Source organism: Pinus tabuliformis, chromosome 9, assembly GCF_031772625.1.
Source record: "Pinus tabuliformis cultivar Carrire ecotype Pingquan chromosome 9, CPIR1, whole genome shotgun sequence".
Classification (NCBI taxonomy): Eukaryota; Viridiplantae; Streptophyta; class Pinopsida; order Pinales; family Pinaceae; genus Pinus; species Pinus tabuliformis.
The window spans coordinates 1,508,054,544-1,508,126,632 of record NC_142307.1 but is presented as its reverse complement, the minus strand read 5'-3'; positions in this window follow the sequence as shown (position 1 = coordinate 1,508,126,632).

Genomic DNA, 72,089 nt, shown 5'->3' with positions numbered 1-72,089 from the left:
TCCAAAAATCGAGAACATTCAAATTTCTCCAACAAAATCTTCTCAATACTTCTTGAGATATATTCTTGTTTTCACAACTCTCTTTTTCTAGCAATGATATTTTAATATTCACTCATGTGTGTCTCCTCTTGAAATGTTATCTTTTATATTAAAGGATATTGCATTTTAATTCATACATCTTCCCCTCCAATTATTTTTTAATTTATATCTCTGGGATACCCTTCATGAAAAATTATGTCAATTCAAAAGTACACAACAATTTTTATTAAAATAATGAATATATTTGTATTCCCCAACTTTTCGTTATGTTCTAGAATGAAGGAATGAGTTCTCTTTCTTTTATAAAATGGGAAGTTACATAAGATAAAAGTGGAATTTATCAATGATGGTTTATGAGGGTATGGTCTTGGACACCCATGGTTTCTCCAATTACATTACATAAAGGAGAGAGATTATTTTTCATGTGAGTAAATTCCTTGTTAGACTAATGGAAATCACTTCCATTATTAATCTTGTGGCTTATATCAATTAACTATTTCAGTTGCTTGTTGGCTTAGGGGGTCCTGACCTAGGTTCGGAGTTAGCTGCGCCAACCAACAAAACCCTACACTACTGGCCCTTTTGGAAACAACCTGTGTAGTGTAGGTTGAAATCTCACCCGAGGTAGTATGGGGGGATGCAAGAACCAAGTTTCTACATCTAGAGACTAGTGTGATTCCTTTCAACATCTTAGATCATTTCTTCATGCAAATCGATAACTGTTATGCAACCAGCTCACAAAAATATACAAAAGATAGATAAACGTGTTCAAAATAAGCCTCTTCGAGGGGGAAACCTCCTTTACATTACACAAATGAACAATTCTTGGATGATACAAATGACAAGACCTCCTTTCTATATATAGGAGTCTAAGGGTCATAATATAATCAGAGCTGACACAAACATAATAATGTAAGGGCACAATAATAACAATAGTGGGTTTCTATGGGGCACAATAATAACAATATGGGGACTACATGGGCACAAAAATATAATAAGGGGGTTGTACTAATAACAATAAGGGGTTACACTAGTAGTATAGGGACATAACATGCCCTCTCCTTCAAAAAGTGTTGTCCTCAATGCTTAAGTAGTTATGGATGCTTTTGTATAAAATTATCACCCTTCCATGTGGAACCTTCAGCAGGTAAGTTCTTCCACTTGATGAGATACTCTAAAATTGATCGATTTTGTAGCTATCAACTTCTCGGTTTTGTGAATGATTCAGGTTCCAATATGATTTTTCCTTCCTTGTCAAGTTTTGGCAATATTGTTGGAACTGAGATCTTTGAAAACTTTTGAATGAGTTCCCACCCGGCTTCGCCATAATTCCATTAAGCCCTTACTTTTTTTATCAAATTTGGTTGGATAATTATACCAACCTCTACCATTTCTGCAACCATATGTTCGATTTCACTCCTTTGGGCATATGGGTATCTATAAGGCCTGATGTTTAGAGGAACACTTTCTGGAATCAAATGAATAGCATGATCATGATCACGAATACATGGGAGACCTTTGGGAGTCTCAAATACCTTGAAATGATTGTCTAAGACTTTTTGGAGATCTGGAGAAATAGATGATTTCAATGTGGGAACCATTAGCGAACATAATTGTGCAATTACGCCTCGTTGTTCTTTCTTTAGAAGCTTTGTCATTTCGTTAGAGCTGATTATCTTTCCTGGTTTCCCTGTGATACCCCTTAATTCAACTTCCTTTCCTTTCGAAGAAAATTTCATGAAAAGTTCTTGAAAATTAAAAGCTATTTTACCCAAGGATTGTATCCATTGGACTCATAGTACAACATTAGCACCCCCCATTGGAATGGAAAGCATTAGGCTATTCAATACATATTCTCCCATGGATAGCTTGATATTATGGCACTTTTGAGAGCAACTTACAACCGCCACTTGACACTTTGGTCCAGGATATAGGAAGCAATTCAATTCCTTGGCTATCTTATAATGACTAAAATTATGGATACTACCTGAATCAATCAACACTATTACCTTTTTCTTCTCGGTGTGTCCTTCTATCTTTATAGTTTGAGGAGTGGTAATTTCTTCCAATGCATTACAAGATATGGTCAGATTCTTTTCTTGATGCTCGATGCGATCTTTCACTTCTTGAACATTTTTCTTCTTGATATGTCCATCTATCTTGATAGTTTGAGAAGTGGTAATTCCAGCCACTGCATTACAAGATATGGTCGGATTCATTTCTTCTTTCTCGATGTGATCTTTCACTTCTTGAACCTTTTTCTTCTTGATATGTCCTTCTACCTTGAAAGTTTGAGGAGTGGTAATTATATCCAATGCTTTACAAGATATGGTATGATTCAATTCTTCTTTCTCTGGGGTTGGTTCCTATTGTATATCCTCTTATTTTGATGTTTCTTGATCCTTTTCTTCCTCCTATTCACAATCTATGTAAAATAATTTTTTCTCAGCACACTTATGAATTTTAATGTAATTGTTATCACAATTGTAACAAAGTCCTTTTTCTCTTTTTTCTTCCAATTTTTGTGGTGTCAACCTTGTAGGTTGTGGAATGCTAGGAGAAACAACACTTCCATCTTTATAGTTGTGAGGGGTAGACTTCCTTGTTTCCATAATTTTTCTTTCCACTTTTCTTGCCAACCTGAATGCCTTCTCCAATGAATCAAGTTCCCAACAATGAACCTCATGTTGAATGTTATCCTTTAAAGTCCCTATGGAGACATCAATCCTCTGCTTCTCTGGAATATCATTTTCCCTTATATCCAATTTTTGAAAGTCCTCAATGTGCTCTACCATTAAGCACTTTTGTTTGAGATTTATCAATTGTCTAAAAAAGGTGTTTTTCTTTGTATCCCCATAATGTGCTATCATTTCCTCTGTGAACATTTACCACATAACAAGTGGTTTATGAGAAGAAAGCCCTTTATACCATAAAAATTGGTCTAGTTCTAAATATGAAGATGCAATATGTACCTTTTGTAACAATGGTACACCATGTAGATCAAAATATTTCTCCATCTGTAGTATCCAATTTACTGGATCCTTGCCATCAAAATTCCTCATCTCGTTTTTTCTTGATTTTAGGAGCTCGATTGTGAAACGACTATAAATCTGTAATTTTGGATCTTTAAGTTCTAAAATTTCGGCCTATAATAGCCCTTTGTGTCCTCTTTCTAACTCCACAAGTCTGATCGCAATTAGATTCCCAAAGAAAGATTTATTCTCAATCTCCCGCGATGACCTAATTATAGACTAGTTCAGTCCAGTGAACTTGTACGACATGCCACTTGACACTGTTTCAACCTTAGGTTCTGAAAATTATACCCAAACAAAATACAGTTCGTCCTCTTTCTATAAATTCTTAGGAAATTTCACTATGATGCTTAGAGAGACAATTACAACGATTTCCCCAAGTCACCTATTTGGGATGTAATTCGGGAGCCTGCATAAACCTTAAATGTCTTGGATTGTATCTCCGAAAATGTAGCGAAACAATATTTGTCTTGGAATGTATCTCCGAAAATGTGGCGAAACAAGGTTTGAAATTTGGGCCTGAGCTTCAAATGGGTTTTAATTTAAAAGTCTGAACCTTCACATAAAACAAATTATAGCTAAAATTCCACGATGATCTGTTTGTGATGGAATTTTGGAGCTTGTAAAAGCCCTAAATTCCTCAGATCATATGTCCGAAAATATAGCGAGACAAGATCTGAAATTCAGACATGATACTCAGACCAATTTCTTCTCAAAAGGGTTTTTGTTTTAACTTTTGAAACTTCGTAGCTAAAACGTCATAGCGAAAATGCCACAATGACCTATTGGAGAAGCAAAACCATAGAATCCAAAGCTCTGATACCAAATGTTATGGAACCAGCTCACAAAAAGATAGAAAAGATAGATAAACGCCTTCAAAATAAGCATCTTCAAGGAGGCAACCTCCTTTACATTACACAAATGAACTATTCTTGATGATACAAATGACAAGACCTCCTTTCTATATATAGGAGTCTAAGGGGTCATAATATAATCAGAGCCAACACAACAATAATAATGTAAGGGCACAATAATAACAATAGTGGGTTTCTACGGGGCACAATAATAACATTATGGGGACTACATGGGCACAACAATATAGTAAGGGGGTTGTACTACTAATAATAAGGGGTTACACTAGGAGTATAGGGACCTAACAATAACTCTTAGGGCACGTTGTTGCAACTCTGTTAAAGCACCTTCAGAACTTTGTGAAGGTCTACGACTAGTCCTTGCAAACTTTTAACCATGGAAAATTTTAGGGGCGAATTTTCGCCCTTAGGCGAAATTAAGGGGTTTTAAGTTTTTAGTGGACGAATATTTTGTATCATAGTACATTTTTACAAATCACCTCAAATTTATTTTATAAAAAAATTAGGTATGGAGGTTAGCCCACCTTATTTTAAGGTAGAGGGTAAAAAAGGTAAATTTAGCCCTTGAAATTAGGAGTTACAACATTCCATTCATCCTAATTTTCAAGAATAGGTTTTATGTAAGTGAATCCTATGGGCCAAATACCATATTTATAAAAAATGTATGGTAAATTAATAAAAATATAAATAAATGAGAGGTATGGTAAATAAATAAAACATTTTTTATACTTACTCAATAAGTCACCTTATATACATGCAAGGGTGTAGACAAATAAAAATATAAATAAAGTGGAGGTATGGTAAATAAATAAAACCTATTTTTATACTTACTCAAAAGGTATGGTAAATAAATAAAAATATAAATAAACTAGAGGTATGGTAAATAAATAAAACCTTTTTTTATATTTAGTCCATAACCCTCTTTCTATTTATGAAGGCTCAAAAAAGAGGTTTTATTTAAGTGAATCCTATGGGCCAAATACCATATTTGTAAAAGAGGTATGGTAAATTAATAAAATTATAAATAAACAAGAGGTATGGTAAATAAATAAAACATTTTTTTATATTTACTCCATAAGTCACCTTATATTTACGAACACTCAAAAAATGTGTTATATTTAGGTGAAACCTATGGGCCAAATACCATGGGCTAGATTATTATTAACACCATGCAAAAAAACATTATTAACCCTAATATTAGTATTAATAAAAATAAAAATGGCACATGGTATTGACCCATGGTATTCACGTGGAATGTAACCTATTTAAAGGGGGAATTAAACCAACATAGATCCATCTTTATTCCGGATCTACTAAGCCCCGAGAGGGATCAAATATCGTGATATGCAAACCAACATAGAGTGAAAAATATTTGATCCCTCTCGAGGCTTGGTGGATCAAGAGTAAAATGGATGTTGTAATTTAATGTATGTTAAACATTTTAACTTGCTTAAAATAAAAAATAAAATAAAAATCAATTATTAATTTTATTAATTTTTATAAATTACTAATAGTAATTTTTAAGCTCTAGGTTTATGATAACCCATGGTATTACCCCATGGTAATACCATGGTATTCATGTGAACATAGACTATTTAAAGGGGAAATTCTATGTTATGAAACCAGCTCAAGAAAAGATAGAAAAGAAAGATCAACGCCTTAGAATTTAGCCTCTTCGAGGGGGCAACCTCCTTTACATTACATAAATGAACAATTCTTGGATGATACAAATGAAAAGACCTCCTTTCTATATATAGGAGTCTAAGGGGTCATAACATAATCAGAGCCGACATAACAATAATAATGTAATAATAACAATAGTGGGCTTCTATGGGGCACATTAGTAACAATATGGGCACTACATGGGTACACCAATATAATAAGTGGGTTGTACTAATAACAATAAGGGGTTACACTAGTAGTATAGGGGCTTAACATGCCCCTCTCCTTCAAAAAGCGTTGTCCTCAACGCTTGAGTAGTTCTTGATGCTTCTGTATAAAATTATTGTCCTCCCATGTGGAATCTTCAGCGGGTAAGTTCTTCCACTTGATGAGATACTCTGAAATTGATCGATTTTGTAGCTGTCGGGTTCTTGTTTCTGTGGCTGCTCCAGGTTCCAATAAGATTTTTCCTTCCTTTTCAATATCTGGCAATATTGTTTGAATTGGGATCTTTTGCAACTTTTGAATAAGTGGCCATACTTCTTTGTCCTTCCATTCATCCCTTGCTTCATTTATCCAATCTGGTTGGATAATAGAAATAGCACAAAACAATGCTTCCACATCCTCATCCTTGAAGAGTCTTCCCATTCGGTAAGGTCGCCCTTTTTTAAGTGCATGTAGTATTGCCAACATTTCCTTCTCATAAATAGATTGCTTTAGATGTAGCAGTAAAAATACCCAATCGCCTACATCAAATTTTTTTTCACTATGATGTTGATCTACCTGTTGTTTCATTTGATTTCACACCGAAGTGGCGCTATCCTTTAAAAGTTGGAGAACTTGTTGTTGATGCTCGATGTGATCTTTCACTGCTTGAACCTTTTTCTTCTTGATACGTCCTTCTATATTTAGAGTTTGAGGAGTGGTAATTTCTTCCAATCCTTTACAAGATATGGTCGGATTCATTTCTTGACGCTCAATGTGATCTTTCACTTCTTGAACATTTTTCTTCTTGATATGTCCTTCTGTCTTGCTAGTTTGAGGAGTAGTAAGTCCGACCAGTGAATTACAAGATATGGCTGGATTCATTTCTTCTTTCTTGATGTGATCTTTCACTTCTTGCACCTTTTTGTTCTTGATATTTCCTTCTATCTTGAGAGTTTGAGGAGTTGTCATTCTTGTCAATAGTTTACAAGATATGTTCTGATTCATTTCTTCTTTCTCTGGGGTAAGGTCCTGGCATATATCCTCTTCTTTTGATGTTTCTTGCTCCTTTTCTTCCTCCTATTCATAATCTATGTAAAATATTTTCTTCTCAGCACACTTATGACTTTTAGTGCATTTGCTATCACAATAGTAACAAAGCCCTTTTTCTCTCTTTTCTTCCAATTGTTGTGGTGTAACCCTTGTAGGTTGTGGAAGGCTAGGAGGAACAACACATCCATCTTTATAGTTGTGAGGGGTAGACTTCCTTGTTGCCATAATTTTACTTTCAAATATGTCACAAAGCCCTTTTACTCTCTCCAATTGTTGTGGTGTTGCTCTAAATACGGTGTTGCTCTTTGCATCCTCATAATGTGCTATCATTTCCTCCGTGAGAATTGACCACGTAACAAGTTTTTTACGAGAACAAAGCCCTTTATACCATCCGGTTCTAAATATGAAGATGGAATACATACCTTTTGTAACAGTGTACACCATGTAGATCAAAATATTGCTCCATATGAAGTATCCAATTTACCGGATCCTTGCCATCAAACTTCCTCATCTTGCTTTTTCTTGATTTTAGGAGCTCGACCTTGAAACGACTGTAACTCTGTACTTTTAGATCTTTAAGTTCTGAAATTGCAACCTGTAGTAGCCTTCTGTGTTCTCTTTCCAATGCCACTAGTCTGATCCAAATTGGATTCTCCAAGAAAGCGTTATACACAATCTCCCGTAGTGACCTGATTGTAGACTAGTTCAGTAGAGAGAACTTGTATGAAGTTCCACGTGTCACTGTTTCAAGATTTGACTCTGAAAAATATATAAAAAAAAACTACAGTCCGTCCTCGTTCTGTACCTTCTTACGAAATTTCAATCCGATGCTCAGAAAGAAAGTTATGACGCTTTTCCCCAGGTCACCTGTTTTTAGTGTAATTCAGGAGTCTGCAAAAAGACCAACTTCCGCAGATCATATCTCCGACAATATTGCGCGAAAATCTCTGAAATTTGGACCCAAGGTTCAGCGCGATCGATTCTCAAATGGGTTTGTTTTGCGACTTCTGAAACATTACAGAAAAAAAGTTATAGCAAAAATTCCACGATGACCTGTTTGGAGCAGCGAAACCCTAGAATCCAAAGCTCTTATACCAAATGTTATGAAACCAGCTCAAGAAAAGATAGAAAAGAAAGATCAAAGCCTTAGAATTCAGTCTCTTCGAGGGGGAAACCTCCTTTACATTACATAAATGAACAATTTTTGGATGATACAAATGAAAAGACCTCCTTTCTATATATAGGAGTCTAAGGGGTCATAACATAATCAGAGCCGACATAACAATAATAATGTAAGGGCACAATAATAACAATAGTGGGCTGCTACGGGGCACATTAGTAACAATATGGGCACTACATGGGTACATCAATATAATAAGTGGGTCGTACTAATAACAATAAGGGGTTACACTAGTAGTATAGGGGCCTAACATTCTATCATCTTATATCCATCTTAATTCTAGGTCTACCAAGTGCTCAGAGGGATAAATATATTTCATCCCTCTAAGAGTGGTAGATGTAGATTTAAGATGGATATAGGTTGGTTTTTATGACAATGAAGATATTAAATAGACTTAGAAAATTATATTATAAAAAATCTTAAGGTGAATGGTTAAAGCTACATTTAGTCACTTCACAAATTTTAGTAAAAAATACCAATATCTCCATTAATATTGGTTTTTCTGATTTAACAAAAGAAATTCAAAACAATGAAACCTTATCACTCTTTCCGCATCACCCTTGCAGAATATTTCCCACCATTTTTTAAACATTCTCAATATGATATCTTCATGAAAAAGTTTAGGTACTGATGTTGGATTAGTTATTTGAAAAATAAGCTGGTTTGTACAACCTTTCATCTTCTGTGATATTCTTAGTTTGTCCTAATGATCTGTAGGGGTTGGAGCCACTGCACCATATTTTTCTAAAAGGTGGAGATTGTTCACCAAAAAGGAAATTAATCTACATGTTACAATGTTGTTAAAAAATGTGAGACATATGAGGGTAGTGAATTATGCTAATAAGCAATTTAGATTGGGAGAGATGTAATTAAATTTTATTATTTAATTGAAAATTTCCAATTAAAATAATAATAAATCTACATTTATATATTCATATATTGATTGGAAGGCTTCTCACAATGGTCACTTCTTTCAATTAGATCCCCTTCAAGCCTTTGAGATACCTAATACTTTCTTATATAATATAGTTGGGGCTTGCTACTTGTTGGTGTCTTGGGGTAAACAAACTTGATGTGTTTTTTTTTATCTCGCAGTTGGAGTCTATGGAATAAGAAATAAATTTTATAACTAGAAAAAAGTGGTAGCTTGAAAAATGTTGTAGAGAAAAGATTAATCTCTCCTACCTTGACAGAACTCATGGTCAATATCAACACCTACAAGAACTTTGTTGTGGAATATTATCAAAACTAATAGAAGAATATGAAAGGGTGTATTGTAAGAACCTTGATAAACATGGCCACTAAAACTTGGAACATTGTTTGTAGGAAGAGAAAATTATGTTTCTTTTTTCCAAACATGTATCTTAGTATATTATAGTTTAATGAATATGTTTTCTTATTATCATATATGGTTTCATACTTTAACAAAACATTTCCCAAGACTTCATAACGTTTTATTATTCAGTAAAAGATTTGCCAAGATCTTACAAGATTTTATAATCCAGTGAAAGATTCTCCATCATTGTACAAGATAATATAATCTGGTGAGAGACTCGCAAAAAAAATTATATATACATATTATATTATTGATAAAATAGCCTCCCATTTTTCCTATGTATCATGGGGATTAGCCCATTTATTATACACATAAATTTAGGGTGGTTCTTAAAATTTTCCCTACTTTTAACAATTAATTTGTCTACTTACACACATCAGAGAAAAGTCCTAAATTAATGTTTGCGCAGATTTACTTAGGTCATTAGTAAACATAAGAGAAATCACCAGTCTTTGTGGAAGTATTTAAGCGTGCATTGCATACATTATTCATACTTATTCAAGAGAATCGCATAACATTAAATCAACATCTCATAAAACCAATCATTCATTAGCAACATATACCAATAACAGAGATAAATAAAAATACTCAGGATTACTTCGGGAAACTGTCTTTATTGATCTTCAATTCAAGATTACAGACTCAAACTACCCTGCGCACACAGCTGCAGGGATTCGTCCACTCAGACGTGGAACCTTTCTTTCCCTATTTAAGTATAGGAAGCAAAGCCTTCTTGCCCTAGCTCCTATCCTAGACTCTTCAATCAGCCCAATTCTCTATCTTCGCTCCATCTAGTTTTCTTGCCTTAGATCTCTAATACACACCTATTTATAGTCTCTTTTCATACAATGCCATGGTTCGCGGAACATGAGTGAATCTCAAAATCGACTCAAAACTTATCCAAAACAAGGGGTTAAGCCCATTTGAATCCTATTTACCTACACGCTCCACATCCACAAATCATGGAGACTTTACATTATTTACAAAATTGTACCAAAATTTGGGTTATCTTAACCCCAAACTAACCTAGGGGACCCCATCCCAACAAGCCCCCAACACAAAGATCGTGACTCGCCCTCGAGTCACTATGCTGGTGTTGCGATCTTACTGCGAAGATCCTCCAGCTCCACCTAGACTATTGTAACTTCAACAGTGCTCTGTGTCACTACCTGTTAGATCTCCTCGACCAATCTTTCTTCAGAGCCTGCGTCTTTCAACGAACACTTGTTCAATGTTGACTTTGTACTCATTTATGAGGTTGAGGGCGCACTGCTCCCTAGTTCTCAATTCATATACCACCCCCTTATGCGGTGCGTGGAGTGTTGCATTGGAGAGCACCACTATATTCAGTTCTATGTCCTTGATTGTACTAAGTATAATACGATCCTCGGTGGACTCTACATGAATGGACCTCTTTGGAGACGGTATAGTTCTGAGATCCAGAGTCATTAATAGCTCTACTGCTTGGCTTGTCCCAAGTGTCAGTCTCGCTTGCTCCTCACTCACTTCTGTAGTGCCCACTTGTATTCTGCTTGTTTGGATCTGTAGCTTGCGCAGATCCTTCTGGACGCTTCCCAATGTATGCATGTATTGCTACTCAAACTTTTGCAGCACTTCTGCCGTTGTATCCGTGACTTTATCACTAATCTCATCAAGATCACTTTCTATCCACACCATGGGATCAACCTGTGTTTTATCAGATTTCTCTTTTTTTGTGTTCCACCCTTGTGCTCATTTCCACGTCTTTTCAAAATGAATGAGGTGTTATGCTCCTCATCACCGCCTCCGCCTTGGCTTGAAAGATCTTCTTCGTCTCTATCTGGTGAAGGTGACTTATCATCTTTCTGCGACTCATGTTGTTCTTTCCCCCCTGCTCCTTAGTAGTGCGTTCTTGCTCTATGATAGCATTTTCTGTAGCTTCCCTCTTTTTTTGTTCTACTAAGGTATGTGAACCTTTCTTAACGGCCTCCTTTCTTTTATGCGCAGCAAAAATTTCCACACCCGTGCTTGTTCCAACATCTAATTCTGACGGGGCACGCCACTCTATAGGCCATAACACTACAATCTCCTGTACGTCCACTTCTGACACCAAATAGGGCAACTGGTGCCATTTCTACTCTGGATCCCTCCGCGCTTTGATATAGACTCTGTGGAAGCCAGCCTTGAACGTCGCGTAGGCTAACAGCTATGTAAACAAAGTTGGGGACAAGCTCAGATGTTGATTGATTGTCATACATAAATCCATTTCCACAAGAATCCAAAACATATTTGTCTCTATAATTCACGTGACATTCTTTCTAGACCATAAGGAGGTGAATTGCGTTGCCTCCAGCAGTCCTTCCTTGAGTGAAGGAAAATGCCTATCCTCCGGAAATCTCCATGCGACAAGCACAATTGACAGCAACAACCAAACGTAGTGGAATGGCTTGGTTTTGTCCTGGGCCTCTCGATAGTTCGCTAGGAACTCCTAACAGAGGTACCTTGCCCAATTAAATTGTACACCTTTCGTGCATTGCACAGCAAGGGAAACTACTGGCATCAGAACTTCATCCGTGCAACATTTTCTCATAACCTTCCCTGCTAAAATCTGGGCAACGAATTGAACTGCCTGGTATGTTATGGAAAGAATGGAATACCTTCATGACTTCTTGAGGAGGCCGTAATCCCTCTTCATTTCGTCTAGAAGATCTTGTTGAAATATGGCAACAAGAATATTCCAATTTAATTTGTCCTTGAATTAAATTGTGAATTAAAATAAAATTTAGTCTTAACAACTACTTAAAAATAATTAATTAATTAGTTGGGGAAATTCAAGTTAGAAGTCTTTCTGAAGTCATGCAAGAGTTATCTCTTAAATTAAGCAGACAAGATTGTGTTACATTTGAGTTGTAATTAGTTAACTCAACTTACTGAGTTAAGTCCAGTTAAATTAGCTCCAAATTGTTTGAGGAACAAATAGTGAGTTAACAGTTAGTTGATGCATTAATGCACTCAACTAGTGCTACTCTAGTTAACTGAATATTCCCTCATCAGAAACTCATGCATGTCTATTCTGAGAAAGACCTAGTTGAGATTAATGTTCAAGGACAGTGTACTATCAGTTGCATGTGTTTTCTCATGGAGAAAACTCATGCATGCAATCAAGGATTCATCCTTGAGGTTTGTGCAGTTTTGGAAGGCTAATCATCCACAAGGAACAACACAAGGAAATAGGAGCTTGGAGGGCAGAGAGGAAGGTTGGAGAGAAGCCAAGATTTCCCGTGAGCTATGAGAGTTGTACTAAGAGCTGGCTAGCTATGAGAGCTTAGGCTTTGTATAATTCCTATGTATTTCCACCATGTATGTAATACAATAGTGTGGGGTTTTTATCTGAGACTTTCTCCAAAGTATTTTCATGTGTATTATGTCGTTGATGCTTCTTCTTCTAGTTATATTATTCAGCTTGATCTTTAAGCTTCCGCAAATTGATAGTAGAAGTAGGTTATAGTATTCTGCTTTGATTTATATTGCATTATCGGGTTAACCTATCACACATTTTCTACAGATTTTTCTCCCCAGTATTCTCTCCAAACTCCTTAGCTAGGTGCATGCCTTTGTAAAGTAGCTGGGTGATTTTTTGAATTAGCATGTCCATGATGGGGATAGGCTTTCCTAGCCATAAACACCCATCGTGCACCAATGTGAGGAGCTGACGCACACATATTATATTATTTGGGGTGCGGTGATAATGTGGCACCAATAACAGATTGAGAAACTCTGATTGCTCGAATCTGTGGACCCATTCCCTCGTCTCCAATGCTGTAACACATGTTTCTTAATAATAGACCTTCCTCATATATTTGTTCGTCGCCAAATGTGGAAACTTAGTGTGGTATCAAAAGTCCCTATCCTCCATTTCTAATAACGGGATTGTTAAGTTATTGATTCAATTCCCCACTCTATTCAAATGTTATTATTGAACATGACCATAATGTAGTCTCACCAATGCCAAACATTAAATGATAATTAAACTTATTTTGAAAAAACATTCAAATCTTTAACTCAAAAAGAAAATTATATATATATATATATATATATATATATATATATATGATGTAAGTACTAAATAAAAGACGCTAAAGTAAGCAATATGATACACAACCTTGGCTTCATAGGGAAAGTTCGTTTGCCCACATCAGCCTACATCATGTTTCCCACAAGGCAATGCGATGTAATGTACTCCTACCAAATGGATTCAATCCATCATCGATTTACATTTACATATTAGAGCTACAAATACGCGAAACTTCCCTTGCCAACATCAACCCACATCATGTTTCCCACTGTTGAAAATACAATTTCAACTGTTGAACCGTGCGCGTTAATTCACAAAATCCAGCTGCCGAAAACCATCAAAGCTCATCGGATCGCTTTTTCTGTGAAGGTGGTTTTCGTACAATCGCGCCCGATGCAGTAAGATTTTTCCACGCGTAAAATGTACCTTCTCCAAAACAACCATTCCGTCGGGACATAACGTTCAGCAAGTAAGGGGCATCCGATATCGTTCCGGACCGTCCGATCGCAAGGGAGGTTGTCCGCCGTCGATTAACCCAAGCTGCGTACAGGCCTGCATCAAATAAATATTACGTGGAGTAAACGTTTTGTTTGACCAGCATTTCAGAAAATATTTAATGAAGGTTAATGCTAGTCGTAGATGTTAGGTATAAGTTTTAATTTTAATGTTTTTATTTCTTACGGAGGTATGGGTAAGAAAAAGTATGTAATTTTTTTTGGTCGCATATGTATTGTATGTATTATGTTTTTTTTTTGTTGACCATTCTGTAATGCACGGTGAAACGCAGCAGCATAGAAACAATCCAAGTTTTGGTATAGTATGTGAGGATTGCATAGCAGTGCGTAGAAGAAGCAGGGGAGATTTTTTTTGAAGAGGTTGGCTTTGTATGTGTGGATCGCACAACAGTGCGAAGACGAAGGAAAGATTAGAACAGAGCATGTAATATTTTGTGTGTTGAAGTTTTTTTTTTGTAATGAGCAGGCGCATAATGGTATTTTTTTTTTGAGCAGCATATGTAAATTTTTATTTTTTACAGCAGTATATGTAAAAGGTTTTTACAGTAGTAAATGTAAACAAAATTTACACACAACTGTGTAATTTTTTTTTATAAAGGAGACAGAGTAATTTTGTTAAAATGTTTTGGTGAATCCCTCTGAGTGAAAGAGGATGAATCTTGTATCAGGAATTTTGTTTTAATGAATACAAAGATATTGTGGGTGTATGTAATGCTCTGCTCAGAAACTTTTTAAGCTTCCCTGTGTTAAAGATCCTGGAGAAAAACAGAGCATTGTCTCTGTGTTCAGTTTATTTTGTTTTTGGGATTTTACCAGAAAAATCCCCAACAGTGGTATCAGAGCTGGTTTAGGCTCTTTGAAGGTGTTAAAGAAGCTGAAGGGAGGAGTTTTTTGTTGCAGCAGTAAATATTCTCCAGCAAAGTGAAGTCTCAAGCAAAAGAATACAGGTATTCCTCAAAGTTTTTTTTGTGTTACTGCTGAAAAAAAAACAATGAGTATTTTAAAATACACAGTCCAATATTTGAAGCATAGTTGAGAATGCAAGGAATGGCTAGCACAAGCACTAGCATTGGTATGTTTAACACCCAGCTCTCACAGTTTAATTGGAAAAACTATGACTATTGGGCAATAACCATGAGAGCATTGTTTGCCTCACAAGATCTATGGGAACTTGTTGAATATGGATTTGAATAGCCAGCAGATGAAGATGAGTTTAATGGATTGACTTAGGCAGAGAAAGAGTTTTTGAAGAGCAATAGGAAGAAGGATTCAAAGGCCCTTGTATTTTTGTATCAAGCAGTGGACCAGAGTATGTTTCCAAGGATAGCAGCAGCCAAGACATCCAAGGAAGCATGGCAAACTCTCAAGAAAACCTATCATGGCATGGAGAAAGTGAAGACAGCAAAACTACAATTGCTAAGGAGAGATTTTGAGAATCTGTGCATGAAGGAGTCAGACAATATTGACTCATTCTTCACACATGTGATTGGATTGGTCACACAGATAAGGACTCATGGAGAGACTCTTGAAGAAAGGAGGATTGTGGAGAAAATATTGAGAGTCCTACCCTCAAGGTTCCATGTGATTGTCACCACCATAGAAGAGACAAAGGATCTCTCAAACTTTTCAGTTGATGAACTTCATGCATCAATGATAACACATAAGCAGAGGTTGAGTAGAAATGAAAACTCATCTCTAGAGCAAGCTTTCAAGACCTAGATGTCCTTTGGAAGAGGAAGAGGTCAAGGCAGAGGGAACAAGAGAGGAAGAGGCAGAAGCCAAAACAGAGGTGGAAGGAACAGTCCAGCAAATGCTCAAGGAAGAGGCAGCAACCCAAATCAGAACCAAGGCCAAGGTAGCAACCAACAAAGTGGACAACATCATGCTCAAAGACAAAGGTATGAAAAATCCAATGTCCAACGTTATTACTGTAAAAAATATGGGCATTATGCCAATGAATGTAGGAAGAAGCAGCATGACATGACTAATAGATCTAGTGCAAACGTTACTAAGGAAAATATCAGCCAAGATAATGTGTTGTTAGCTTGTAACATGGCTGAAACAAACAGTGAAGACATATGGTTTCTAGACTCCGGTTGTAGCAACCATATGACAGGAAACATAGCCTTGTTTTCGAATTTAGATCAGAATGTGAAGTCATAAGTCACACTTGGCACTGATAGCAAAATTTCTGTTATGGGAAAAGGAGAAGTAAAAATATTTACAAAGAAAGGTGAAAAGAAAACCATAGCAGATGTCTATTATGTTCCTGGAATGATATGTAACCTCTTGAGTATTGGACAACTTGTTCAAAAGGGGTACAATGTTTTCTTTGAGAATCATGTATGCACCATCATGGATATAGCACCCAGCAAAAGATGCATTGGTGAAGTGAAGATGACGAGGAACAGGATGTTCCCTCTCAGAATAAGGGCAGATTTGAAACATAAAGAAATTGCAGCAGTTACCCAAGAGGCTTTCCAAAGCCAACTAAAAGATGAAAATTGGTTGTGGCACTTGATATTTGGACATCTCAACTTTGGAGGTCTTAACTTGTTGAGTAGAAAAGGAATGGTAAGACGATTACCATTAATAGAGAAACCGGACAGCCTTTGTAAAGGTTGTATCTTAGGGAAACAACACAGAGAAAGTTTTCCATCAGGGAAAAACATAAGGGCAAAAGCACCCTTAGAAATTGTTCACTCAGACTTATGTGGACCGATGCAAACCCCATCATTAGTAGGCGGCCAATATTTTCTAACATTCATTGATGATTTCACCAGAAAAACTTGGATCTATTTCTTAAAGAACAAAAGTGAAGTGTTTGAAAAATTTCGAAATTTCAAAGCACTTGTGGAAAATCAAAGTGGGTTGCGCATCAAAGTTTTGAGAACTGACAGAGGAGGTGAGTATATCTCCAACGAATTCCTACGGTTTTGTAAAGAAAATGGAATACACAAGTAATTTACAGCAAGGTACACTCCGCAGCAAAATGGAGTTGCCGAGAGGAAGAATAGGACAATCATGGATATGGCGAGGAGCATGCTAAAGGCAAAGCATTTTCCAAATGATTATTGAGCTGAAGCTGTACATTATGCAGTATACATTTTGAATAGGTGTCCAAGAAAAGCAGTGATGAACAAGGTGCCAAAAGAAGCATGGAGTGGGAGGAAGCAAGGAGTCACCCACATGAAAGTTTTTGGATGTGTGGCCTATGCACACATACCAGATCAACTAAGAAGGAAGTTGGACAGCAAAGGGGAGAAATGTATCTTCATCAAATACAGTGAGGAATCCAAAGCTTATAGGTTTTATATCTCATTCACTAAGAATTTTTTTGTTAGCAGAGATGTTCAATTCATTGAAGAGGAAGCTTGGGATGGAAGCATAGAGAAAACAGTGAATGTTAAAAACTGTTTGTCTCATGATGAAGATGATGAAGAGATGGCTGAAATACATCCCCAAACAACAGCGCCAACACAAGGACAGCAAGAGACACCCTTGAGGATAAATGAAAGTGCTTCTGCAAGCACACCACAAGGAGGAAATTCAAGTGCATCTTCAAGCACTTGCACACCAAGTGAACGAGGTAAGAAGTTTAGAAATCTAAGTGACGTTTATGATGAAGGTATGAATTCATTGTTGACTTTGTATTATCATGTTGATGATCCTATTCATTTCGAATAAGCAATTAAAGATAAGAAATGGATAGAAGCTATGGATGAAGAGATGAATTCCATAGAGAGAAACAAGACATGGGATTTGGTTGAGCTACCGAAAGGTAAAGAAGTCATTGGAGTCAAATGGGTCTACAAGACCAAGAGTAATGCTGATGGAAATATAGAAAGGCACAAGGAAAGGCTGGTTGTCAAGGGATACAAGCAGTAGTATGGGAGAGACTATGAGGAAACTTTCGCACAAGGTTGCAAGAATGGAAACCATGAGAGTAGTGCTATCCATAGCAGCACAAAACAAATGGAAAGTTTACCAAATGGACGTGAAGTCAACATTCCTAAATGGAGTGTTAATGGAAGAGGTTTACATTGAACAACCTCTAGGCTATGAGAAGAAAGGCCAAGAGCACAAAGTGTGTAGATTGAAGAAAGCTCTTTATGGGCTGAAGCAAGCGCCAACAGCATGGTACAGTAGGATAGATTCCTATCTACTGGAAAAAGAATTTGAGAAATGTGAGGGAGAACCCACCCTCTACATCAAAGAAAAATATGGTAAAATTTTAATTGTTGTCTTATATGTTGATGATGTTATTTCTACAGGTAATGATGACTACCTCATTGAAAATTTCAAATCAGTTATGAAAGAAGAATTTGAAATCACTGATATGGGTTTGCTAAGATACTTCTTAGGAATAGAAGTAGATCAAAATGAAAATGGAATTTTTATCTCACAAGCAAGATATGTAAATGAAGTGTTGGGCAGATTTAATATGCAAGAGTGCAAGGCAGCAATCACTCCCACAGTGATGGGATTAAAACTCAGCAAAGAGAACAACAGCAAGGATTTTGATCCTAGTTTGTACAAGAGCATAGTTGACAGCCTTATGTATTTAACTGCAACTAGGCCTGACATAATGTTTGTTGTTAGCATGATTTCCAGATTCATGGAGAGGCCAAAAGAGGCACATTGGCAGGCAGCAAAAAGAATTCTGAGGTATGTGAAAGGTACTAAAAGGTTTGGAATTTTATATACTACTTCAGAATGTTCAGATTTAGTTGGATACACTTATAGTGCTTGGGCTGGAAGTGTAGATGATCGGAAAAGCACTTCCGCTTATGTTTTTCACATGGGTTCAGGAGCCATTTCATGGGCTTCTAAGAAGCAGCCTATTGTAGCATTGTCTACAGCAGAGATTGAATATGTGGCAGCTACAGCAGCAGCATGTCAAACAGTTTGGATGAGAAGGATGTTGAGGAGCTTAGGCCAAGAGCAGGCAAAAGCAACTGTAATTTTTTGTGACAATAGCTCAGCTATTGCATTATCAAAGAATTCAGTGTTTCATAAGAGAACAAAACACATTGACACAAGGTTTCATTACATCAGGGAATTGGTAAGCAATGGAGAAATCACTTTACAACATTGCAGGACTCAGAAACAGGGTGGAGACATTTTGACAAAGCCATTGGACCAGAAAATCTTCGAATTTTTGAGTAAGTGTCTGGGTATGACTGAATGCCCAGCAGTTGAAATTAAAGGGGAGTGTTGAAAATATAATTTCAACTGTTCAACTGTGCACGTTAATTCACAAAAAACAGCTACCGAAAACCATCAAAGCTCATCGGACCGTTTTTGCGCCCGATGCAATCAGATTTTGCCACGCGTAAAATGTACCTTCTCCAAAACAACCATTCCGTTGGGACACAACGTTCAACAAGTAAGGGGCATCCGATATCGTTCTGGACCATCCGATCACAAGGGAGGTTGTCCGCCGTCGATTAACCCAAGCTGCGTACAAGCCTGCATCAAATAAATATTACGTGGAGTAAACGTTTTGTTTGAACAGCATTTCAGAAAATATTTAATGAAGGTTAATGCTAGTCGTAGATGTTAGGTATAAGTTTTCATTTTAATGTTTTTATTCCTTACAGAGGTATGGGTAAGAAAAAGTATGTAATTTTTTTTGGTCGCATATGTATTGTATGTATTATGTTTTTTTTTGTTGTTGACCATTCTGTAATGCACGGTGAAACGGAGCAGCGTAGAAACAGTCCAAGTTTTGGTATAGTATGTGAGGATCGCACAGCAGTGCGTAGAAGAAGCAGGGGAGACTTTTTTTTGAAGAGGTTGACTTTGTATGTGTGGATCGCACAGCAGTGCGAAGATGAAGGAAAGATTAGAACAGAGCATGTAATACTTTGTGTGCTGAAGCTTTTTTTTGTAATGAGCAGGGACATAATGATATTTTTTTTGGAGCAGCATATGTAATTTTTTATTTTTTACAGCAGTATATGTAAAAGGATTTTTACAGCAGTAAATGTAAACAAAATTTACACACAGCTGTGTAAATTTTTTTTATAAAGGAGAGAGAGTAATTTTGTTAAAATGTTTTGGTGAATCCCTCTCAGTGACATAGATGAATCTTGGATCAGGAATTTTGTTTTAATGAATACAAAGATATTGTGGGTGTATGTAATGCTCTGCTCAGAAACTTTTTAACTTCTCTGTGTTAAAGATCCTATCGTGGAGAAAAACAGAGCATTGTCTCTGTGTTCAGTTTATTTTGTTTTTGGAATTTTACAAGAAAAATCCCCAACACCCACAAGCCAATGCGATGTAATGTACTGCCAGTAAATGGATTCAATCGATCGTCAATTTACATTTACATATTGAAGCTACAAATACTTAAAACCTGATATTTTTATAACGTTAAAACGATTGAAGAAATTCTCGCTATATAAATTCTGAGATAAAAACTCAGATCGAGTCACAGTTTCCACGATCAGAAGTTTTGGTTGGCATTTAACTAAATAAAGATTTAAAAACCTTAGCTATCGAACCATAATCATATTCTGCATCAGTTAGGAGACAGCACTTTAGCGGCAAGGAGGACATCCAGAGTTTTCTCTTATTAAGATACATTATTGTCAAAAAAAGCCATATCGAATCATTCTTATTTTAGGTCCACAGCGGCTCCGATAACTGCAGAGGATATACGTAGTCCAAGACAGGCCCGTCCATATAGGCGTTTTCACTTTCTTGAAGTGACGGGATGTAGAAGTTGGATTCTGAGACTTCATTATATCCAGAGATTATGTTTAAGAGATTGGCATGTTGCTGAGTAATGCTGGCTACCTCTTCTTGTGCGCAAGCCAATTGTGATTGCAGCTCTGACACTTTATTCTGGAGATCGTTGATTACTCCTACACAACCCTGGACAGGATCTCGGACTCTTTCGCTTGCTTCGTGCACCATGCTTCTTACTGCATCATCTCTTTTCTCTGCCGGAAGAACCTGTAGGACCGCAATGCATCATCACACCATCAACCCATCACACATAGCTTTTACACATATGAGAGCTACAAAGAGGTCAAATCTTACGTAGAGGAGTTTAATTATTACACCCAAAACACATCTTGATGCCGTGAAGATGAAAGTGGATGTACACAGGTATCTGGTCCTCGAATTTCATTCTCGTTTACGTAACAGGTTTGAGAAACTTGTACCAGGAACACGATCATTATTTAGTATATGCAATATTCTACGCAAAACAATTGTTGTAAAATCTAGTATGGATTTGCAATTTAAGAGATTTACAATAAGAGTTATGAAAATGTAAAATAGCCGTGAATAAATTAAAATATGAAAGTGGAATAGATATCTTGTTTTGCAATGCTATATTTTAGTTATAAAATTGTAATATATATGTGGAAGAGGAAGTGTAAAATTATAAAATTGTAATATATGTGTGTGGATGATGAAGCGTAAATTATGATTTTATCTTAAAATTGTAATTTACCATAAAAATTGATATGAAATAAATTTAAAACTAAAATAAATAAATAGTTAAAGGTTTATAATTTGTTAAGTAATGTTGGTAATTTTTAGTTTTTATTAAAAAAGTATAAGAAAGAATTATAAAAATAAATGACAATGAATGGCATTAAAGTGGGAATAAATGATAAAGATAAATACCATTTTCTTATAAAGTTTTGTCATGTGCTTGGCTAAGGAATTGATCAAAAGTGGCTGGAATTTCGGCAAAAAATGTAAGATTTTGATGGTGGAAATGGATTAAGAACCATCAAAAACTTTTGGGGTACCCAAAATCTTGAAATTTGACAACGATAATGGATTTACAAAATTCCTTGACACATTTTATCAAAATATTGCAGAAATTTCCATGATTTTCCAGGCAAGAAAACATTATTTTATATCAATTAAATTTGGATTCAGGGGAAATTTGACAGCTCTAACATGGATTTACAAAAATCATTGCCATGTTTTATCAAAATATTGCAGAAATTTCCATGATTTTCCAGGCAATAAAACAATTTTTTATATCAATTAAATTTGGATTGGGGAGTTGTGTAGAATAGTTGTTATCTCCCCACCATTGATTAACACCAACAACCTTTTTTTAACAAGGAGGCCAACTTAATTAATAGTAAAGCATTTATAATTTATGAGATTTGTAATTCCTTCACTATTTAATAGTAAATGTCTTATTATATTTCATTTTTTTCAAGGAATTGCCTAGACTATTGGAATTTGGGCAAACAAAATTTCTAAACTTTTTGAAATTTTGATGTTCGAAATGGATTCAACACCATTAAAAACTTTTGGGGAATCCAAAATCTTGAAGTTTAACAACTATAACCTGAATTTATAAAAATACCTACCCAATTCTTTTAAAATATTATTGGAATTTCCATGATTTTCATGACAAAACAACAATGTGATTAGAGTACTAAGCAAGATGTGTACCACTTTCATTTTTCAATAGATACATTAAAAATTATATTTAAATATCCATATAAATTCCATATACACATATATACATAGAAACTCAAAAAAAATTAATTTAATTATATTCTCAATAACAATAAGGTATTTTAATGACCATACTAAATAAAATATATCAAACTATATATATATATATATATATATATATATAGCAATTAAAAAAATAAATTTTTAATGGTAAAATGTTTTATTAAATTGTTATCTAAAATGTAGAATTGTTTTATATTTAGAAAAGAAGTTCATACATAGAAAAATTAACAAACATATTTCTTGAATACAGATTTATGAACCATATAGAAAGATCAAAATTTTGAGGTTGCATTTTATTTTCAGACAGGGTTTGCATTATATAAGAAATAGTTACCTTGGGCAATTTAATCCTTCTCCCCATTTAAAATACTTTTATAAAACATTTAAAAAATAAGTTTAAGAAAACTCTGTAAATATAGACTTTGCACAATTCCTCTTCTATATAGCAGAGTATATCTTACAACCTGTCGAACTATATGAAAATAATCAATATTCATTATCATAATTTTGTAAATGTGTTAGAAAACCTACACAGATGAATCTAGCTAGTAAAGGATGAACACAAAGCTTTGCAGAGAAAAAACACTAAAAAGAGTCGAAAGAACAAAAAGAATTATTGATTCAGAAAATAGGTTACAATGTTCATGATATAGCATTACTCGGTGAAGATCCCAAGGTAATGCGCCATAGTGGTGATCAATGAAAGGACTCGACACCTACAACAAGTTCTGGAGAGAACTAGCCAGTTGCGGAGTGAAAGGAGGAGCAAATCAGGGAGTAAATCATGCAGAAAGGATCTTGCATGTAGTCCCATAGCAAGTTCCAGAGAGAACTAGCCAGTTGCGGAGTGAAAGGAGGAGCAAATCAGGGAGTAAATCATGTAGAAAGGATCTTGCATGTAGTCCCATGCATGCATGGACAGTCAAAGGTGCCAATCTGGTGAAGATTCCAATGTTGAAGCCTTGCATGTCAGTGAATGCTCTAACTAAGTGTTTGCATGTGCCAGTAATGAATGTCCTAGGTGTGTAGTACCTCCAACACGCCTGCTGAACACAACTATGGGGAAAAATAGAAAATGGGCTTTGGCAAATAAGGCTAAAGGTCACCCAAAATACAGTTCAACTTATAGTAAAATTGAGGAAAGAGGGAAAACCTCATGGGAAAAACCCCCACTCAAAATACAATGTAATCAAAAGAAAAGAGGAAGAAAAGAGAGTTGCTAAGCAACTGTGTCCTTCACTCCAAGACGATCGCGCAGAGAGTGAAACTTCTGCTCATTGAATGTCTTGGTGAAGATGTCTGCAGTCTGTTCTGCTGAAGGACAAAACTGCAAATCAATGATCCGATCATGTACTAAGTATCTGATGTAGTGCATATGGATCTCTATGTGCTACGTCCGCTGCTGTTGTATTGGATCCCTGCAAAATTTGAGAGTGCTCTCGTTGTCACACCAGATGATAGTGGGCTGGTGGAACTTGACGCCCTAGTTAGGAAGTGTTGTAGTCACAGAGCTTGAATGGTGATGTTGACTACTCCTCTGTACTCGGCCTCAGCTGAAGAGAGAGCAATAGCAGCCTGCTTCTTGCTCAACCAACAGATAGGGCCAGACCCTAGACTGAGTGAATATCCGGAGGTGGACTTGTGATCAATGTTGTCACCCGCCCAATCAGAATCTGTGAAGCCAATGAGATTCAATGCAGTGGCTACTACATAGTGAATCTTGAAGGTGATGGTGCCCTACACATATCAGAGGATGCACTTGGCAGCATTCCAGTGTAGCTCATGCAGCTACTGCATGTATCTCGAAACTGCCCCTACTGCATATGAGAGATCTGGTCTGGAGTGGGTGAGATACAATAAGATCCCCACTAGCTATCGGTAGAGAGTAATGTCAACTAATGGAGTGTCACCTCCATCCTCAAGGCAGACCCCAGACAAAAAAGGAGTCGATGCTGGCTTGCAGTCAGTCATGTGAAATGTTTCGAGGAGATCCCGTGCATACATAGCCTGAGAGAGTTTGATGCCTATGGCATCCTGGCTGATCTCAAGACCAAGAAAGAAGTGTAATGGACCAATGTCCATCATCAGAACCTATAATGTAAGGTCCTTTTGACTGCAGCAATGGCTGAAGCCGAGCTGCCTATGATTAGGAGATCATCCACATACAAAACTAAGATAAGAAGAGAGTCATGTGTCCTGAGCATGTAAACATTCAGATCAGACTTACATCTTTCCAATTTTTTTGATAAGAGAAAAGAATCCATCTTCGCATACCAAGGTCTCGGGGCCTGCTTAATGTTGTAGAAAGACTTCTTTAGTCTGCGGACCAAAGATGAATCCTGAATGAAACCATGTGGCTGCTCCATGTAGATCTCCTCAAATAGGTCTTCGTGAAGAAAAGGCATTCTTCACATCCATTTGATGTACTTCCCACCCTTGGCATGGAAAATTTTAGAGGCGAATGTTCGCCCTTTGGCGAAATTAATGGGTTTTAAATTTTTAGTGGGCGAATATTTTGTATCATAGTACATTTTTACAAATCACCTCAAATAGCCCACCTTATTTTAAGGGAAAGGGTAAAAAAGGTAAATTTATCCCTTGAAATTAGGAGTTACAACCTTCCATTCGCCTTAATTTTCAAGAATAGGTTTTATTTAAGTGAATCCTATGGGCCAAATACCATATTTATAAAAGAGGTATGGTAAATTAATAAAAATATAAATAAATGAGAGGTATGGTAAATAAATAAAACATTTTTTATATTTACTCCATAAGTCACCTTATATACATGCAAGGGTGTAAACAAATAAAAATATAAGTAAAGTGGAGGTATGGTAAATAAATAAAAACGTCTTTTTATACTTACTCAAAAGGTATGATAAATAAATAAAAATATAAATAAACTAGACGTATGGTAAATAAATAAAACCTCTTTTTATATTTAGTCCATAACACTCGTTCTATTTATGAAGGCTCAAAAAAGAGGTTTTATTTAAGTGAATCCTATGGGCCAAATAACATATTTGTAAAAGAGGTATGGTAAATTAATAAAAATATAAATAAATGAGAGGTATGGTAAACAAATAAAACATTTTTTTATATTTACTCCATAAGTCACCTTATATTTACGAACACTCAAAAAATGCGTTATATTTAGGTGAAACCTATGGGAAAAATACTATGGGACAAATATCATGGGCTAGATTATTATTAATACCATGCTAAAAAACATTATTAACCCTAATATTAGTATTAATAAAAATAAAAATGGCACATGGTATTGACCCATGGTATTCACCAAAATGGCACATGGTATTGACCCATGGTATTCACCTAGAATGTAGCCTATTTAAATGGGGGAATTAAACCAACATAGATCCATCTTTACTCTGGATCTACTAACCCCCGAGAGGTATCAAATATCATGATATGCAAACTAGAATAGAGTGAAAAAATATTTGATCCCTCTCGGGGCTTGGTGGATCAAGAGTAAAAATGGATGTTGTAATTTAATGTATGTTAAACATTTTAGCTTGGTTAAAATAAAAAATAAAATAAATATCAACTATTAATTTTATTAATTTTTATAAATTACTAATAGTAATTTTTAAGCTCCAGGTTTATGATAACCCATGGTATTGACCCATGGTAATACCATGGTATTCATGTGAGCATAGACTATTTAAAGGGGAAATTCTATCATCTTAGATCCATCTTAATTCTGGGTCTACCATGTGCTCAGAGGGATAAATAGATTTCATCCCCCTAAGAGTGGTAGATGTGGAGTTAAGATGGATATAGTTTGGTTTTTAAGATAATGAAGATATTAAATAGACTTAGGAAATCATATTGTAAAAACATCTCAAGGTGAATGGTTAAAGCATAGACATTGGACAAGTATATTTGTACACTTCTGTTTTAAACTGAAACAAATCCAGGGCTAAAAGGAATGGATTGATTGCGCTAGTCATCCTTCTATAACTTTCCAACATAGGCTGGAGTAAACAGATTGTAATTTGGGTAATTTTTCTAACTGCAAATAGGAACATACTTATGTATTGGCAGGGTGGTTACGAGGTCCCTAGAAGTGATGAATTTGAATACTTCTTGGTTTTATATATAGTATTAGGTTTTTTCTCATGCTTTCTGTGAATGACACGGGTGAATTTTATCCTACACCCACTAGGTTATCGATATGTAATTTCGGTACTTTTGATTTCATAAGATATTTTAAAGAAATGCAATGATTTCATTTGTTTATTCAATAAACACAATATTCTAATGGAATTCTACATCTGTGGTTTACCTAAACAGATTCCATGGAGAAGTATTAGTGGTGTGACATCAATTGTCCTCAAGCAGAGGCTTTCGTTTTACTCTTTTCTGGAAGCAAATACTTTCTTCCAACATTTTTGAGTTCCATGAAAAATTTGAAAGTCCTAATAGTATTCAATTATGGGTTCAAGAGAGACATAGTATTCAATTATGGGTTAAAGAGATCCACACTGAATGATCTATCAGCCTTATCTTCACTTAGTTTAAGACTATTCACTTGGAGAGGCTGCATGTGCCCCCACTTCAAGAGCACAGTAAAGTCATGTAGAACTTAGAGAAGCTATCTTTAAGCTTTTAGTGAAGATTGGAAAAATGTCTGGGTTCAATAACACCCAGTCGAGCATTAAGCTTTCAATAATGCTAGATTTTAACTTGGAGCACTTTTGTGATTTGGAGGAGATGCCCCCTCGTATTTGTGACACATCTTCAGTTGTGAATTGGACTATTACTAACTGTCATTTCCTTTGAAAGTTACCTGATGACTTGGGGAACCTAAAATTTTTAAGGAAGGAAAGAAAGTACATTATGCTAAGTTCTCTTATGCTTTTCAAGTTTTTCTTGGATATCTACAACATTTTAGGTAGGAAAGTACATTCTGTTAATGAAAATTTGTCTTGATAGAAAGGCCCAATTTCAAATTCTAATGCTTTCAAAAAACATTGTATAACTATAATGTTTCTAAAAGGAAAGCATATTTTTTCAATTTAAGTATCATGATTCCATATTCCAACTTATTTTTTAGTAACCCATTAGGCTTTGTAGCTTTGAATAAATCCATGTCTTTTGATAAGATCCTCTTCCAAATTAGAACGCAGTTTCCTTTTGGAAATAACCACATACAATGTCTTGATTTTTCTATTGAGAAAATAGAGGTTGTGAAACAAGCCTATGCCATACGAGGACTTGATTCATTAATTATGTATCAATTATGGCTCTTGATGTAACAATGTCTTGATTATGTTGCTTGAAAATAGAGGTTATGCTTTACTATTTCACAGAATTTCTTACAATGTTTCCATAAGCATTGATTTGTAATCTCAGTCACTGAGGGATGACAGTAATGACAAAGGTAATATTCCATGGTTTGAAGTTCCCCTCTTACTAAATATTTAAATATGTCACGACAATTTAACTGTTAGTTAAAGGAATTGTATTTGATTTGTAAACACTTCATTGCTTGATTTATAGATTTTGATTCTTTTTCCCTTTTTTATTTTTTTCTCAGATTTGGTATGAGATATCTTCCAATATTTGGGTTCCCTAGTTTCCCTACCATAGCTACGAGGTTCAGATGCTATCATTAAATATTCTCGGAATGTTACAACTTTTCCAATAAGTGTGCTTTGAAACATTGTTGTTTCTTTTCCATGGTGTTAATGCAAATAAGCACTGCAACTAGTGCCATTATTTAGATTAAGTGCTGAAATCTAGGTGGTCTTGTAACGATGGAGTGATTGTTTTCTAGCTACTAAGGTCATATGCATTTTTATCTCTTATGTTGTCCTAAGATATTCAAATTCATAATAAGAAATGAGGTTTCGTTTCCACTGTAGATTGCAGTCAATTTCTTGAACATAATATATAGTAGATTATCTTTTACTAATCAACTGTGGATGTGATCCCTCGCAGGAAAGGAAATTAAAAGTGACTTTGATTTCACATTGATTTGTCAAAACATCCACACAGGAAAGGAGATTCAAAGTGACACTGATTTCACACTGATTTGTCAAAATGGAGGTAGGAGAAAAGGAAACTTTGTATTCAACAATGCTCTTAATTTCATATGTACATGCACAGACATATTAGTAGAAAATATTGAAGGGTTGCCTAAGTAATATTTTCCATTCCACTACATTCTTTACAGCTTGTAAATAAATAACTCGGAACAAATCATTACACTACTTGTTATTCTTTATTAATCAGTGGTTAAGATTTTGAAATTGAACTGGCTAAGATTTTTCTTCCTTGTGAAAATGTGTGTTCTATAATGCTTCTTTTCCATTCACTATGTATACATATAAATTGTGTCTCATGGAGTAGGAATATTGGAAAGTCATGTGATCCTTGAACTATGTTACAAGGCAAAAGCCCAACAGGGCAGCGTAGGTGGATCCCCACAAAGGGGTCACAAATACCAAAGTTGGTATTGGCTAGTGCCTTGAGCTAGAAAATTTTGTTTACCCTTGTATTAACAGTGAATCTGGAGAGGATTATAATATTATCTTTATAATATTTATATCAGTTAAGATTGATGAATAAAATTCATGAGACATGAGCTAGGATGTCCTTGCAAGGTGGTTGTTGCTTATTGGAAGCTATGATGGCCATTATGTCAGGCCATGTGGTCGCACTCCCTTGATTGTGAGCACGATTGTGATCAAGATGGAAGACTTCATAGTCTATATTGATTGTTTAGCAGTGATAGTTAGTGGGCTCATTCACAAAAGCTTCTATTTCACTAATCCTTTTTATAGAGTTGTCAGATTCAATTTCCAAAGGTTTTAATTACACTATAGAGTTGAGTTCTAAGAGAGTTGTGATTCACAGTGTTATGTATAGCAGCTATGACACTTGAATGAAGACAAGCATAGTAGAGGTATTAGACTCTGTTATAAGCTTACCTACAGGACTTGGTTAGCTTTTTTTATAATTTTATAAACAAGTTCCATGTCGTCAAAATGTGAAAAAAAACAGTGATATTGCCACCATGTGGCTCTTGTCATATATGGTTTTATAATTTTTCAAAAAATTCTCTAAGAGTTCACAATGCTAAGATTCACTAGGACTTTACAAAATTTTATTATTTAGTGAAAGACTCGCCAAGATCTGACAAGATTTTATAATTGAGTAAAATATTTGCCATGCCTGGTGAGAGATTTGCCAAAAAATTATATATACATATTATATTATTGATAAAATCGCCTTCCATTTTTCCTATATACCATGGAGATTACATATAAATTTAGGGGGGGTTCTTAAAATTTTCCCTGACCCTTGGGCAGCCGCAATGGCAAGTGCAAGGCATATGGAATCCATCTTTGCTACTGGAGCAAAGGTCTCATCATAATCAATGCCATGCACTTGTTGGAAGCCTTTGGCTACTAGCCTAGCTTTATGTCTGATGATTTGCCCATCTGCTGCACTCTTGGTCCTGTAGAGCCATTTGCATCACAGAAGTTTCCTTCTTGAAGGAAGGGGGACCAGATCCCAGGTTTGGTTCTTGAGGGGGGAGTTGTACTCCTCCTCCATGGCGAACTCGCAAGAGGGATGCCCAATAGCCTCAGCATAAGACTGCGGATCAGAAGAGTGAACCAAATGACAATGCTGGGATCGCGTCGATTCAGTGGTAGTGAGGGAAAGAGGAGGCTCAATAAACTCTGAGCTAGTCCTCCGCAGATCAGAATTATCCCCCACGAGACAATTTCTAGCAGCTGGGTGGTCTTGTGCATATATCTCACTTAAGCTACTTGTTCTCTGATTTATGACAGGGGAAGTTGATTCAATGCTGGAAGCCCGATCTGGGCTTGGATGTGGATCATCATATGCATGCACTGGATTTGTATCTAAGGACTCTCTCTCTGCATCTACATGCTCTACCTCAGCATTTTCATGCTATGTATCTGCATTTGAGTGTACTGAGTCATCATCTCAGTCATGCGGTAGATAGAAGGTGTCTGCATGCGGCAATTGATGTGCATGTGAGAGACTTTCCTCAAATTGGACACTTCACTCAATGATGAGCTTGTCCGTAGAGGAAATCAGGAGATGATATCCCTTCACACCATCAGGGTATCCAACAAAGATGCACTCAATGCTCTGTTGGAGCAAGAGCTTTCCTCTATTCAGAGGGGATCCTGGCCCATGCTCGGGAGCTGAAAACACAGAAGTGGGTGACCTCTGGTTTACTGCCACTCCAAGCCTCAAAGGGGGTCTAATCCTTGATAGATCTATGAGGAGATCTGTTCTAGATGTTGTTAGCACAATTAAGTGCTTCAACCCATAGCTTATGAGGTAGTGACTTAGCATGCAGCATGCAGGAAGCCATCTCTTTGAGAGATCGATTCTTTCTCTTAGCAACTCTGTTCTGCTGTGGAGTGAATGGATCTGTGTGCTGCAATTCTATGCCAATATCAAGGCAAAGGTTTTGAAGTGCTCTGTTAACATATTCCCCCCCATTATCTGTACAGAGGGCTTTGATCTTTCTCTCTGACTATGTCTCAACTAGTTCTTTGAAATCTTCCAAGTGCGTAAAAACATCATATTTGGCCCTGAGAAGATACACCCAAGTATACCGTGAGAAATCATCAATAAATGTAAGAACATACCTCTCTTTGTTGATAGAAGGATGAGGAAAAGGCCCCATGAGATCACTATGGATCAGATCTAGAGGAGAGGATGCTCTATGAGTCTTGCCGGTGTCAAACTTTTCTCGAGGATGTTTGCCAAGGAAACACCCTTCACAAACTCCTTTGGAGAAACTGATATTTGGCAAGCCTTCCACCATCTCATGCTTTCTTAGCTGCTACATATACTGTTATGAAACCATCTCAAGAAAAGATAGAAAAGATAGATCAACACCTTAGAATTCAGCCTCTTTGAGGGGGCAACCTCCTTTACATTACATAAATGAACAATTCTTGGATGATTCAAATGACAAAACCTCCTTTCTATATATAGGAGTCTAAGGAGTCACAATATAATCCAGACGACCTAACAATAATAATATAAAGCCACAAAAATAACAATAGACAGATTCTATGGGGCACAATAATAACAATATGGGGGCAATAGGGGCACAACAATATTAATAAGGGTTATAACTACAATAGTAATGGGGTAATCACTAGTATTATAGGGACCCAACATGCCCGTCTCCTTAAAAAAAAGTGTTGTCCTCAACGCTTGAGTAGTTCTAGATACTTCTGCATAAAATTCTCATCCTCCCATGTGGAATCTTCAGCGGATAAGTTCCTCCACTTGATAAGATACTCTGAAATTGATCGATTTCGTAGCTGTCGAGTTCTTGTTTCTGTGACTGCTTCCGGTTCCAATATAATTTTTCCTTCCTCGTCAAGTTCTGGAAATATTGTTTGAACTGGGAGCTTGTCGCCTATAACCTTCTTTAAACATGAAACATGGAAAACTGGGTGCAATCGAGAAGCTGCAGGAAGCTCCAATTTGTATGCCATAGTACCAATCTTTTGCAACACCTTGTACGGACCATAATACTTTGGTGATAATTTATTATCCTTCTTAGCTTGCTTGAGGGACATTTCCTTATATGGTTGTAGCCGTAGGAATACCCAATCACCTACATCAAAACTTCTTTCATTGTGATGTTGATCTGCCTGTTGTTTCATTCTATTATGTGCCAACACGAGGTTATCCTTTAAGAGTTGGAGGACTTGTTGTTGATGTTCGATGTGATGTTCCACTGCCTGAACCTTAAAATTTTCTCTTAAATATGATGTGATGGATGGTGGTTGATACCCATAAAGTGCCATAAATGGGGTCATTTTTGTTGCTGTATGGAAGGAAGTGTTATACCACCATTCAGCCAGAGGCAACCATTTGACCCATTGTGTCTGTTTATCAGATACAAAGAAACGAAGATATCCTTCCAAACATTTGTTTACTATCTCAGTTTGCCCATCAGATTGAGGATGATAAGATGAGCTATGAGCTAACTGAGTACCAAGACAAGAAAATAATTCTGTCCAAAAATTTCCAGTGAAAATGGGATCTCTGTCACTTACAATAATCTTTGGGTTTCCATGTAGCTTTTGAATTGTTTCCATAAATGCAGTAGAAACTATACTGGCTTTAAATGGATGTGATAATGCACAAAAGTGTGCATACTTGGTAAGTCTATCAACTACCACCATGATGACACTCTTTCCCTCAGACTTGGGTAAACCTGTGATAAAATCCATTGAAACCTCCTCCCAACGTTGGCTTGGAATGGATAAAGGTTGTAATAGACCCGGTGTCTTAATTGTTTCAACTTATTTTGTTGGCAAACCAAACATTCCGCCACAAACTTTTGAATATCTGATTTAAGGCCATCCCAAAAAAATTCCTTCTTAACCCTGTGGTAAGTTTTTAAAAATCCTGAGTGCCCTCCTAAGGGAGAAGTGTGCAATTCCATAAGAATCTTTTGTTTTAGCTGGGAATTCTTACAGAGGTATAAGCAATCTTTGTACCATAATGAATCATTTTGCCAGCTAAATGTATCAGACGTACTGGAATCTTGTTGTAACTTTCAAATAAGTGCCCACACTTCTTCGTCATTCTTCCATTCCTCCCTTGCTTCGTTTATCCAATCTGGTTGGATAATAGAAATGGCGCACAACAATGCTTCCACATCCTCATCCTTTCTTGAGAGTGCATCTACCACCACATTTTGCTTCCCTTTTTTGTAGATGATTTCAAAGTCATAACCCAACATCTTTGTGACCCACTTTTGTTGCTCTTCAGAGGATAATCTTTGTTCTAAAAAGTATTTAAGGCTATCATGATCCGTTTTTACCTTGAAGTGTCTTCCCATTAGGTAGGGTCGCCATTTCTTAAGTGCATGGAGTATTGCCAACATTTCCTTCTCATAAATAGCTTTTCTTAAAAACTTTCCCTTGATTGGACGACTTTCAAAAGCAATAGGTCTTTCATCTTGCATTAGAACAACACCAATTCCATTTCCCGAAGCATCACATTCCACAATAAAGGTTTTTGTGAAGTCCGGTGTAGCTAAGACCAGTGCTTGGCACATTGCCTCTTTAAGATGTTCAAAGGCCTTTGTTGCTTCCAGAGTCCATGAAAATGCATCTTTCTTCAATAATGTTGTTAGAGGTGCTGCTATTCTCCCATAATTCTTAACAAACTTGTGATAATACCCTGTCAACCCGAGAAATCCTCGCAGATGCTTTATGGATGTGGGGATTTTCCATTCCTTAATGGCTTTAATTTTGCTAGGGTCTACCTTAACTCCTTCATGAGATACAATATGACCCAGATATTCCACCTCTTGGACTCCAAAGAAACATTTGGATCTTTTTGCATATAATTGTTTCTCCTCCAATAGTTGTAGCACCCTGTCAACATGTTCAACATGATCCTTCCAAGACTTGCTGTAGATTAGTATATCATCAAAAAATACTAACACAAATTTTCTAAGGAATGGTTTGAAAATTGAATTCATCAAACCTTGAAATGTTGAAGGTGCATTGGTAAGGCCAAAAGGCATGACCAAAAAATCATAATGACCCTCATGAGTTCTAAATGTTGTTTTTGGAATGTCTTCAGTCTTCATTCTAATTTGATGATATCCTGAACGAAGATCCAACTTGGTGAAGTAAATTGATCCATGCAATTCATCCAGTAATTCATCAATGACAGGAATGGGGAACTTATCTTTAATAGTGAGCTTGTTGAGCTCCCTATAATCCGGACACATGCGCCATGATCCATCCTTCTTGTGCACCAATACTACTGGAGCAGAGAAAGAACTTTGACTCGGTTAAATTATACCAGCCTCTAGCATTTCTGCAACCATACGTTCAATTTCACTCTTTTGAACATAGGGATATCTATACGGCCTGATGTTTGGAGGAACACTTCCTGGAATCAAATGAATAGCATGATCATGATCACGCATAGGTGGGAGACCTTTGGGAGTCTCAAATACCTTGGAATGATTGTCCAAGACTTTTTGGAGATCTAGAGAAATAGATGATTCCAATGTGGAAACATCTAGTGAACATAATTGTGCAATTACACCTTTTTGCTCCTCTTTTAGAAGCTTTGTCATACCATTAGAGATGATTATCTTTCCTGGTTTCCCTGTAATACCCCTTAATTCAAATTCCTTTCCTTCCGTAGAAAATTTGATGAAAAGTTCTTGAAAATTAAAACTTATTGTACCCAAGGATTGTAGCCTTTGGACTCCTAGTACAACATCAGCACCTCCCATTGGAATGGAAAGCATTGGGCTAGTCAATACATATTCTCCCATGGATAGCTTGATATTATGGCACTTTCCAGAGCAATTTATTGTTCCTCCATTTGCAATCATCACTTGACACTCTGGTGCTGGATATAGGAAGCAATTCAATTCTTTTGCTACATTACAATGAATAAAATTGTGGGTGCTTCCTGAATCAATCAATACTATTACCTTTTTCTTCTTGATTTGTCCTTGTATCTTGATGGTTTGAGGAGTGGTAATTCCTGCCAATGCATTACAAGATATGGTCGGACTTATTTGTTCTTCATCTAGACTTTGTTCCTGGATTATATCCTCTTCTTTTGACCTTTCTTGCTCCTTTTCTTCTTCCTCTTCACAATCTATGTAGAATAATTTCTTCTCAGCACACTTATGACCTTTAGTGTACTTGTTATCACAACTGTAACAAAGCCCTTTTGCTCTTTTTTCTTCCAATTGTTGTGGTGTCAACCTTATAGGTTGTGGAAGACTAGGGGCAACAACACTTCCATCTTTATAGTTGTGAGTGGTATGCTTCCTCGTTGCCATAATTTTGCTTTCCATTTTTCTTGCTAACCTGAATGCCTTCTCTAATGAATCCGGTTCCCAAAGGCGAACATCATGTTGGATATTATCCTTTAAAGACCCTATGAACACATCAATCCTATGCTCCTCTGGAATATCTTTTACCCTTATGTTCAATTTTTGGAACTCCTCAATGTGCTCCATTATTGAACCCTTTTGTTTGAGACTTATCAGTTGGCTAAAAAAAGTGTTGCTTTTTGTATCCTCATAATGTGCTATCAATTCTTCGTAAAAATTGCCCAAGTGATAAATTGTTTACGAGAGCAAAGCCATTGATACCATACAAACTGATTTGGTTCCAAATATAAAGTTGCCATACGTACCTTTTGTGTGTTTTGCACATTATTGAGATCGAAGAATTGCTCCATCTATAATATCCATGTGGCGGGATCCTTGCCATCAAACTTCCTCATATCGATTTTTGGAACATGGTGAGTCTTCGATCCAACATTAGAGTCTATGGAATCATGATTAACATTTCTTTTGTTCTCATCATGAGTTTCCTTTAGTACCCTTTCACCCTTAGTGACCATTTCTTGTAGCAACTTATTCATATTTATCTTCAATTCTTCCATCTTATCATCCATGCCATCAATTTTACCATCCATGCCATTCACCTTAGCTTCCATGCCATCCATCTTAGCTTCTACGCCTTTCTTTAAACAGTCCATCTTAGCTTCTACACCTTTCTTTAAACCATCCATCTTAGCTTCTACATCTTTCTTTAAACCATCCATCTTAGATTCTGTTCCTTTTTGTGCAAGGGATAGTTGTTGCACTTGGTCTTGTAATTTTGATATATCATGTTGCATTTCTTCCTCTTCTTCATGAGTCATGCTAGAGCTTTCAGGTTCCTTAATAGGTGTTTGCATTTCCTTTCCTCGGGGCATCAGTTACCGATAATAATTCTCTACTATGCCCTTTGAAATCCTTCAAAATAAATTTTCAAACAAAGCTTAAGCAAAAATTTAAGAAAATCTACACACCTTTTTTCACTTTGTAGGAGCTTGATATTGCCTCTGATGTATCTCTGTACATTCCAATCATCTAATTTTGAATTTCTGAGCTGTAGTAGCCCTCCGTGTCCTCTTTCCAATGCCACAAGTCTGACCCAAATTGGATTCTCCAAGGAAGAGTTATGTGAAATCTCCCACAGTGACTTGCTTATAGACTAGTTCAGTAGAGAAAACTTGTATGATGTGCCACGAGTCACTGTTTCGACCTTTGGATCCGAAACATGCATACAAGAATCTACAATCCGTCCTCTTTCTGTAACTTCTTACTAAATTTCAATCCGATCCCCAGAGAGAAAGTTATGACGATTTTCCCCAGGTCACCTGTTTTGAATGTAATTCAGGAGTCTGCAAAAAGACCAACTTCCTCAGAGCATATCTCCGCAAATATCGCACGAAAAGATCTGAAATTTGGACCCAAGGTTCACCGTGATTTCTTCTCAAATGGGTTTTTTTGCGACTTCTGAAATGTCACAGAAAAAAGTTATAGCGAATATGCCACGATGACCCGTTTGGAGCAACGAAACCCTAGAATCCAAAGCTCTGATACCAAATGTTATGAAACCAGCTCAAGAAAAGATAGAAAAGATAGATCAACGCCTTAGAATTCAGCCTCTTCCAGGGGGCAACCTCCTTTACATTACATAAATGAACAATTCTTGGATGATTCAAATGAAAAAACCTGCTTTCTATATATAGGAGTCTAAGGAGTCATAATATAATCCAGCCAACCTAACAATAATAATATAAAGCCACAAAAATAACAATAGAGGGATTCTATGGGGCACAGTAATAACAATATGGGGGCAATAGGGGCACATCAATATTAATAAGGGGTATAACTAAAATAGTAATGGGGTAATCACTAGTATTATAGGGACCCAACATATACTTGTAATTTAAGTGACCAAACCTCTTATGCCAAAGCCTACTACTATCATTAGCATGTGTAAGAAATAACAAGGATTCAGATCCAATAAATTCAGAAAATGCATACAGTTTAGCTCCATTGTTTACCTCATCGGTTGCAATTTTGGAGCTGTTATGTAGGTCATATATGTTCACTGCATCTGGAGTGAATTACATTCTCTTTTCAGTGCCGAAATGAGTGATCTGATAAACTGAAATCAGGTTTACCGAATGTTTTGGAACATGAAGCACATCTTCAAAGCTTTCGTGTAAAAGTTCCACTCTACTTTTTCCGGTGACCTCAATATGTGAGTCATATCCCATAAGGATGGGAGGTCCTTTGCATGCATCCAAAGAGGAATAGACTTCCTTTGCAGTAGCCATATGATGCGATGCACCAGAATCTATAAACCATGCATGAGGGGAAGAGTTAATTGCAACTAAAGCATGAAACTTTTTACCTTTCCTGTGTGGCGGATCCTCAGTTTTCTTCTTGGCACCCTGAGGAATGTGGTCCCCAAGGTTGTGCTTCTGAAGGATTTATGTCATTTGGTCAATTTGTTTCTTCGTGCAAGAGGATTCCGGATGGAATGATCGGTGACAGTAAGTGCATTTCTCTCCTTTCTTCCCTTTCTCATTTCTAGAGATGGAGGAGTCATCGAAGGGCCTTGTGTATCCTTCCTTCTTTGGATGGGAATGCACTTTTCCCTTGTCTTTTTTCTAATGACTTTTCTAATTTGAATCAGACCTTTGATTTTTGTTGTGGCTTCCATCATGCACAGCAAGTGCATGCACTTTTGGAGGTTTTATTTTCCCCATGCCAATGAGTTTATCTTGCTCAAAAGTGAGGGACTCCATGAACTCTTTGAGAGAAGGCATAGTGTAGGATTGACCTGTTGCGAGCCCTACTGAATGAAATGTAGACACAAAGATGGAGTATATTGGTCTGAGCTTTGACATAATAAACAGAACTTGGTGACTCTCCTCCTTGGATTTGTCAATTCAACAACCCTTGAGTTGCAACAATAGATCATTATATTTGGTAGAGAAGTCTTGAATTTTGTCATAGTTATGTGGATCCAATGAGAGCAGCTCCACTTTGAGCAAATGTCCTTTCATCTCATCCTGTTTCTTGTAGATTTCTTCAACCTTTTTCCAAATCTCATTGGGAGCACTACAGGCAGATAGATGAAACTGCAACTATGGGGAGATGCACATGGATATGGATTCGTGGGCGTCATCCATGCGGTTGAGGTACTTGGATTTCTCTATGGCTAAAGTGGGTTCCACTTCTGCAGCCATGGTAATCCTGTACAACCATTTTTGACGAAGGTATCGAGCCATTTGATCCTTCCATTCATGATAGTTGTATGGTGTTAGGATTGATGCTTTAGGAAACTCCATTTTTCTGTCGATCTTCGATCTCCAAGCTGTAATACCTGAAAAATAAAGTATTGGTGCGTCTTTTTTTTTTTTTCTAGCAACCTGTGGGCTCTGATACCATGTAAATGTGTTAGAAAACTTGCATAGATGAATCTTGCTAGTAAAGGTTGAACACACAGCTTTCAAGAGCAAAAACACTAAAAAGAATTGAAAGAACAAAAGGAATTATTGATTCAGAAAATAGGTTACAATGCTCATGATATAGCATTACTCGGTGAAGATCCCAAGGTAATGCGCCATAATGGTGATGAGTGAGAGGACTTGACACCTACAACAAGTTCCGGAGAGAACTAGCCAGTTACGGAGTGAAAGAAGGAGCAAATCAGGGAGTAAATCATGCAGAAAGTATCTTGCATATAGTCCCACAGCAAGTTTTGAAGAGAACTAGCCAGTTTCAGAGTGAAAGGAGGAGAAAATCAGGGAGTAAATGATGCAGAAAGGATCTTGCATGTATTCCCATGCATGCATGGACAGTCAAAGGCGCCAATCTGGTGAAGATTCCAATGTTGAAGCCTTGCATGTCAGTGAATGCTCTAACCAAATGTCTGCACGTGCTAGTAATGAAGGTCCTAGGTGTGTAGTACCTCCAACACCCCCCTTGAACACAACTATGGGGAAAAATAGATAGTGGGCCCTGTCAACTAAGGCCAAAGGTCACCCAAAATACAGTTCAACTTGTACTAAAATTAAGGAAGGAGGGAAAATCTTGTTGGAAAAACCCCCCCTCAAAATACAATGTAATCAAAAGAGAAGAGGAAGAAAAGACAATTTTTAAGCAATTGTGTCCTTCACTCCAAGATGATCGCGCAGACAGTGTAACTTCTGCTTAGTGAATGTCTTGGTGAAGATGTTTGTAGTATGTTTTGTTGAAGGACAGAACTGCAAATCAATGACCTAATCATGTACTAAGTCTTTAATGTAGTGCATATGGATCTCTATGTGCTTCATCCGTTGCCGCTATACTAGATCCCTGCAAAATTTGAAAGTGCTCTAGTTGTCACACCAGATGACAGTGAGCTGGTGGAACTGGATGCCCAACTGAGTGAGGAAGTGTTGTAGCCACAGAGCCTGAATGGTGATGTCGACTACTCCACTGTACTCGGCCTCAGCTGAAGAGAGAGAAATAGCAGCCTACTTCTTGCTCGACCAAAAGATAGGGCCAAACCCTAGGCTGAGTGAATATCCGGAGGTGGACTTGCGATCAATGTTGTCACCCACCCAATCAAAATCTGTGAAGCCAAGGAGATTCAATGCATTGCATACTGCATAGTGAATCCCGAAGGTGATGGTGCCCTGAACATATCAGAGGATGCGCTTGTCAGTGTTGGAAATAATACTGAGAGGGCGGGTGAATTAGTATTATCAAGCCAAATATTTCCTTTTTAAATTCCAGAAGATATACGCTACTTCAGTTAATAAAAACCGCGTATATACGGAACTACAGATAAAGAAACCCGCGTATATCAAGCAGACTTATAATTTGAATTATCTTTCACATGTCAGTTATTAATCTGTGATTCAGATGCACATAAACAGTATCATAAACAGTGAAACAGAGCAGAAGACAGTCACACACAAGAACACAAGATATAAGGAGGAAACCCAATGTCGGTGAAAACCCCCTGCTGCAATTTGTCTTTATCTTCTTTTTAATTAGAAACTTCTCTTACAATGTCTTGTACTGGAGCAGACTTTACCAGTACGTAGGCTGCAACCTGCAGAGAGCTATAGCTCTCTCTCGTTTTCCAGCTTTCCTGGAAGGGAGCTCCAACCCCCTTAGTTCTTGTACTAGCTTGAGATACTAGTACGCAGGCTCCTACCTGCAGAAGGTTGCAACCATCTCTTTGCTTTCAGGGACCTCGTTTCATAAATTTTTAGATTGGATCCACAAGTAACATCAATCAAACATCAAGAATTTCTGCATAACCCAAACTCCTTTTCACCAATCAAAAGCTGAAACAAATAAGCACTTCTCTGACCACTGAACCCAGAACACAGTAACTGTAATCAAACACCAATTTTGAACCCAGAGCACTGCTGCAATAAAACGGAAGCAGCTAGAACATAAATCAAGATATATACGCTACTTCACTATTCATCAACCTGCGAGTATACGCCTCTGTATCACAACAAACCTGCGTATACACGTATTTCATTCACAGAAAACGTGTGTATATGCACCTTCAATTCACTGAACCTGCGTACAGATCTATAAAGGATAATTTATTCTTTTAAGTATTCAGACATTAGTTAGCCCAGATTTATAGATCAAGAGTGCGCCACATATAACAGATCAAAATCATACAGAGATACCAATTGTTCAAGCCTTGAGATTTAGATCCATCAATAGTCCTTATCCTTCTTGCACTCAGGTTCCACCTTTATTCAGATCTAGATCTGCACCATAACCTGATCACCCCTATTCCAGATCTAGCACCATATAAGATATTCAATAAATCAGATGATACCTTGCCACATGATCTCCTTCCTCTTTTATAGTTATAGGCCTTGCACAATACCACGGGCCAAAACCATAATAAACAATACCAAGGGAACAAAACCTGGGGTCAACTCTTCTGACGAGATACAGTGGCCCACAACCATGGGTTCAAATTCCAACGACTAACAACCACGGACCAAAAGTAAGTTTCCCACCATGTACGCGCTTTTATGTGCATAAAAGTGCGTGTATACGCATACACGACTTCGGAACGTATAACCCGCGTGTATACGCGTCTTCTGCAAGGTGTACCTGCGTATACAAGATTTCCTTCATTCTGAGCACCTGAACTGAGATCTGTCACCAAAGAGAGTTGCCATCAAGGACAACACCTGTGCCATAGCGCCACACCTGTGCTAAAATGCCAACAATCTCCCCCTTTGGACTTGATGGCAACCCCAAGATCCTCTCCCCCTTTATCATCAAGGGCAAAGAGTTGTGCTCCCCCTGAGTACATGGTGATATCTCTACTCTGCTGTGCTGAACATGCTCCCCCTGACTGTAGGAAAGATCTGCAAAAAGATGTTCTTCAAGAAAAACCATGACTTATACATCATAAAAGACCTTCCTACCGAAAGACTCAATACATACAACCATCACCCAACCAAGTGGGGATCATCCACCCAACTAAGTGGGGATACATCAGAAATTTACATATGACAACCTATCACATTAATCATCCCAGGCATAGTGGGGAAACCAAAATAGGCCGTTACATGACCTTGATAACAAAAAGATATACATGACATAGAGATGAAATATCAGGACTATGCAAATCACCATTAACAATAATAAGCAGCGCTGACAATCACGGTAGATATCAGCAATCATGTTCTCCTTTTGATCTGCTTTCTGCACCTGATCCACCTGAACCAAAACAGCTTGAGTACTAGAACCAAGAACTTCTAGGGTAATGCCAACAATGCATTATTAGAAGATTAACTGCTCCCCCTAAACCTGTGCCTGATGGTATCTGACAGACTCATCTCAGACTCTCTCCAAACAGAGTCTGCCCTTGCTGATTTTCTCCAGAACTCCATATACGTGACTGCACCTGCATAAATTGGCGTATGTACGCGGATTCCCCTCAACCAACACGCGTACACAAACTTTTCTTTCAAACAGACAAGCTTCAACAGCAGGATGAAGCATCAACTACTCGCAACTTCTGTCTGAGATATTCAAAAGTTTCCCTGGGCAATGGTTTGTTGAGAATATCAACGACTTGTTCCTTAGAAGGAACATACTCCAATTTGACCTTTTGTTCCAACACTTGTTCCCGGAGAAAGTGATACTTGATCGGTATGTGTTTGGTCTTTGAATGCATGACTGGGTTCTTTGAAATGCTTATTGCACTTGTATTATCACATAAGATAGAGACAGGTGGAGTACAAGTGATTTGAAAATCCTGCAAGGTTTGCATCATCCAAAGGAGTTGTGTGCAACAAGATGCAGCAGCCACATATTCCGCTTCAGCTGTAGATAAAGCAATCGAACTCTGTTTCTTGTTGAACCAAGATACTAATCTGGAACCCATAAAGAATGCACCGCCACTTGTGCTCTTCCTGTCATCCATGCTTCTGGCCCAATCTGCATCTGTGTAAGCATGAAGAGTGAGATCTATCTCTCTAGGATACCATAAGCCATAGTTTTGAGTTCCCTGAAGGTACTTGAAGATTCTCTTCACTGCCTGAAGATGAGTTTCTTTTGGATTTGCCTGAAACCTTCCAACTATTCCCACTGCATGCATAATATCTGGTCGGGTACCTGTCAAATAAAGCAAACACCCAATCATGGATCTATAGGTTGGTTGATGCACTGCTGTTGATTCATCATTTGCACTAAGGCTGCATCCTATAACCATGGGGGTACATACTTGTTTCAAATCTTCCACGCCATACTTCTTCAAGACCTGCTTGAGGTACTTGGTTTGAGACAAGAAAATACCGCCTTCATTTTGTTGGATTTGCAATCCAAGAAAATATGTCAATTCTCCAAGTAATGACATTTCGAATTCTTTCTACATCACCAAGGCAAAGCTTTGACTCATAGCTTCTTCATTGCTCCCAAAGATAATATCATCTACATACACAACAAGTATTAGCAATTTGTTATTTTCAATTTTTATATATAGATTGCTATCTGCTGATCCTTTTGAAAAACCTTGTTGATGAAGGTATTTGTCCAACCGATAGTACCAAGCCCTTGGAGCTTGTTTAAGCCCATAGAGAGCCTTTTTAAGTCTGCATACAAGATTTGGATCATTTCCAAGGATAAATCCATCTGGTTGCTCAATGTACACTTCTTCTTCTAAGTCTCCATTCAAAAAGGCTGACTTCACGTCCATTTGAAATACTTTGAATTTTTGAAAGCTAGAGAGGGCTAGGAACATTCTGATGGCCTCAAGTCTAGCAACAGGAGCAAAATTTTCTTCAAAATCTATTCCTTCCTGTTGAGCATACCCTTTGCAAACAAGCCTGGCCTTGTTTCTAATAACTTCCCCATTTTCATTCAACTTGTTCTTGAAAATCCATTTTGTTCCTATGACATTCTTGTCTTTTGGTCTAGGAACCAACTCCCAAGTGTTGTTCTTTTCGATCTGCTCAATCTCTTCATCCATTGCCTTAACCCAACACTCATCTTTGCATGCTTCTTTTACATTTTGCGGCTCAGTGGAAGAGAGCAATGCCAAATAGCTTGAAGCTTCTGCTATTGTTCTTCTTGTTTGTATACCTGCCTCTTTCTGCCCCAAAATTTGAGATTCTAGATGATTCTTTTGAACATATCTAGATGGAGTCTTCTCTTCTATCCTTATCTGTTCCTCTGGTGCCTCTTGGGGTTCTTCTTCATCATCTGCCTGATTTGGAGAGTAGTCTTCATCCTCATCGATATTTTCATGATTTACTTGCCTGGGGATGTATCCTTTTTCATCAACCACTACATCAATACTGTCAACAATTCTTCCAAGTCTTTTATTGTAACACTTATATGCTTTGCTGAAAGGAGAATAACCAAGAAGAATGCCTTCATCTGCTCTAGGTTCAAGTTTGCCAAGCTGCTCATCAGTATTCTTAATATAGCATTTGCTCCCAAAATTTTTGAAATGCTTTACTGAAGGAGTCTCACCATACCAGAGCTCATGAGGAGTTTGAGTGTTGTTCACTCGGACATTTGTTTTGTTAAGAATAACAACCGCAGCATATGCAGCTTCACCCCAGAAAGTTGCGGGAGTTCCAGACTCATCAAGCATAGCACGAGCCATTTGTTGGACTGTTCTGTTCATTCTTTCCACCACTCCATTTTGCTGAGGAGTCCTAGCTGTAGAGAATTCCCTTCTTATTCCATGTTCTTCACAGAAATCGAAAAATTCATTTGAGGTAAACTCCCCACCTCTGTCGGACCTGAGGCACTTAATTTTGTAACCTGATTCATTTTCAACCAAGGCTTTGAAGGATTTGAATTTTTCGAATGCTTCGTCTTTGTGCTTCATAAGTCCTAACCAAACAAACCTGGAGAAATCGTCAATGAATAATATCAAGTATTCTTCTCCTCGAGGTGTCCTTTTCCTAAATGGACCACATACATCTGTATGGACTAGCTCAAGAGGCATGCTAGCCGATCCTTCCTTCTCTGGGAAGTTAGTTCTGGTTTGCTTTCCAAACTGACATGATTTGCATATGGTGTTGTCTGGAATTTTGATATCTGGAAGACCACGAACTGCCTGATATTTGCATGCTTTCCTTATTTGTGAAAATCTTAGATGCCCCAACCTCCGGTGCCATAACCAGTGTTCATCATCCTTGTTCAAATAGCATTGTTGTTGTCCTTCTTCAAATATGTATAGATTATTTGGAGTTCTTCTACCTTTGATTATTGTTTCACCTGTATTAAGATCACGAACACGACATCCATTTGATCTAAATATTACCTCGGTCCCTTGATCACACATCTGGCCATCAACATACAAAACATTTCCAGCTTTGACCTTTTCCTTTAACTGAGCAGTGCCTTTTCCTTTTATAGTTGCAGGAGTATCATTTCCAAAGGAAACTTTCTTTCCCTTTTCTAAAGCAGAATATGATTCAAGTTTTTCTTTATCACTTGTCATATGCTTAGAACATCCACTGTCGATGTACCATAGATTTTCCTGTCCCTCTGCATAAAATGCTATCCCACATCTTTCTATTTGTGGTTCCTTTATTCTCCATGTTCTGGTGCTTGAGGCTTGTTCCTTTGTCTGCTGAAACCTGCTCCTACATTCAGAATCTTCGTGACCAAAGTTATTGCAAATAGAACATTCAACTTCATTTTCAAGAGACGAAAAGTTGTTATAGGTCCTTTTTGTAATCCCGGTCATACTTCTTTGTTTTTGAGCTTCTCTAGTCATGATTGTTTTATATGGAACACATTGAGCTGCTTTGTGACCAAAGTTATGGCAAGAGAAACATTGTCCATTGAAGAAACTTCTGCGATTATCAAATCTACTGGCCAAATGATTGTAATTTCTATTGTCATCCATTCTTGAAGCAAATTGAGAAGATTTTACCTGTGGCTAGTTGTAGCTTTTGTTCCTTAAGACGGATTTCCCCTGGTTTACCTGATAGTCCTTGTTTGTTCTTGATATAATTCGTCCCTACTTTACCTGGTGATCTCCATTGTGCTTTTGCTCATTCCTTCTTGCTGCATCAAGATAATTCCTTGAGGTGGATGCTTGAGATGTTTCTCCATTATACCCCAGACCTGTCTTGTTTAGTGGAGAACGTTGTATATTGATGATCTCATCCAGAGTTTCAGATCCTTTGACAAACTTAAGATTAATAGCCTTTGTTTTCTCAATTTCTTTTCTAAGGCCAACAATTTCACATTCTAACTTTTCAAGAAATTTTTCTTTTTCATCAATTTGAAATTGTAGAGTATCAATGATCACATTCTTTTCTTCTATACATGTCTTGAGTCTAGAAATCTCTTCATAAAAGCTATCCACATCTATAGCATCCATGTAATCATCATCTTCAAATGCCATTAAAAGTTGATAGTCATTACCTCGTTGATCTTCATCACTATTTGATAGACCATCACTGTCTTCATGAGAATAGTAGCTTTTCTTATTCTGTTTCTTGTTCCATCTAGCAGGTTCCTTTCCTTTGTCAATCTTATCGTTATGAGGACATTTTGCAGCATAATGACCTACTCTTCCACAAGTAAAACATTTAAAAGGTAACTTACCTCTGAACCTTCCAGTACCCCGTTGAAGATTTCTGACAAAATTTGATTCTTCTTCTTCTTCTGGCACGTGACTTGCTTCATAGTAGTCTCCTTTACCTGAAGCCTTGAAAACAGCTTCTCTCCTCTCTGATGGACCTCCTTTTCTGATTTCATAAGTAGTTAGAATTCCGTGTAGCTGAGACATAGTAAGAGTTCGTAGACATAGTAAGAGTTCGTAGATTTTCCTTTTCTTCTATTGCAGACACTTTAGATTCAAACTTGGGGGACAATGATCTTAGAACTTTTTCAACCACAATAGCCTCTTTTATTTCTTCACCCAAGTTTTTCATGCAACTAACAATCTCGTCTACTCGAAGGAAATAGTTAGCCACACTTTCATCATTATACATTCTGAGATTCTCATACTGAATCCTGAGGGTTTGAAGTTTAGCACGCTTTACCTGTTCATCTCCTTCGTAGCTCAAGGCAATCTTGTCCCATATTTCTTTTGCGGATTTTTATTGCATAACCTTCACGAATTCTGTTTGAGATAAGCATCCCAGCAGAGTATTGACTGCTTTAGCATTTGTTTCATATTTCTTTTTCTCGGCCAGATCTGTAGGAGTAGCTGAAGGAAAAGTGTAGCCTGTATCTATGATATCCCAAACTTCTGTACCAAGAGATTGAAGATAGGCAATAACTCTTACCTTCCAATAATTGAATTTTGTCCCATCAAATATTGGTGGCCTGATTGATGCTTCCCTCTCGTAGTTGCTCATGATGAATGATCTTCCTTCAAGTGATCAAGCTGTTTCAGAAGGACCTGCTCTGATACCAATTGTTGGAAATAATACTGAGAGGGGGGGTGAATCAGTATTATCAAGCCAAATATTTCCTTTTTAAATTCCAGAAGATATACACTACTTCAGTTAATAAAAACCGCGTATATACGCAACTACAGATAAAGAAACTCGCGTATATCAAGCAGACTTATAATTTGAATTATCTTTCAGATGTCAGTTATTAATCTGTGATTCAGATGCACATAAACAGTATCAGAAACAGTGAAACAGAGCAGGAGACAGTCACACACAAGAACACAAGATATAAGGAGGAAACCCAATGTGGGTGAAAACCCCCTGCTGCAATCCGTCTCTATCTTCTTTTTAATTAGAAACTTCTCTTACAATGTCTTGTACTGGAGCAGACTTTACCAGTACGCGGGCTGCAACCTGCAGAGAGCTATAGCTCTCTCTCGTTTTCCATCTTTCCTGGAAGGGAGCTCCAACCCCCTTAGTTCTTGTACTAGCTTGAGATACTAGTACGCAGGCTCCTACTTGCAGAAGGCTGCAACCTTCTCTTTGCTTTCAGGGACCTTGTTTCATAAATTTTCAAACTGGATCCACAAGTAACATCAATCAAACATCAAGAATTTCTACATAACCCAAACTCCTTTTCACCAATCAAAAGCTGAAACAAATAAGCACTTCTCTGACCACTGAACCCAGAACACAGTAACTGTAATCAAACACCAATTATGAACCCAGAGCACTGCAACAATAAAACAGAAGCAGCTAGAACATAAATCAAGATATATACGCTACTTCACTGTTCATAAACCTGTGAGTATACGCTTCTATATCACAACAAACCTGTGTATACGCGTATTTCATTCACAGAAAATGCGTGTATACGCACCTTCAATTCACTGAACCTGCGTACAGATCTATAAAGGATAATTTATTCTTTTAAGTATTCAGACATTAGTTAGCTCAAATTTATAGATCAAGAGTGCGCCACATATAACAGATCAAAATCATGCAGATATACCAATTGTTCAAGCCTTGAGATTTAGATCCATCAATAGTCCTTATCCTTCTTGCACTCAGGTTCCTCCTTTATTCAGATCTAGATCTGCACCATAACCTGATCACCCCTATTCCAGATCTAGCACCATATCAGATATTCAATAAATCAGATGATACCTTGCCACATGATCTCCTTCCTCTTTTATAGTTATAGGCCTTGCACAATACCACGGGCCAAAACCATAATAAACAATACCAAGGGCCCAAAACCTGGGGTCAACTCTTCTGACGAGATACAATGGTCCACAACCATGGGTTCAAATTCCAAGGACTAACAACCACGGACCAAAAGTAAGTTTCCCACCATGTACGCGCTTTTATGTGCATAAAAGTGCGTGTATACGCATAAGCGACTTCGGAACGTATAACCCGCGTGTATATGCGTCTTCTGCAAGGTGTACCAGCGTATAGAAGATTTCCTTCGTTCTGAGCACCTGAACTGAGATCTGTCACCAAAGAGAGTTGCCATCAAGGACAACACCTGTTCCATAGCTCCACACCTGTGCCAAAATGCCAACAGTCAGCTTTCCAGTGTAGCTCATGCGGCTCCTGCATGTATCTGGAAACTACCCCTACTGCATATGAGAGATCTGGTCTAGAGTGGGTGAGATATAATAAGCTCCCCACTAGTTGTTGGTAGAGAGTACTGTCAACTAATGGAGTGTCACATCCATCCTCAAGGTGAACCCCAGACAGAAAAGGAGTCGGTGCTAGCTTGCAGTCAGTCATGTGAAATCTTTTGAGGAGATCCTGTGCATACAAAACCTGAGAGAGTTTGATTCCTGTGGCATCTTGCCTAATCTCAAGACCAAGAAAGAAGTGTAATGGACCCATGTCCGTCATCAAGAACATATCATGCAAGGTCCTCTTGACTGTGGCAATGGCTGAAGCCGAGATGCCGATGATCAGGAGATCATCCAAATACAAAACTAAGATAAGAAGAGAGTCATGTGTCCTCAGCATGTAAACATTCGCATCAGACTTACATCTTTTGAAGTCTTGTGATAAGAGAAAAGAATCCATCTTCGCATACCAACGTCTCGGGGCCTGCTTAACGCCGTAGAAAGACTTCTTCAGTCTGCAGACTAAAGATGAATCCTGAATGAAACCATGTGGCTGCTCCATGTAGATCTCCTCAGATAGGTCTTCGTGAAGAAAGGAATTCTTCACATCCATCTGATGTACTTCCCACCCCTGGGCAGCCAAAATGGCAAGTACAAGGTGTATGGAATCCATCTTTGCTACTGGAGAAAAGGTCTCATCATAATCAATGCCATGCACTTGCTGGAAGCCTTTGGCTACTAGCCCGACTTTATGTCTGGTGATTTTCCCATCTACAACACTCTTGGTCCTGAAGACCAATTTGCATTGGAGAAGTTTCCTTCCTGAAAGAAGGGGGACTAGATCCCAGGTCTAGTTCTCGAGGAGGGAGTTGTACTCCTCCTCCATGGCGGACTCCCAAGAGGGATGCCCAACAGCCTCAGTATAAGATTGTGGATCAGAAGACTGAACCAAATGACAATGCCAGGATGGCATTGGTCTTGTGGCAGTGAGGGCAAGAGGAGGCTCAATAAACTTTGAGCTAGTCCTCCATGGATCAGAATTATCCCCCACAAGACCATTTCTAGCAGTTGGGTGGTCTTATACATATATCTCACTTAAGCTCCTTGTTCTCTAATTTATGACAGGGGAAGTTGATTCAATGCTGGAAGCCCGATCTGGGCTTGGATGTGGATCATCATATGCATGCATTGGATTTGTACCTGAGGACTCTGTCTCTACATCTACATGCTCTACCTCAGCATCTGCATGCTCTGTATCTGCATATGAGTGTACTAAGTCATCATCTCAGTCATGAGGTAGATAAGAGGTGTCTACATGCGGCAACTGAGCTGCATACGAGAGACTTTCCTCAAATTGGACACTTCGCTCAGTAATGAGCTTGTCTGTAGAGGAAATCGGGAGTTGATATCCCTTCACACCATCAGGGTATCCAACAAAGATGCACTCAATGCTCTGTGGATCAAGAGCTTTCCTCTTTTCAGAGGGGATCATGGCCCATGCTCGGGAGCCAAAAACATGGAAGTGGGTGACCTCTAGTTTAGTGCCACTCCAAGCCTCAAAGGGGGTCTGATCCTTGACAGATCTATGAGGAGATCTATTCTAGATGTAGTTAGCACAATTAAGTGCTTCAGCCCATAGCTTATGAGGTAGTGACTTAGCATGTAGCATGCAGGAATCCATCTCTTTGGGAGATCAGTTCTTTCTCTCAGCAACTCCATTCTGCTGTGGAGTGAATGGAACTGTGTGCTGCAACTATATGCCAGACTCAAGGCAAAGGTTCTGAAGTCCTCTGTTAACATATTCCTCCGCATTGTCTGTACGGAGGGCTTTAATCTTTCTCTCTGACTATGTCTCAACTAGTGCTTTGAAATCTTCAAAGTGCGCAAAAACTTTAGATTTGGCCATGAGAAGATACACCCAAGTATACCATGAGAAATCATCAATAAATGTAAGCACATACCTTGCTTTGTTGATGGAAGGATGAGGAAAAGGTCCCATGAGATCACTATGGATCAGATCTAGAGGAGAGGATGCTTTGTGAGTCTTGTCAGTGTCAAACTTTTATCTAGGATGTTTGCTAAGGACACACCCTTCATAAACTCCTTTGGAGAAACAGATATTTGGCAAGCCTTCCACCATCTCATGCTTGCTTAGCTGCTGCATATACTTGTAATTTAAGTGACCAAACCTCTCATGCCAAAGCCTACTACTATCATCAGCATGTGTAAGCAATGATGAGGATTCAGATTCAATAAATTAAAAAAATGTACACAAGCTAGCTCCATTGTTTACCTCACTGGTTGTAATTTTGGAGCTGCTATGTAGGTCAAATATGTTCACTGCATCTGAAGTGAATTCCACTTTCTTTATGGTGCTAGAATGAGTGATTTGATAAACTGAAATGAAAGTTTTGGAACATGAAGCACATCTTCAAAGCTTCCGTGTAAAAGTTCCACTCTACCTTTTCCGGTGACCTCAATAGGTGAGTCATCTCCCATGAGGATGTGAGGTCCTTTGCATGCATCCAAAGAGGAATAGACTTCCTTTGTAGCAGCCATATGATGTGATGCACCAGAATCTATAATCCATGCATCAGGGGAAGAGTTAATTGCAACTAAAGCATGAAAATTGTTACCTTTCCCGTGTGGCGGATCCTCAGTTTTCTTCTTGGCGCCCTGAGGGATGTGGTTCCCAAGGTTGTGCTTCTGAAGGATTTCTTCCATTTGGTCAATTTGTTTCTTCATGCAATAGGATTCTGAATGTAATCCTCGGTGACAGTAGGTGCATTTGTCTCCTTTCTTCCCTTTCTCATTTCTAGAGCCGGAGGAGTCACTTAAGGGCTTGGTGTACCCTTCCTTCTTTGGATGGGAATGCGCTTTTCCCTTGTCTTTTTGCCGCTGATTTTTCTGATTTGAATCAGATCTGTGATTTTTATAGTGGCTACCATCATGCACAACAAGTGCATGTGCTTTTGGAGGTTTGATTTTCCCCATGCCAGTGAGTTTATCTTGCTCAAAAGTGAGGGACTCCATGAACTCTTTGAGAGAAGGCATGGTGTAGGATTTACATGTTGTGAGCTTTACTGAATGAAATGTAGACACAAAGACGGAGTATTTTGGGTTGAGCTTTGACATAATAGAGAGAACTTGGTAACTCTCCTCCTTGGATTTGTCAATTCCACAACCCTTGAGTTGCAAAAATATATCATTGTATTTGGTGAAGAAGTCTTGAATTATGTCATAGTTCCATGGATCCAATGAGAACAGCTTCACTTTGAGCAGATGTCCTTTCATCTCATTCTATTTCTCATAGAGTTCTTCAACCTTTTTCCATATCTCATTGGGAGTACTGCAGGCAGATAGATGAAATTGCAACTCTGGGGAGATGCACATGCATATGGATCCGTGGGCCTCATCCATGCGGTTGAGGTACTTGGATTTCTCTATGGATGAAGTGGGTTCCACTTCTCCAGCCTTGGTAATCCTATACAACCCTTTCTGACAAAGGTATCGAGCCATTTGGTCCTTCTATTCGTGATAGTTGTACGATGTTAGGATTGATGCTTTGGGAAACTCCATTTTTCTGTCGATCTTCGATCTCCAAGATGTAATACCTGCAAAATAAAGTACTGGTGTGCCTTTTTTTTCTAGCAACCTGTGGGCTCTAATACCATGTAAATGTGTTAGAAAGCCTGCACAAATGAATCTATCTAGTAAAGGTTGAACACACAACTTTGCAGAGAAAAAACATAAAAAAGAATCGAAAAAACAAAAAGAATTATTGATTCAGAAAATAAGTTACAATTCTCATGATATAGCATTACTTGGTGAAGATCCCAAGGTAATGCGCCGTAGTGGTGATCAATGAGAGGACTCGACACCTACAACAAGTTGTGGAGAGAACTAGCCAGTTGTGGAGTGAAAGCAGGGGAAAATCAGGGAGTAAATCATGCAGAAAGGATCTTGCATGTAGTCCCACAACAAGTTCCCGAGAGAACTAGCCAGTTGTGGAGTGAAAGGAGGATCAAATCAGGGAGTAAATGATGCAGAAAGGATCTTGTGTGTAGTCCCATGCATGCACGGATAGTCAAAGGTGCCAATCTGGTGAAGATTCCAATGTTGAAGCCTTGCATGCCAGTGAATGCTCTAACTAAATGTTTACATGTGCTAGTAATGAAGGTCCTAGGTGTGTAGTACCTCCAACACCCGCATGAACACAACTAAGACCATAGAAAATGGGCCTTGACTGTCACATATGGCTGTAACTTTCACACCAATTTATTAATTTAATATTCATAACTGACTTAAAACATGGAAAAATTAGAAGGTGTGCATGCGGATGTACAAATAACAATTTCAGGTTACGGCGAAACCTTTGGCTTCACCCCACTCCACTTCACTTACAACAATAATCCATATCACCCACGTGTTCTTTTATTTTGGTTGTATGATAAAAATTAAGAAGAGCATGGAAGAGGAACGAAGACCAATTACAATTTCTATGGTTTTGAAAAGTTGCAAGTTGGGGGATGCTCATGTCATTCACAACGAACTAATTTCTGCTCCACAAATTTTGGTTGGAACGTAAATATGATGAAAAAATTGATGGTTTGATTACGAGGAAATTTGTGCATACTAATTTGTTACTGTAATGGTCAGAAAGTTTGATTTGCTTCAACATGACAATGGCAAGAACAATTAAATATTATTTTCCTTCCATTCTTTAGTATTTGATGTTTTTTTTTTGTTTATTATACCTGGGTTTATCATATCCGAAGGAAAATAATTTTTGCAAATAGTTTGGTGCATTGTTATATATTTCATATTAGAAATCGGGAATTTACAAAAAAATAATATTTTTTCTTTCCATTTTTTTGTATTTTTTTTGTTAATAAGGCATATAACCAATAAAATGAAATTTAGCATGGCATATAACCAATTGCGCTGAAGGAGCAAGTTATAGTCTACTAGGAATTGACTACTTCAACATCAAGAGAGATTATTTTCCCTTGAGCTAAATGGGAAATGCTGGGAGTGCTTCTTTTGGTTTGAAAGTGTGGTCATGAAAGTTTTTAAAGTGGTGTTGGGCTGAAAAAGTGTTGGCAATCCAATATCCCACTAGCATGATGAAGAGAAATAATACAAGTGGAGGTTCCTTCATCCACAAACGTGCAATAGATAAGTGTACCAACAACCTAAACTTTGATCTAGAAATAAATGTAATGATAAAGAATGTGTACCAAATTTCTTTATTTCAAAATTAACGAGAAACATTTATGAGGGATTCGCTCCACTGGTTTAGGCAACCAAGGCTTTGCAGTATATGGGCTAGCTTTCTAATACCTCTAATACAAACTTGTGACCTAGTGCTGAGGCCATGCCCTTCACAATATTGTAATTATGGGTGGCTCATGTGTTGGTACTATGAGTTTACAAGAAATGAGCACCCTTTCGATTGCTTATGATAGTTTTTGGTGGCCTATTTAATTAGAAAGGGTCACTGAGTTGAGTATGGATCACAATATCCATGGAAGAAGAAGAACACTCAAGTGACTCATAGCCCTTACCTCATGCAATTAAAGGTAATGTCTCGTTTCACACGAAAATTATTTCATATGATGCTCCTACATGTTGATAATAACATGTGATTCCCTTAAAGGAAGAAATAGGGTATTGTGAAATTATTTATTGATTTTATTAATGGACAGGGAATGATTTTGTCAAAGTAGCAGATTGCTAGAAAACATCTTACTAAGTGAAGAAGGGACGAATATGATCCATTCTTAAGCACTATTGAGTAGGATGGTCTCCCTAAAAAATCCTAAAAGGAATCTTTTTCTTCCTCTTGTTGTTAGTGATGGTTTGACCAATTTGTTCTTTAGTTTTTTTAGCCCTTTGCACATCCTTTGAAGTATTTTTCTACTTATTTTTCTTCTTTTTTCCTGCCAAACAGTTTGGATTATTTAGTGACATGGATTGTATCAAGTGCATCACATAGGTATGATAAGGCACCATATTATTTTTATTAGTGATAACAATAGTTGCAATACTTGATGAAATAACCATTTTACATAATTGTGCATCTCACTTACTTGCAATTTCACTAAAGAAAAAAGAAATAATGTCATCAGCATGTGGTCCTAGGTTGGGTTGAATAGGTTTATTTGATGTTGAAGGAGCATTAGTAATGATTTCCTACATGCTATATTATTGAGATATCAAGTCAATATGTTGGGGACAAAGTATTGATTGATCCTTGGTTTTTTCCCTTACCACCACAACTTCTTTGGAAATTTGTTTTATTTTGAGAGAAGGAGGGGTTAATTAATATAAGAACATATTTTACTTATTTAAATTGAATCATTAACATAAATCAATCACATATAATATATGTCAACTCTAGAACAAATAAACAAGGATGTATGTGAAACAATTTTGGCACAAAACCACAAAAATAACCTGCCCTTTATAAATCATTGTAGGGCTCTAGCCTATTGTTACAACTATTCATAAGAACTGGCCTACTATTAGAAATATGAGTGGGCACCAACCTACTAAAGACACCAATTACCATCACTAAGAATCAACTTAACAAGAGACACCAATCTCTTCATTTAAATGGCAATAATGTTCAAGTTACAACTTCTACTTTAGTGATCATAACTTCTTCAAAAATGAAGAAATTAAAATTCCTCTCACAAAATCTACTCAATACTTCTTCAAATATATTCTTGTTTTCGCAACTCTCTTTTTCTAGTAATGATACTAAATATTCAACCATGTGCGTCTCCTCTTCAAATGTTATCTTTTATATTAAAGGATATTGCATTTTCATTCACACGTCTTTCCCTCCAATTATTTTTGAATTTATATCTCTTGGATACCCTTCATGCAAATTTATGTCAATTCAAAATTACACGTTGATTTTTATTAAAATAATGAATATATGTTTATTCCCCAACTTTGCCTTATGTTCTAGAATCAAGGAATGAGTTTTGTTCCTTCTATAAAATGGGAAGTTACCTATGATAAAATTGGAATTTAGTAGTGATGGTTTATGAGGCTATGGTTTTATACACCCTTGGTTTATTCAATTTCATTACATATAGGAGAGACATTATTTTTCATGTGAGTAAATTCTTTGGGAGACTAATGGAAATCAGTGTCATTATTAATCTTGTGGCTTATATCAATTAACTATTTCTCTTTCCATTCTCTTAAATTATCACTTGTATGAATTCCCCTTTTACATGAATGACCATATAAATTATGATATATATTCTTTCACATTAATAAAAATCTGTTCAACAATGTCCCTCTTTATCATCATATAGAAAAGCACATAAACCACTATGAATAGAACAAATTCTCCCCCTTGTTGCAATACTACCCAAGTTTGCAACTCATCCCCTTTCACATCAATGGAAAAAGTATTCTCCCTATAAACTTGTTCTTCACCTTAATTAGTTAATGACTAGATGAGATGGGTATTTATCTAAATTGTTGTTTGAGATATTTAAGTGTCTCTTGTGAATGGGTTTTGTGAAAATATATGCAATATGTTCTTTGGTGGCAATATATTCCAACATGTCATTTTTCTATATTATTTGTTATCTTAAGAAATGATACTTGATGGGAACATGGTTTTGTTGTGAGTGCATAAATGGGTTCTTTGAAATATTTATTGCACTTGTAGTTTCACAAGGTATTGAAATTGGATAATTCTACCTTAATAACTCTCAATGCTTGTATAATCACTTTAGGGGAATTTTGAGATAAAAGATGATCCTAAAAATGATAAATGTACTAAAGAAAAGAACATTAAAAGAACTAATATGATTCAAGATGAGGATTTTATCCCCACATGTATGTAGTTTTGTTGGAAATAGAAGAAAACTGCAATTTTTAATCATATTTTCATCTTATCTCACTAGAGGTTTACTCAGATTTCAAGTGTGGGAACTCGTTACGTGTAGAATTAGATTGTGTATACAACGAGTACCCATTGCATATCTTTCACTAGACCCACACATGTAAAAAATCAAAATACATTTTTCTCATGTATTTTCATTTTTTTTCAGTATGAGTCCACTCAAAATAATATAGAGTGGGAACTCGCTAGACGCAAAATCTAATTATACATCCAAAAAGTTCTCACACTTAAAATTTGAGTAAAACTATAAGGATATAAGTCAAAAATATTGTAATGAAAAGTAGTTTTCTTTCTTTTCTTTAATAAAACATAAACCTTGTTTCATTATACTTCGTATGTAGCCCATTTTAGACCTCATAATTCCCTTGTTTAAGTATTTTTTGTGCAACTTCCTACTACTACCATATAATTGGCCTCTAGTATTAATAGAAAAACTAAAGGTTGTTTCTTTCTCAACCAAGACATTAGACTACTTGCTAGAAGAAACAATTATCCACCTGTACTCTTCTTCTCATGAATGCTTCCCACCCGACCTGCATCTTTATATGATGTTAGAGTCAAATCTTCGAGTGTTGAGTACAACAAGTTGAAGTCCAAGATGCATCTTTATATATTTGAATGTTATTTTCACTTATTTTATATGATTCTATTATAATGCATCTTGAAATCATGTTAGCAATTCTACTACTTGCATAATATCCAACCTTGATGTCATCATATATACCAAGTTTCCATTAATCGATTTATACAAAATTTTATTTATCTCTCTAGATTTATAATATTTTCTCAATCTACAAATCTTGACCAATCGGTGTACCTACTTCTGCACAATCTTCCACTCTAAATTTATTTAACATTTCCTTGAAGTACATTTTTTTTTTGTTGAAGAAAGAGTAGGACCTTCTTTACCATTAATAATATACAAAATTTACAAAAAGCCACTCTGAAAAGTGGCGAAGGAGATCGACCTCCCAAAGGAACCGAGAACGGGCCTCGGCAAAAGGCTCAGCACAAAAAACTTACCTTTCAACACATCAAAGCTAAATAGGAAAAGCCAAAAATAAACCTAAGTAGTGGATGGATCAGATCGAAAGAAAAAAGGGCCCCTCCAGCCTTCCAAGACCTGGAGAGAACCGAGCCCCACCGAAACCATACAACAAAGAGGGGTCCACGCTAAACCCATCGAAAAACAAAACTTTCATCAGAAACTGCAGTGATGAACCATCGGGCCCCATCCAACGGCTCCAAACAAAATCGCAAAGGAGAGAAGCACGCCGCTTAACCGGCATTGCCTCCAACCTGCTTGACCCATCGTCGCCATTGATTTGTAAAATTGCATCTGAAGGTCAAGGGACATATCGCACCCTCTAAGAAAGTCGGACATTATCGCGTGATCAAACTGCTTGTTCAATCCCGAGCGTTGATCTCCCTCGCTCCATCAGATGGCTGAGCTGAAAATCGCGTGCCCGAAGTCATCGCCCTTTAGGGAGCGGGGAGAGTGGTTTTTGGAACAGGCCCGCCTCCACGTGTCCTGCTCTCTATGGCATCGCTGCCAAAAAATAAAAACCACTTTTGACATAAAAGCGGTGTGATTGCTACGAAACCGCTCCCTGGGCGGAATTGACATCAGCCAATGAACAAATAGGGTGATCTGGAAGTTTAGATGCTGCTTTCTTCGCTCAGGGAAACTCTGTCGCCAGTTGCGGAGAATATTCCTGATCGTGGTCAACAATGCCGCCAACTTTGTCTTACCTCCCATCGTGTACCTTTCAGTCCAACCTTGTGAAGCCCTCTGTCCACTGTCCAAAACTAGTTGGATTCCATCTTTTTGCTTCTATACTCTTCTTTGTCCTCCTCCGCCTGGTTATGACAGAGTTTTTTCAGATCGCTCTGCGCCATTGTGCTCCACCTCCTTAAAATTGTGTTGTCCTTGCAGCTGACACCTTGATTGGCTAGAATGTCCGCCAATTTGTTGGCCTTTCTCCTCACATGATTAAATCTGAGTGTACGAAGTTCCTGTAGATGTACTTGAATCCTGTGTAGAACCTGAGTTAACCTCCAGTGTTTTGTGACCTTTTCCGGCCCTGTACCATTACTGATTCTCTTGGCTGCATTTATGACTAACTCTGAATCCGCTTCTATTATGACATTTTGACAATTGTTTTGTATCAAAAATTCTAAGCATTGTTCCAAGGCCATTAGTTCTACCATATTTTTAGTGGCTTTTCCTATGTGTCCATGGAAGAGGGAGATTATGCTACCTGTATCATCCCTTAGAACTCCCCCAAATCCAGCCACCCCCGGGTTGCCTTTGGAAGCTCCATCAATGTTGAACTTTAAAAAACCCTTAGGGGGAGGATGCCAAAATTCCTCCACCTTATCTCTTAAGCTAGCTTTCCTGTCCAGACCTTGAGGAATAAGCCCGTACATGTCTAACAGATGGAGGATTATTAACTCTTCTCCTAAGGGAGGATTTTTGGGGATATTCCTAACCGTGGTGCCAACTGTCTCCTTAAGTTGTTTTATGATCAGCTTCACCAGGCTAAGTGAGTTAGTTTTTAATTCTTTGAATATTCTTTTGTTCCTTTCTTTCCACACATTCCAAATAATGAAGCTCGGCAAGAGATCCCAGGCTGAATTGAGAACTTCATTATCGGAAAAGTTATTCCTCCAATTGTTAAGAGTGTTAGCAATACTTTATTTGTCTCTATCAGATTGTTTGAAGATGTTGGTAAAAAAATCCCATATCCTGTCGGTGAAGATACAACTGTTGAGAAGATGCTCAATAGTCTCCTCATGGGTCTCACAGAGTTGACATCTGGAGGGTCCCAGCATGCCCCTTTTTTTAAGGTTGTCCCAAGTTAAAATTTTCCTGTGGTGAACTGACCACATGAAGAGTTTGATTTTCATCCAAGCTTTGTGTCTCCAAAGCTTCTGCCAAGTTTTATTTGGAGCTTGGGGTTCCTGATCAAGGAGAAAACCTTTAGCTTCCTTAATATTAAAATTTCCCTCTTTGTTGTTACCCCATCTCAATTGGTCCTGCCCTTCCGTTACTAAAATTATTCTCTGATCCAGTAGTCTCTTAAGGGACTCTGCTTTACTGTTGAGGGTCCTATCCTCTCTGTTCTCTAATTTTTTTCCATATTCTCCATTTTCCAACATTATGTGGATTCTCCCAAAAGTCTTTCACCTTTACTAAACCTTGGTTGTCAGTCTCATGCTTGAGGCCTAAAAATTCTTCCTTCAGTAGCTTAGGTTCTTGTTTCCATTTTTCCTCCTAGAAAAGTGCCAGATCTCCCTCTCTGATTTCCCAGAAACTATTTTTTTAGACCACTTCTCTATTTTCCCGCCTTGTTCCATATGGGTGAGTCTTTCACTATTCCAGTCATACATATGATTTCAGAAGCCGGCCAGGTATTGGAATATTTTTCCTTCCAGATGCTTGCCCATTGGGCTTTAGGATCCTTAACCCGCCTCCACCAAAGTTTGGCTCCAAGAGCCTTGGTGAGAATCTCAGGATTGTCCAAACCCAGGCCTCCTTGGTTCTTGGGTTTGCAAATCTTTTCCCATGAGACTAAAGCCCATTTTTTTCTTGTTTCCTCTTTGCCCCAAAGAAAATCTCGTTGAATATTCTGAAATTGCTGTAGAACTCCTATTGGAGCTTGGAGAACTGCTTTAGTAAGAACCAATCTACCAGCTAGATTTAAAGATCTATTTGTCCATTTCCTTTGTCTTGCATTTTAGTTACTAGAGGATCCCATATACTTTTGTGTTGGGGTTTAGCTGTAAGAGGAACTCCCAAATACTTAGAGGGAAGGGAATCTCTTTGGAAGCCTAAAATTCTGGAGACATTTCTCTGGATGGCAATATGAGTGTTAAAGAAAAAGACTTTTGATTTGGAAAGGTTTACTTCCATACCTGTGGCCTTCGCAAATTCATTCAAAATTTGTTTGTAAGCAAGTGCTTCTTTAACTGTGGGAATTCCCTGTAACATGGTATCATCTACAAATTGTTGATGAGTCAGAACTTGCCCATTCTTCGAAAGTTGGAGTCCTTGAATTTTTACCATTTCTCTCGCATGCTTGATGGACTGCCCCAGCCCTTCCATCATGAAGATGAAGAGAAAAGGAGAAAGCAGATATCCCTGTCTGAGACCCTTGGAAGGGAGAAAAAGTTCAGAAGGAGAGACATTCACTAAAATTGAAAAGCTGGAAGTAGTCACAAGGGCCATGACCCATATGACCCAATTATGATCGAAACTAAACGCTGTGAGCACTTTTTTTATGTACATCCAATTTACTTTGTCATATGCTTTGGCTATGTCCAGTTGCATGATCATGCCTGCTCTCTTGTTGCAAGTTAACGAGTGAACCACCTCGTGAGCTTGAATTATGTTGCCCAGAATTTATCTTCCTTCTACGTACCCTGTTTATTCCCCAGAGATGAGTGTGGGCAACAGTGGTTTAAGTCTGATAGCCACAACCTTGGAAATTATCTTGTAGACAACATTGCATAAGGCGATGGGCCTGTATCTCTCTGGTGTTTGAGCATTATCTTGTTTTGGAATAAGGGCAATAAAGGAGGTATTGAGAGCTTTCAAAATGGTCTTGTTCCGCCTGGAGTCTTCGACAATCTCGACAATATCCCTTTTAACAATATTCCAGCGAGCTTTGAAGAAATCTACATTAAATCCATTCGGACCTGGCGCCTTGCCATTTTGCATTTCCTTGAGGACCTCACTAATCTCCTGTTCAGTCACAGGTCTGTTGAGATTACAATTATCCTCTCTGGATACCAATTTAGGAATATGTTTAATTAAGTTCTTAATGAAAGGTTCTCTTCCTGAAAAGTTTTCCTTGGCAATGTCCCTAAAATGCTTTACTAACACTACATCTATCTCCTCATGGGATTGAAGAATTTGGCCATTCTCATCCTTGATCGAAGAGATTCTGTTGTGAGTTCTGTTCGCAATGGTAGATCTGTGGAAAAATTTAGTATTTCGTTCTCCTTCTTTTAGCCATAGAACCCTGGATTTTTGTTTCCAAAAAATTTCTTCTTGTTTACACAACATTTCCCATTCTTGGTGATATTTCTCTGCTTGATCATTTTTGTCTTTATCAAAGCCATTCTTGATCAGAGCTTGGTTGAGCTCTAGGATTTTGTTTTCCACAATTTTTTTACTTGTGAAAATATTGCCAAATTCCTTCTGGTTCCATTCCTTTAGCTTCTGCTTGATGTGTTTTAATCTCTTATGTAGTAGGAACATGGATGATCCCTGAATCTACAGGTCTTTAGCCCACCATTTTCCAATGTTGCTGATGAAATCCGGGTGTGAAAGCCAAATATTTTCAAACCTAAACAGTTTGTTTCTTGGGGTGCCAATGCCCTTGATCTCCATTTGAATCGGCCAGTGATCTGAGCCTCCAAAAGGAAGAATATCAGCTATTATTTCCTTGTCTAGAAGCATGAGCTCTTCAGAGATCATGAATTTCTCTAGCTTGGAAGCTACCTGGGAATGCCCTCCTATTTTATTGTTCCAAGTGCAAAGACCATTATTTTTCTAAATGTCTACCAGCTTCATGTTTTCTAAAAAACATTGGAAAGCTTAGGAATCTTTGTTTAGTGCTCTTGTGCCCCCTTTTTTCTCCGAGAGAGATCTAATCATGTTGAAATCTCCTCCTATAACCCACAGTATCCCTGTATATCTATTTCGAAGGTCCACTAAGGACTCAATAAACTTGATTTTGTCATCTAACCTTTGAGGGCCATAAAAATTTGTTACAAGATAAGTGTCCCTGTCTCCTACTGGCTGTATAACAACTGATAAATAATTCCTTGATGCCTCCACATCAATAATACCTACTTTTTGGGGATTCTAAAGGATGAGGATACCCCCTGCTGTATTTTCTGCTTTGACTTCTATAAACTCATATCTGCTGAGCCACTTACTATGGATTTCTCTTATCTTTTGAACAGAGCATTTCGTTTCTTGGACAAAAATTATATCCGGAGCTACCTGTTTCATTCTATTATTCAGCATTCTCTATTTTCTTTTGCTTCCTAGACCTCTGATGTTCCAAGTTGTAAAATTCATAATTACTTATTGGTAAAGGAGTAACTAGTTAGGTCTCTCATCTTACCTGAGTCTATCATGAGCTTTCCACATTCCATTAATAGCTCGTTCTGCTTTTTTCTGCCCCTTTTTTTCCCCGAGTTTCTTGGAGCCAAAACTGGAGTTGGTTTTGCTGCTTTCATTCCCTGATTTCCCTGTCTTTCAATGTTTTTATCTTCTCCCAAGCCTTTTGTCTGAGTTTTCCATAAGAATAGTTGCTTTATTCAATTGCATTCTTCTTGTGGTAGAGATTCTACTCCACCTGTTGTTCCCTTACTCAATAACCCTTCTAGATCTAGGTTTTCTCTATCGAGAATCTCTTGTAACTCATTGTCTTCCATTTCCATATCATTCTGGGTCATTTCCTGATCCAAATCCATCTTTGATTCACTCATCATGATCCCTTTCTGCTTTTCCTTTACCTGTTCCTGATCTTGTTCTTCTTCCTTTTCCTGCTTATCCTCTCCATCCTTCAAAACTTGATTTTCAACTGTTGCATCTTCCTCCTCTTCAAGAACATGGAACTAATTTGGCCTCCCTTTTTGGTCTCGACATTGGTAATGTTTTGGCCGCTTTTTCCGTTTTTACCATTGTGAGCTACTTTGTTAAAGCCATCTGTTTCTTTCATTGTGTTAGGTTTTCTTTTGTTCTCTGCCTTACTGAGAGGATAGTCTCGAAGAAGGTTCCCGTGTTCATGACATTTTCGACATGTAAATGGAATGTGCTCGTAGTCAACCGTCTACACCCATTCCTCATCATAAACCTCCAATATGACTTCATTCGGAAGTGCTCCAGATAGGTCCATCTCTACACAAATCCTGGCAAAGGAGGTATATTTTCCCCTTCTTGTGGCTTCAGAAGTTTTGACATACCTTCCTAATTTATTTCCTATGGCTGTTAGTGATTCTATTTGCCAATAATCCAAAGGTAGTGAATAGAGTCTTACCTAAACCAGGACTGAGGTAAAGGTTTCCTGCTCCGGCATGAAGTTCATCATCCACGGCCGCATGTAGAGCCCTGCTGCTGCATAGAAGTAGGGCCCACCGTCAAACACTCTGTCTTTGTCCTCAATGTTCGCAAACACCACAGTGAAAAAATCCTTGGATCCTAGATGAAGATCAATGCTTCCTTTGGGCTTCCAGTGGTATCTGATCCATGTTTGTAAAGCCTTTTCGGTGGGCCATAGTCCCATTAATTTGCATATGATTGCATAAGTTTGCATGTGCTCCCTATGGGCCTGCAACTCAAGGTTATTTAAGATTACTCTGGGAGTAACTTCAACTTTGGGCTTGCACGGTCCCTATTGTTTCCTGTCTTTTGTTCCTTGTTTTTTGTCATTTTCCTCTTTGTCCTTTGTGCCATAATTCTCCTTCTCCTTGTTACTTTCTATTTCCTTTTCCCCATTTTTTCCCCTTTCCATCGTGTTACCTCTGCCTGAATCTGGAGATGCCTTACTCTTGTTAATCACGACCTCGCGGTAGGAGGGAGTGGAGCTTCCTCCTCTGCATCCGTCCATGGAGAAAAGCTTGCGTAGAAACCCGCAACCCTGGTTTACCGCTCTTCCGCTCCGAGTTCTCTCGATCAAGTCCATTTCCTTGAAGTACTTGGTTTCGGAAATGAATATATGTTTTTTGAATTGAGAAATTTGTGAACAAAGAAAAAATAATTCATGACCATGCATAAACATCCTCAATTTGTTTTTCATTTCGTTAGCAAACTTCTATAACATCCTACCTCCAAAAAAATGTTGTGTGCATAAAGTGTTACAATTAACAAATTTTCATTTTACGACATTATCTCTAGATTTCTTTCCTTGACTAAGGCCTTGTTGTCGTATATATTTATGAAGTCTTAAATACTGTGATATGGGAGTTTGTTTTATCCCATTAAGTTATTTCCTCAATGTGCACACATTATCCTCATCTTATTATAATAAGAACAATTCTATTTTTTCAATGTGTATTTATTTTTTAATATCTCCATTGAGAATGACTACTTGACATCCATTTGATAGATTTTGAAGTTCTTGAAGCACTGAAATGACAAAAGATTTATGATAGCTTCTAGTATTTTTAATATAGAAAAGGTTTCCTTTAAATCAATCTTTCACCTAGAGCCTATAATTTACAAATAGAAATTGATTTATTTCTTATTACTTTTTCATCCACATTAAAGTTTTTCCTAAAAAAAAGCACTTGGTTCCAGTTATATTTTCATCTTTAGGACATGTAACAAGTTCCCATATGCCATTATTCTAAATTTGATTTAGCTCTTCTAAATTTGGTTTAGCTCTTCTTCCATGAATCTTTGATAGATTAGGTAAAGTTTATAGCCTCTTTGCAAATTATGGTCCACTTGTCAATCTTCTCCCAATTTTTACTTTCATATCTTTATTCACGAGAATAATATGGTACCTATACTTTCAAGGCTTTATGCACAAAAATAACCTGTTATGAATGATTATTTGGATAAATCTTTATGTACAAGAATAATATGTCATTTTTACTTTCATATCTTTATGCACAAGAATAATATGTTATGAATGATTATTTGGGTAAATCAAGATAGTGTCTTTCTATCTTGACGATGTATTTCTTCTTCTTACTTTTTTTCGTTATTCGCGGGTTGTTTCCACTATTTTAATATTTAATTGTGTTTTCACCTTTTGATGCTCTGCTTAATTCACTTCTAAATTGTCACTTTATATAACTTTTCACAATGCTTTATTGGAGCATCCATAAACCTTATTTCTTGAATAACCAACAAGATACCTTCATCAGCTATCGAAGGAAAACACCTAAAGATATCATACGAATCTTTATACAAAATTTAAATTCTAAATCCTATTTGGTGAGACTAAAACCTGTAATCTTAACTGGAATGTACCAGGAGTGTCTTATACGAATCTTTATAAAAAAATTAAATTCTAAATCATATTTGGTGAGACTAAAACCTGTCATCTTAACTTGAATAGCCGTAACAAGTTGTTTTTGATAGCTTGAGAGCTGTTCTTACTAGCTTTGTAGCATGTATAAATGCATCTGGAAGATGATTTATGTAATTTTCTACTCATATAATATATACATCGCTTTTTACTTACTGAAAACAAAAAAAACTGGAATGTACCCGGAGTGTTTTTAGAAATTGTCTTCAAAGAATGAAAATCTTAACTGGAATGTATGAGGAGCAACGTTGGAATTTGGATTCTTCTCTACCCATTAAACAATTTTTTTTTGACGTTTTGGATTTTTATGTTTCTCTTCAAGGAACATTATGTTTAAAATTTTTCCCTTCAACTTCAATGTTTTGGTAATAAATTAACCTCTCACCAATAAAACTTTAATTAAAAAATTACCCTTCAATAACACACTTATGTTAAATTTTTTCACATATTTATCATAAGAAAAAAAACGTGACCAAAGCAAACTAATGACTTGTTCAACCCTAAAGTTTGTTTTACTTAGTTTTTGATACGATATAGTTTCTTCTCTAAAACACAAGATATTACAATTATGTGCAAATATGGAAATCTATTCCACTCACATCACACCTGCCATTATTATAATCAATGTGCTCATATTGCAGTATTTTCAATTTTCCATTTGGGTTTTGATTACACTGTTAAATGTTGCAATTTCAATGAAAACAAATGGATTTTTTCCACCAATGTAAACAATAAAGTTATCCGAGAGGAAATTTCCATCTCAAGGACTGTAAATTTTACATGAGGCTATCCTCTAGGCTTCGTGTCCTCTCCCCCATCATATTCACATGAAATCAAGTGGGGTATGGGTTTGTAATAAAACTAACATATTGTATTAGTGAGAAACAACAAGACAATATACGGCTTGTGTATATCTTTCACATGACAATTCTTATTTTTTGGGGCCTTATAGGTGGTTAGTCATAAATAATCAAATACCATTTTTAAGCATGTTTTTAAGCGATTGGGTTCTCAACCATCCTCAAAATTTTAAAATATGCTTGATAGACATCAACCATCTTCAAAATTTTAAAATATAGTTGATAGACCTCGTGTCTTAGATATGTTTACTTCATTGATGGTGGTAAGTTTTTACGAAATTTTGGAGGCATTTTCAATTGTAGGAATTTTGGTTTTGTTTCCATGTGAACAAGTACTCTTCTATCCATGCACTAAGATAGCGGAATAAAAGTTCCTGGTGCAAAAGTAAAAAATTGCAAAAGCCACATGCTATAGTCCAGATTCTGTGAAAAGTGTAAATATAATGCTAATTTTGTAGAATTGAAAAAATAAATGAAAATTTAACAATTGTTAATATTTCACTTGCAAAATTCTTACTCTTAAATTTAGAATGTTAAACTAATGGCAGCTCTCTTTCTCCTTTGCATTCATTTTAGAATTGCATAACAAAACATTCTGTTTAATAACCCTCTAAACTGAAGCTTAATAAGTCTCTAAACATAAAACTTATTAATAGTTAGATCAGATGAATTTTATCTAGTCATTGTTCCTATTATTTCTCAAATTATAAATTATTATAAATGTTAATTAAAAAAATTGTCCATGGAAGCAAGTTAAGTTGGTTAATACTCATGAAAAATTTGTAGGGAAAAGGCTTTTTGAGAAAAACAAAACTCAAAACAAACTTATAAAAATAAGTTGTGGGAGTTTGAATAAGAGGAAAATGGTTTTCCAAAACTCACGACTTAAAATAGATCCTTGCAATACTAAATTACTAATAACAAATAACAAACACATTTTTAGAGTGATAAACATATTCTTAAAAATAAAATATTTAAATATATTTAAAACATTTACACTGATAAACCTATTTTTTAAACGGTTAAATACTTAAAAAACAATACCTACATGGATTAAAGGTAGCAAAGGTTGCACTCCAACCAAAGTCATAAGTGCCACGTAACATCCAATTGTTAATGCAATAGTTGTTGAAGGCGTAGAAGACATGGACATACACATTATCAAGGTCGAAACGCACTCCACCCTATTATATTGCACTACAATCTATGCGCTAAAATCTTCCCAAAACATATTAAATTAATATAAAAATCTCACTAAAATTTCAAATAAACAAAACGACAACATAAAAATGTATATTATTAAACTATAAAAACTTACAAAAACATATAGATAAACAAAACAACAACATAAAAATGTATATTATTAAACCATGAAAATCAAAAATATTCTTATCCACGCATTTCGAACCATGAAAATTTTCAAAAACAAGTGGATAAACAAAACAACAACATAAAAATATATATGATTAAACTATGAAAATTGTCCAAATATGTAGAAAAGTTGTATAGATAAATACATAATAAAATAATCATATACCAATCTTTTTTTTTTCCAACGAGAAAACAAAGTAAAAGATATGCACATAAATCTGTATATTATTAAACTATGAAAATTGTCCAAACATGTAAATAAATTATATAGATAAATACATAATAAGATAATCATATACCATCTTTAAAAAAAAAAAAAAAAAAACAAAATAAAAAATATACACATAAATGAACAAGTAGAGAAGCCACAAAGTAGTAAAAAGGCGAGGCCACTGAGAATAACTGCCATTACTCTCTTTGCCATGCTTAAGTGGCTGCCTGTCACTCAACACACCTTTGCAACAAGAGGTCATCCTTTCCAATTTAATGTCCTCCTCTTCTTTACCTACCTAACATGTCTCTCGGGCAAAGGTGCAGCCATACGGACGTCCTCATTTCTAAACTCACTATTCTTACATTTTTAAAATATATAAAATAGAAATTTGTCTAATAAAATTTGCGGGGCCTTTTGACACACTTACCTATAATAAAAGACAAACGAACTGACCAGCGAAACGTGAGAAATTGTGAGTCACCCATATGAAATGTGTTGGTGCACGAACCTTGATAAATTGTGGTTCACCCATATGAAAAGTGTGAGTGCCTTTTCGTTATTCAATTGTGATTCACCTATAGTGCCTTTTTTAGCTGTTTAAAATAAAGTAGTAATAACGTTTTTCGATGTGTGGTTTGACGGTAAGTCTATTTGGGCGAAGTCTGGGAGAAATCTCATTGAGTACACTGGCGTGCTATGGTGGATGCTTGAGAAGCAGATTTCCCACCCCTGCCTTGGCGGCACAAGAGTCTTGCTTTGCTAAAACCATAGGATCTTAGTATGGCACAAGAGTCTTGCTTTGTTAAAACCATAGGATCTTAGTATATCCGACTTGCAGGCAGTTGGATGTACTCTTGGTGTTATAGAGGCAGCTACGAGGATTGATCCTAGGTCTCCCATAGATTAGTGTTATAGAGGCGTGGCACAAGAGTCTTGCTTTGCTAAAACCATAGTATGGCACAACAGTCTTGCTTTGCTAAAACCATAGGATCTTAGTATATCTGACTTGCAGGCAGTTGGATGTACTCTTGGTGTTATAGAGGCAGCTACGAGGATTGATCCTGGGTCTCCCATAGATTAGTGTTATTAGAGGCACGGCACAAGAGTCTTGCTTTGCTAAAACCATAGGATCTTAGTATATCCAACTTGCAGGCAGTTGGATGTACTCTTGGTGTTATAGAGGCAGCTACCAGGATTGATCCTGGGTCTCCCATAGATTAGGACTGGGAGTTACCGATTCACCACGTGTAAACAAAAATAACCTTTTCCCAAAAAATTAACCCTCAAAAATATATTTAAACGTAAAATACGTCCAAAATGACTCATGACGCACAAAAATGCGCATCAAATTCCAACCCTAATGTCTTTAGAAATTACCTTCAAAGAATGAAAACTACAATTTTTTTTCACGTGAAAAAAAATCATATTTGAAATTTCTCTCAAATTGATCACTCTGAATGTTCTAAATTTATTCCAATCAAATTTATGATTTTAAAATTCATTTTTCTAATGAAATAGCCTCAGACTCAAAGTTTATGGACCATTCGATGGCCTCTAATAATCAAACCATAAATCTCATCGAAGTAACCCAGCAACGTTGGTAGTTGACAGTTTTCCGATTTCCTTGACGTCACCGTTCTCTGAGGCAAGTTGAATGCCCACTGCATCTTTGAATATACAGAGAAAAAATGGGGAGAGTAACCATAAATTTGTTAAAAAGCAGTACTTTCAAACGTCATTGTCGTCCACTGAATTTTGAACAGATGTTTCTCGCCTCGTCTGAGGTGCCTCCTTTTTCCATCGGTTGAATGGACAGTGATGATGGTTATTGGATGAGCGGTGAAGGCTGTTACATATGCAGGTTGGACCCGAGGGAGAAAAAGTGCACGCCGACGTTCAGCGAACAATTTCACATTTCAGGTTCACTGCATTCCACTTCAATTACTGCAGAATGTTTGGGTTCACTGCACTCCACTTCAATTACATGACATCGTCGAGAATATCCTTTCTTTCGGTCATACAAAGAAATTGTGATGAAGTTGGGAGTGTAGTGTAGAAGAATTGCAGCTTCTGAAGGTTTGAAAATTTTGACAGGAAGTTTCATGTGGGCTTCGTGATTTCATTGACGGAATGACTTGTAATCGATAAATTTTGGGTGAGGCATAAAAATATGAGAGAAAAAATCAATGGAAATTTGTGGAAAGAATGTTCATTCAATGCCGTTGGACTGCAACAGTTGGTAAGCTAAACCTGTTTCAATATGGGAGAAAATCATTAAACAATTTTGTCACATTTATTCTATGTTTTAATCTTCGATATTTTGACTTTTCAAAGTCCTAGATTCCTTCCTCTATACTTGTTGTTTTGGTGTAATTTATCATTTACCGAAAGAATTGATTTTCGACACCTCGTAGCAAAGTCTTCTTTTACATTGGAATCATGGATTAGTTCGATTTGTTATTCCACTATAATGTCTCTGAAGTTTTTTTAATGTTGATTGGGGTTCTCGAATTTTTATGTTATTTACATTGTAAATGGGAGTAGGTGTCATTGCAAACATGTATTTTCAAGTATGTGGTATTGTAAATATAAGAATGGTTCTCTTTTTCAATCCTTTTAAATGGGCACGATGCAAGTTTTATCATCTGATTTTTTAATTGCTTTTAAAACACCAAACACCAACAGTATATCAATAACTTTATATCTTATAATCAAGCAAATTACTTCTAATCTAGCAAAAGTCTTGTGACCTAATCTCTTAGTTATTGTCCTAAAAAAAGGGGCAGCCTCTTCTATGCGTTTTATTATAATGGACTACCATGTATTTTTTTGGTTCGAAATCAAACCATTTTGCAAATCACTTTGATTTTCTTCCAATATAGTTTTTTTAGTAATTAATTTTTATTATTATTTTTAATAGAATGAATAACCCAAGGTTCACAAAGTGTCCAATAAATGGGATGTAGTGCACCACCAACATATGAGTTTTAGAAACACGGATGGTCTAAGATGGATTGCCATAATTTAATCTTATAAGAGAAAAGAACCAACACATGCAGCCATAACTAATCCCATAATTAGTTAGAACTCCAAACATATCCATTATCCATGAGAGTTACCATAAGTTACTATATATTAGAAAGATCACATATTATAGTAATATGAAATGAAATTCCATTAAAAACAGAATAGATATTATTGCAATATTTTGTTAAAATAATCAAAATTATCTAAAGAAGTGGTATCCTTTCTTTTATCTCTAATACCAAAAACTACGTCATTGTAACTATATTATAGAGTGCATCCATCTAGGGTGTTTTATGTTAATTTGTAACTCGAAAAACACTTCATCAATCATGAACAAATTACTAATCAACACTTTACATTTATACACATTCACCCATAGGTTTAAAAACCTATTCAAACATTGCATTATTTAGATTCCATTATAAGTATCCATACCTTCTTCTACAATTGCATTTCTTGTAGATATTCTTTTAGTCCTAAAAATTGGTGTTGAAACTATGATTATACGTTCGCTAACTTGTCACCATCATGCACATCATCAAAACAATGGGGCCATCAAGCTCCAACCAAACATGTTGACTTCTTATCAAGTCAATTGTAGCTTTCCTATGCAACTAAACATACTAGCTCATAAATCTTGTTTACTAGAAACTATCTATATTTCTCAAACGATTCTAATTAGCTAATAGTATATTTGTTCATACAGAAAATGTATGAGCTTCTTCTAGGTTTCATGTAAGCCTCACCTCCTGCATTAATGCTTGTCGATCAATG